Here is a 71,765-nt window from a genome sequence, read left to right on the forward strand (position 1 = left end):
ATTCACAAAAGAAGAGTGAGGAGACTTACCTTACCATGTATCAATTAGTATAAAGCTATAGTATCTAAGTCACATCAGTGTTGGGGATAGAGCAGTGTTTTTCAACCTTTTTTATCTCAGAGCACACTTGAACCTAGAGTTAAATTTCTGTTAATCAAAAAAAAAAAAAGAGTTAAAGGAAAGAATGTACTTAGGGTGCTTTGAACTTCGTTCAAAAATAATATAATTAACAATCTTTAAAAGTTTTCATGGCACACCTAAGAACCTCTCATGGCACATCATTTGAAAATTGCTGCAACCGATGGAACAGAACCACCTAGAAACAGACCCATACCTGGACAGACACCTGACAAATTTGGTGTTGCAGATGAACAAGAAAGAGCTGGTCTGGCCACTAAGAGACTGGGATAATTGAATATTAAATAGGGGAAAAAGAAAATGGCTTCTTTACCCCATACTTAAATAACCAGTTATGAGAGGATTGAAATATGAAAAGAAACAATATTCTAATTTTTACTAAAAACTACAGAAGAGTATCTTTATGTTCTCAAGTTGGGAAATGATTTCTCAAACAAGGACTAACTACAAAGGAAAATATTAGTAAATTTTGTCCAAATTAAAAGGAAGAATTTCTGTCCATCAAAATATAGAAAAGAGTGGAATGAAATACAAAAATGAAAGAAGATATTTAAACAACTATAACCAGTAAGAGTAGTAACGACAATATTAGTATTTACAAAAAGTCAAAAAGAAAAAAAATCAACAACCAAATTCTTAAACAGAGCACAAAAGACCTCGTGATAGGTATCTGCATCAACAGATGCAACTAATCGACAGATGTATAAAATACGCTCAGCATTCTCAGCAATTATACAAATAAGGATTAAATTCAAATGAAACACATTTTATCATATTTGCAAAAATGTTTAAATCTAACAATGCGAAGTGTTGACAAAAATGTGGAGCAGTAAGAATCGATGCATACTATAGGCAGGGAAGTAAAATGGGTAAACCCTCCTTTGAAATCAGAAATTGGAAAGCAGTGGCATCATTTAGTGAAAAAAGCAGATAAGCTGGCCACACTACCCTACAGGTTCCTTCCTAGCATACGTCCTGAGAGCCTCTCGTACCTGTGCATTGGGCGGTAAGTTTGAGAACGTTCACAGCAGCAGGGTTTGCTGCAGCGGGAAACTTGGAAATGGTCAAAATACCCATCAAAGGCCTAGTGCATCAGTAGACTGACATAGACGTATAAATGAGATATCGTACAGTAGTGAAAAACAACAGACATCGGCTAGCTAAATAATGCTGAGTAAAAAAGGGGAGGGGAGGTCACCAAAGAGCAATTTTATCTTATAAAAACTTAAAGTAATCTGTAAAGGCAAAACTATTAAGAAAAGCAAGAAAACAATATAACTAGTTAGGCGAGGGGGCATGGAAGAGATGCCTTTGGAGAGATACACACCAGGACTTGAAGATTATTGCATATTGTTCTAATTCTTTTTTTTTTTTCCTTTTTAAAATTTATTTCAGGTTAATGTAAGGGTACATGCAACCGGGCCAAAATATTTGATTTTGTTAGGTAGAGTTCATCTTGTGGTTATGTCCCACACACAAAGGGTATGCCAATTGCCCCCCAACCTCCTGCCCATTCAGTGAGAGTAGCACCCTACCCCCCTCCCCCTCCCTCATTATTCCTCCCTCCAACTAGAAATGAAAGGCGTTTTTCTCCTATTTGGGTGTGCATTGGATCATCTACTAGCTTCATATTAGTATTGAGTACATTGGATATTTGCTTTTCCATTCTTGTGATACTTTACTAAGAAGAATGTGTTTCAACTCCATCCGGGAAATTACAGAAGATGTGAAGTCACCATCTTTTTTTATGGCTATGAGAGGTATGGCTTTATTATTATTCAAAGTGTACAGACACGACATATATGTCCTCTTGTAAATGTGAGACTTCAAGATAAAAATATGTAATATTTTTTATATCTAACAAGGCACCATGGAAGGCCCTGAGTAGGCTGATCAGCCAATGGACACAGGAAGGACAGGACAAAGGGAGAAAGCTCTTGCTGTGAACTGTCTGGGCAGGTAGGTGGGCTAGGCTGGGGAGGTGGCAGGAATTATGGGTGGTGTGGAGGCACAGGACTGGCTGAGGTCAAGGAGGGGAGGGAGGGCCAGGGAACTGGAAGGTTTAGAGACCCATGAAGGCAGGGAGGAGGCAAGCAAGATGAGAAAGGAGGAAGGTGGGAAGAGAGAAGCAAGGGAGAAAAAAGAGCAAAAGAGAGAAAGAAGGAAAAGGAGAGAGAGAGAGGAGAGAGAAAGAAAGGGAGAAGAAAAAGATCCAGGGAAGATAAGACATCTTGAAGACCCTCTATGGGTCAGTGAGGTCCTGGTCCCTTTCCCTGGGCCCCCAGTTGCTGAACGACCTTGAATAAACCCCTCCATCTCTCTATGCCATAACTTCCTTGCTTGTGACAAAGTCTGTGAGGTTGGGGCTGCAACAGGCCCCTTTGGACATCTCTGCTGTTCTCATGTTAGCTATGGGATCTGCATGCTTTTGGCTATTTCCTTGAGGTAAGAGAAAGTTGTAACAGCCACAGAGTACCAGTTGGGCAGGTTGTGCACTGTGCAATCCCAGAAGACGACATTTACAGTGTAGTCTCCATTATTAGCTGTTAGTGATCACATTTATTAAGAACACCATATGCCATACACTTTATTTCACTCAATTCTTAGGTTTTGCTACCCTTATTTTACAGAATAGGAAATCTAGGCTCAAAAACATAACTAACTTGAAAAACAAAGTAGAGCTAGGATTTAACCCCCCTTCTTCCCAGTTCCAGAGTCGGGAGCACCCCGGACTCTGGGTGTAGAGTTAGCGTTGACGGCCGGGTCCCCCTTACCCTGGTCCTCAACGACCAGGGCAAGGCATGTCAGCTTTAGGAGAGGACTGCCCACAGCCCCTGGCGCGCTGAGCTCAGCTGCACGTATCTGGGTGTCGACGGCGCTGGACTTGGGTTGCAGGCTGGTTCTTCCACAAACTAGAGGGACGACTTTAGGCCTCAGTTTCCCCATCCAGCCCACACAGGCAGAAGACCGTAGGCGCTCAAGGGTTGTTTGGCCCCGCCCCAAAGGGTGGGGCTGGTAGTGGTCACGTGGAGGGAAGCCTAGTTCCCCCGAGCCCCGCCCCGCGCCAGGGACCCTCCGCCCAGTCGCGGTCTGGAGCTTCGTGTCCAGAACTGGTCTGGGGCACCGTAAGGACTCTGGAGGAACCCCCACGCCAGGGCTGGCGTGGTCACCGCCGCCGCTAAGGGGGCTCAGGCGCGCTTGCTCACTGATCCGCCAGCTCCCGGCCAGCTGTGCAGACGGCTGGACCAGCAACAGCAACGAGGACTCGAGCGCAGGCGGTAGCAGCGACACCATGGATCTCTCCTTTATGGCTGCGCAGGTAACGGAGCCCCTTCGCCACGCGCCCTGGGCCACCAGGTTTGGGGGGGTTTGGGGCCACAGTCTTTCCCTCTCCGCCGGACTGGACTCACCCGCAAGGCTCGGGTTGAGCAGTGGCGCGCGCCCGGGATCCTCTTCTGGTTCTTTGTCCCGAGCCGGGCACCCCCACCTGGTGCTCGCGTCGTGGGCGGCGAGCTCGGGTCTCCCCGGGTGGGGCTGACGATGCGCCCTGCGCGCCCACAGCTCGAGCTGTTCCCACCCAGGTGCCAGGAGGCTGGAGGAGCCTGGACAGCCCGAGTCGCACCCTCCTTGCCCATCCCCCACTTGCCATCCCTCTTTCTGTGTCCCGGAGCCCTCCAAGACTGGGACAGCCCAGACTCGCCTGAACATGAATGGGTGGACAACCTACCTCTTCTGTTTTCCCGAGGCGCCGATAATTTATCACTTGCCGGTGACCTCGAACGCCTCCCTCACCACTTGTCACCTCTGTGAGTGGGGCCCAAAGCCCCGGCCGCCTGAGGAAGGCTGTGAGACCTGTGTTGTGTGACCTGCCAAGCCTATAAGCGCGCCTGTCGTTTTATCCCTTTTTGCTTTGTGCTGAGGCTAATTAGCCAGCAGTGCCTAGTGCGACCATCAGCCTTCCCTAGACACGAAACAGCCTCCCAATGGCAGGAAAAACAAATGACCTCTCTCTGCTTGGACCCCTCCCCCGGAGAATCCCCTTGAGTTCTGAGCGTGGGTGGTCAATGTGTTTCTGTGCTTTAACTCTCTCTGAGCCAGAACAAAGATGAACATCCAATTTCTCCATCCTTTGTAGGAAGACCCAGTGCTAGCCACAGTGTAGCTCGAGGGATGGGCTGCCTGCGAATGGTTTGGAAGAATAAGTCCCTTTATACCAAGTTCAGAACTTGCGCCTCCTCTGGTCGGGAGCAGATAGGTAGGAAAGCCTCCCAGGCTCCCCTTCTGTCTGATGGGTGTATGGCAGGGACCCCACTTACTGCTGTTGTCTTTGACAGGGAATGAAGTTTGAGGGGACACTTTCCTCTTCCCCAAACTTCACCAGTGGGGGAAGGAAGCCTCTCTACGAAGTAACAGCAAAATCCAGACTGTATATGGGGACATCGAGTCCCCAACAGGCATGAAAAGGATGTAGAACCCTCAAGGTGGCTTCAAGGAACCCAGATGCAGGCTCTTTGGCAGCCTCCTAACAAGTTTTCAATCATGCTAATTGTTCTGAGTATCGCTGGCCCCTTTTTTCCTGATTTTTTGTCTCCTGTTTCTGAACCCATGCTTATAAATATTACTGTGTAATATCAGTAGACATCAGGTGGTGGTGACTTTAGCCTCATGATAACTGAGGAGGCTTTCCAGAATTTATTTCTAACGGGAAGAAGAGTGTACACAATGTCTCTGCCTCCCCCTCTGGATCCCACTGCAATGCTTGAGTTTCCATGGTTACAAGATAAATTGATCATTGCTAAGGGGCTGGCTAGAGCATCAGGGGTTGCCATGGTAATTTGATAAAATAAACAGGGCTTTGTAGTGCCTTCGGCAAAACCTGCAGACACTGGGTTCTTATTTTTCTTTTTTGTGAAATTCACATTCCACTAGGTCAACACATTCCCCTTGATGTTTGGCATTGATTACACGTTCAGTACAGTGCTGGCCACGAGGGTCGGAAACATGAAGTGCCACACAGACGGGAACAAGTGCTGAGGTTGGCTGAGTACCTACTGTGTGCTAGCCTCTGGGTACTTGAGCACTTTACTACAGGAAATCCTTGCAAGTCTGTGATGTAAGCCCAGCTTTATAGATCAGGATACTAACCTTCAACAAGATTAAATAATTTACCCAAGGACACACCATTAGTAAGGAGAGCTGGGTTTCCAATTGGGACCTGAGTCTTTTCCCATCTTTTATCCCAAGAAAGTCACAATATAAGGCATAGGACAGACATGTTTTGAAATAGTTCATCTCTTCTTCCCCCAGGAAAGTGATCCTGCTATTGTGTCTCTCTCTCATGAAGCCCTGCTGGTTAGTGGAGAGCCTTCTGGTGTTTGGTCTGTCCTGCGTATCCCTGTCAGGGTGGGAACTGCTACTTCTATCTGCGGCACTTAGCAGTGCTTGGCCAGAGAGAGTGCTTAGCACCTGCTCTGGGTATGCACAAGGACCACCACCTGTGTTTGACAGTCACAGTCACTACCCCTCACTGCATTCTGTCCCAGAGAAATGTTAGTGGACCTTCCCAGTTCCTCAGCTAGTGTTGAGTTTTTGCCTTGTGCCAAGCTCCATGCCAGGCACTGGAACAAGGATGCTAGGGGACAAAGTTGAAGGTGATATAGATTTTCTTTCGGGTGCTTATAGGGAATTGGAGAAATGACAGCCCAGGCCAAGACCTAGTGAGGAAATGGCTCATGTGATGGGATGAACAAGGAACCTGGCACATAGTAAGTCCTCAGCAAGTATTTGTTGAATGATTGGATGAAGATGATGCAAGCTGTGTGTTCATAAAAAGACACTAGTGGAAAAAGACTAAATTCAAGGTGTTAAATGCCCTCCCCATTAAACAGCTGTCATCATCAGGACTTTGAGAATGAAGGCTCTAGATGGGTTAGAATATAGGCAGATTTCCCCTGGTGGGCCTGGGAATAAGAGTATTCTAGGTGGAGCCACTTGGATGTAGGGCAGCCCAGACCCCTACAGAGAGCTGGGAGGCCTGGGGGCACAAGAAGACTGAGAGAGTGAGGCAGGGCCAGGTTAAATAAGATGCTGACTGTTGGGATGAGAAGTTCCCATTTAATCAGTAGGAATTGGGAGCCATTGCAAGTTATTGAGCAAGGGAATGGCACATGTAGTTGATACAGTTCCTTGGGAAGACCCGGTCCCAGTGGAGGATAGAAGCTAGAGAGATGGACAGAAGTGCAGGCTGGCACCATTAACTGATTAAGGTAATGAAACCAGATCCACATGACTCAGACTCCAAGCTCCCAAGCTGCTTCTCCTTCACCACGTCTTTAAATGTGATTCCTGTTTTCAGCTTAAGTCCCAGAACATATTAACTATTCTAGAAAGATTTTCCTCTCAAAAGCTGAGCATTAAAAAAGATACTCTATGTGAATGTATGTAATGACACCACTTATCAGCAAATCCTCCTAGGCAGGGGTAAACCCCCACACACACCCCTGCACAGTACGTGAGGCTGTGAGTGAGGATGTGGGACAGACTGTGGACTCTGAGAGTGTGAAGGTACAGCTTGAGGGTCCCATCTCACCTCTGAGCCCTGGAGACTCCCAGCTGCCCTTGCAAGGGAGCTGCCCAAGTCCACTCCACACAGCCCCTGGGCCCCTGGAGACTCTCAAGTGTGTGAACAGTGAAAGGGGGCATTGTTTCTCTATGGCTGGAAGTGGCCAGGAGGACGGTGCCACCTAGGCCCTCAGGAGGCTGGATAGAGGGGGAGGATCACAGACCTTTAAATCTGAGCCCTAAATCCCTGTGTCACTAGTGGGGTAGCCCGTGTCTAAAGACAGCCACCATCTAATCCTTCCCCCACTTCTGTACTCACTGGCTGCCCCACACCATCCTCAAGAGCTGTAATCTGATTTCCCTCCCTTTGAGTGGGGAGCTGGCCTTAGTGACTTTCTTGGCCAGACAAATGCAGTAGTAGTGACATTCTGGAATTTCTGAGCTAGGTCCTAAGGAGCCTGCAGCTTCCACCTGGGATTGTGGCAAGCTTGCCATGCAAGATGTACAGCAATACTGAGGCTACTGTGCTGGGGGAAGGGAACAAATACTTAAGGAACCTTCAGCATGCTGGGCCAACACCAGTTACAGGGGCCTGGGACAGACAGCAAAGACAGGCGTGCTCATTCATTCACATGTTCTTATGGCATCACCTTCCTGCTATATAGCTCAGCCTCATTTTTGTTGTGCACTGTCCCATTCCTTTACTCACTGGTGTCTGTCTAGTAGTTCGCAAATGTCACTGCCATTAGAGTCACCTGGGGGCTTTTCAAGAGTTCTGCTGTCCAGGTTTCCCCCAAATAATCCCGTTGGTATCTGGGGTAGGAGCTGGGCATCAATTTTTGCTGATCATCCCCTAATTGATTCCCAGGTTTTGTCAAGGGTGAGACCCAGAGTATAAACCCACCCTATAGAGTTCTCCCCTCTCCCATCCCCAGAAGAATCTGATCCTTAGCTAGCTCTCTGGTCACTCTCAGGTCATAAAAACTCATGTGATCACTGGACACCACCAGATATAATATGGATTGTATAATTTAAAATATTTAAGCTGAGAATAATCAAACTTTGGAAATTGCTCGAAAATTGAAGTTCTCCTTATGGTATCATCACACCACCTTATACAGCAGTCCAAGAACTGGGGGGAAGGAAGGGTCCCTGACCAGGAATCAGCTTCAGAGAATCTTCCATCCTCTGATTACTACAAAATGTTGTATTTGTGCATATTTTTAAACAAAGCCATGAAGAGGCCTCTAATGGTTTCCTAGAGCTGCTGTAACAAATCATCACAAAGTGGATGGTTTACAACAATGGAAATGTATTCTCTCAGTTCTGGAGGCTAAAAGTCCACAGTCAAGGTGTCTGGAGGGGCATGCTCCTTCTGAAGGCTCTGAGGGAGAGTCTGGTCTGTGTCTCTTAGCATCACAGTGTTGCCTGCAGTCCTTGGCCTTCCTGGCTTATAGACCTGTCACTCTGATTGTTGCCTTTGTGATCATGTGACGTTCTCCCCATGTGTCTTTCTGAGTCTCTTCTTATAAGAGTATCAGTCATACTGGCATAGGCCCCAGTGACCTCAACTTGATTACATTTTCAGAGACCTTATTTACAAATAAGGACACATTTAAAGATACCAACAGTTAGAACTTCATCATATGTTCCAGGGGGACACAATTAAACCCATAACAGGGTCTAAGGACCCTTGTGTTAGTGGCCATTGGTCTTAGAGAGGCAGTGATCAGATCACTTTCATAAACCTTAGTTTCATCACCTGTGAAATTAGGATAAACTGCCTTCCTTGAGGAACTGTTCATTTAGTTGTTCAGCAAATGTTTCCTGTATGCCACACCCTCCCTACATGGAGTGCTGGGGGAAGGAGGTATCCTGCAGGCCCTGTGTGTAATACACGAGAGGATGGGAGTAAACACGGGCCCCAGGAGACCCAGGAGCCTAGAGGTCAGGGAAAGAGCTTCTGGAGATTTGGCTTGAGCTGAGTTTGAAGGATGCAGAGATGCTATGCAGACATAAGAGTTGGGACTTTCCAAGCACACAACTGTGTGCACAAAGGCAAGAGGCTTGAAATGATGTCTCTTGTTGGGGGTGTGAGTTATAGGATGAAATCCTAAGTGGACAGAGTGGCTAAGTTGCCCAGAGGTACCAATAAATGCTGTAAGCCTCATGCTATAAGCCTAAACTCCGGGCATTGGCTGGAGCAGAGGAGACAGGTGGCAAAGGAGTGGGAGATGAAGCCAGGGAGCCTGAGGCCAGCCAGGTGACCTCAAGGAATAGAGTCAGGTGTGGTGGAGGTTGTGGTGCCCTGGAGAGCTGGGCCTGGCCTGGAGGGGGCCTTCACTGAGCTCCAGCCCCTTATGTGTGCCATGCAGACACACAGGCCTAAGGCTGCAGGTGATTTAGGATTTAAAGAAAGCTGAAATTCTGGATTTTTTAATGGTAACTAATTTATTTATTTATTATTATTATTTTGAGACAGAGTCTAATTGTTGCTCTCGATAGAGTGCTGTGGCATCATAGCTCATAGCAATCAGACTCTTGGGCTCAAGTGATCCTTTTGCCTCATCCTCTCAAGGACCTGGGACTACAAGTATCTGCCATAATGCCTGCCTAGTTTTTCAATTGTTTTTTATTAGAGACAGAATCTTGTTCTTGCTTTTGCTCAGTGTGTCTCAAACTCCTGAGCCAAGCAATCTACCTACTTTACCCTCCCAGAGTGCTAGGATTATAGGTGTGAGCCATCCTGCCTGGCCTAATATGGAATTTTTAACAAATAATCCAACCATGATGTGAACTGCTGTGATTACCTTCTGCTTATTATTTCAATTAATAACTGGCTTAAAGTGGTAACTTAATTTTGATCATGATTTTGTGGGACCAGGATTGAACTTGGCTAGACAGCTTGTTTCTGCCCCAGTGGCATCAGCTGTAACAGCCAGGGCTGGAGTTTAGGCTGACAGCATGAGGCTTACAGCATTTGTTGGTACCTCGGGGCCACTAAGCCACTCTGTCCACTTAGGATTTTATCCTTTAAGGGTTTCTTCAAGCATCTTGGGCTTCCTGTTAAGGTCATTGCACTTCTCATATGATGTTAGCTTCCCCTAGAGCCAACAGTCCCAGGTGCAAACTGCAGGCTTCTTAGGACCTAGCCCTGGAAGTCCCAGAATGTCACTAACATTACATTCTTTGGGTCAAGAAACTACTAAGTCCAGCCCAGATTCAAAGATAAGGGAGATAGATTCCAGCTCTTGATATTAGGGGCAGTGTGCATGTCTAGCAGGGGATGGAATAGATAGTGGTTGTGTTTAGAAACTGGCTACCACTTGGACCAAAGAGAACAGGTGTGAGGGCTGGATCCATCCTGGGCTGCTGCCTGTTATCTCTAGACTGGGCAGGTGTGTGCAGAGGTTGGCAAAATTTGTATACTGCCCAGCTCTGGAGAGAAGGAGGTAAGCTATGACTTTATTAGGCTGAACCATATGAAATTGCTGATATTTGACCATTTTTGACCTACAAAATGACAGTTTCATTTGGTTCAACTTCATGTCAGGGAGCTGTGAGAAGTTTTTCTGTGTTTGAAGAGCTGGGAATACCCCCACGTCTCCCCTCAGCCCACCTCTTAGAACCTTGGCCTTGCTAGGTGGGAAGACACAGTCACACTTGGAACGTCACATTGACACTGAGCCTGTCTTTCTGGAAGATGCCATGTGTGAGTGTGCTCATGGGTGAAACGCCAGCCCCCCTTCTGCAGACCCCTAGGACCTGAGAGATTCACAGTTAATTTGCACTTTAATAATTTTTCATGGAGGGGGAAAAAATCACAAGAGACATCTGGTGATATTGGAGCTACAATTCTGTTATTTCTTGAAACAGTCTTCACCACCCTCAAGGGCCTGCGGGATCATTCTGACAGGTCCACAAAAAACTAGCAGAAGTTTTCTGTCCCCAGAGGAACACACCACTACCCAGAAAAACAGAATTCCAGGGAGTCTGGCTATCTGCTACTAGGATAATATTTTCTGCGGCCAGTGGGTGCTCCTTTTCCTTAAAGCAAGAATCATCATTAAAATACAAGTTGTCTGTTATCTCAAATGATTTTAACCAAAGTGCCTATCTTTTTGTGCTTCAAATTCCCGTTGCAGATATTTAAATATTTTATCTTTCTAATTAGATCTGCTTTAGGAGAGAGTATAAAGCTGCATTTTTGCAGGGGTGTAATGAACAGTTAAGGAAGAAGTAAAAATCCTGGTGATTTTTGTAGACCAAATTTTTCAAAAATGTTTTGAGATGCCAGACATTTGACTTGAAATAATGGAATCTCACAGAGCTAAGAGAACTGGGGCATCTGGAGGTGCACTGTAAGTCTACAAGTAAATGCTTATGTGTTTACAGAGGCCAAGCTACGTGATTTGCCCTCCTTTGGGGCCCTTAATCCAGCTCCTGCTGAAGTGAGAGAAACCCATCTCTGTTCCTGCCCTCTCCATTCTGGCCCCATAAGATGTACCTTCCCATCATAGCTGCTGTTTAACAGACACTTTTGAGGTACCAGCAAGCCCTGTATTTAACAATACACGGAATCTCACTAAATCCTTACAATGGCTCCGCCAAATAGGCACTTTTAGCTCCACTTTACAGATGAGGAAACTGAGGCTTAGACTGGCAATGTCCCTTGCCCAGAACATATAGCTTAGATTCAAACACAAGTCTCTGTGCCATTTCAGCCTATTTTTTAAAGACTGCTTTTTTTTTTTTTAGAGAAGTTTTAGGTTCACTGAAAAATTGAGGGGAAGATACCAAGATTTCCTTTAGACTCTCTACACATACATATACACAAACTCTTCTAATATTGATATCCCCATCATACTGGCACATTTGCTACAAGTGATGAACCTACATTAACACATAGTTGTCACCTAAAGTCCATAGTTTACATTAGGGTTCATTCTTGGTGTTGTACATTAGATAAATGTATAATGACACATGTCCGCCATTACAGTATCTTATTTTCTAAGTTGCTCAGAGGTATTTTCACTGCCCTGAAAATCACCTGTGCATCATCTGTTTATCTTTCCTTCCCCTTAATCCTAGGCAATCACTGATAATTTTGCTGTCTCCATAGTTTTGCCTCTTCCAGAGTATCATGTAATTAGTATCACACAATATGTAGCCTTTCAGATTGGCTTCTCTTCCCTGGTTATGTGCAGTTAAGCTTCTTTCAGGTTTCTTCAGGGTTTGACAGCTGCTTTCTTTTTAGCGGTATATAACATTCCATTGTCTAGATGTTATTAATTTGCTTACTGAAGGACATCTTGGTTTTTTCCAAGTTTTGAAAGTTATGAATAAAGCTGCTATAAACATCTATCTTGCAGGATTTTGTGTAAACAGAAGTTTTCAAGAGCCTGTTTTAAAATCCAATCTTACAATCTCTACTTTTTAATTGGAGTATTTGAACCAGTTATATTTAATGTGATTATTGATATGGTTGGGTTTAAATCTACTATCTTCTATATTTGTTTTCAGTTTTTCCCATCTGTTCTTTATTCTCTTTTTCCTCTTTCGCCACCTTTTGTGTTACTTGAGAAATTTTTACTTTTTCCATATTATTTCCTCTGTTGACTTCTTAAACATAACTCTTGTTATAATATTGTAATGGCTGCTTTAGTATTTACAGGATCGATCTTAATTTACCACAGCCTATCTGCTAATGATATTATATCACTGCACATATATATGGTAAGAATTTTACAACAGTATACTTCTGTGTCTCACCTCTCAGTTTTTGTGCTGTTGTTGTCACATATTTTGCCTGTACATATGTTATAAACCTTACACTACATTGTTATTATTTCTTTCCAAAGTCAGTTTTCTTATAAATGATTTAAATTGTAAGGAAAAAAAACTTTAAAAATTTTTCTCTTATTGGCTTGGCGCTTATGGCTCAAGCCGCCAAGGCGCCAGCCACATACACCTGAGCCAGTGAGTGTGAATCCAGCCCAGGCCCGCCAAACAACAATGACGGCTGCAACCAAAAAATAGCCAGGCATTGTGGCAGGGGTCTGTAGTCCCAACTACTTGGGATGCACAGGCAGGAGAACTGTTTGAGCCCAGGAGTTGGAGGCTGCTGTGAGCTGTGGTGCCACAGCACTCTACTCAGGGTGACAGCTTGAGGCTCTGTCTCAAAAAAAAAAAAAAAAAAATATATATATATATATAATTTTTCTCATATTGTTATTATTTCCGCTGCCCTTCATTCCATTGTATAGATCCATATTTCTTTTTTTTTTTTTTTTTTTTTTTTGAGACAGAGCCTCAAGCTGTCCCCCTGGGTAGAGTGCCATGGCATTACAGCTCATAGCAACCTCCAACTCCTGGGCTCAAGCGAGTCTCCTGCCTCAGCCTCCCAAGTTGCTGGGACCACAGGCGCCCGCCACAACGCCCGGCTATTTTTTGGTTGCAGCCATTATTGTTGTTTGGCGGGTCCGGGCTGGGGATTCGAACCCGCCACCTTAGGTGTACGTGGCTGGCGCCTTAGCCGGTTGAGCTATAGGCGCCGAGCCATAGATCCATATTTCTATATGGCGTCACTTTCCTTCTGCCTGAAAGACTTACTCTAGTAATGCAAAAGTGCCAATGATACACTTCTTTCATCTTTTGTAGTTTTAGGGGAGAAAAGAATTTTTTTAAAAATTTGCTTTCATTTTTGAACAGTATTTTTTTTAACAGGGCATAGAATTCTAAGTTGACAGTTTGCTTAAAGACATTGCTCCAGCTTCTAGATTCCATTGAGAAACCTACTATCATCTTTATTTTGTTCTCTGAACATAATGTGTCTTTTTGCCCCCCTCCTGCTTTAAATATTTTCTTTTTATCACTGGTTTTGAGCAATTTGGTTGCGATTTACCTTAATGTAGTTTTCTTCAAGTTTCTTGTACTTGGAGTTTGGAGAGTTTCTTACATTGATGAATTTATACTTTGTGTCATATTTGGAAAAAATTCAGCTATTATCGCTTTACATTTTTTTTTTCTGTCATTCCTTCTCTTTGATCTCCTTTTGAGACTTCACTTACATATACATTAGGTTGCCTAAAATTGTCTTATATTAAACTGATGCTCTGCTCATTTGTCTTTTCTGTTTGTGTTTCATTTAGATAATTGGTATTGATATGTTTTCAAGTTCACTAAGTTTTTTGCTGTAATATCTAATCTGATAACCTCACTTAATGTATTTTTAATATTAGACATTGTAGTTTTCATCTCTAGAAGCTAATTTGGGTCTTCTAAAAGATATATTTCTTCTATTCTCTCTATAATATGGTCAGTGTTTCTAGCTTTTTGAACATATGGAATATAGTTATAACAACTGCCTTAATGTCTTCATCCACTAATTTTAAATCCCAAAATGGCTGTATTCTTCTCAGGGTCTTGAAGATTTCTTTCCCATAAAATCCACCTCTGTTCTGGGTTGATTTTGAGTGATTGGTTTTTCTTCTCATATGGTTCCTATTTTCTTGCTGCTTTGCATGCATAATAATTCTTCATTGGATGCCAAACCTTGCTGGATGCTAGATAGTTTTGCATTTCTATAAATATTCTTGAGCTTTGTTCTGGGATGCGTGTAAGTTACTTGGGAACCATTCCATTTCTTAGCAGGGGAGGTGTTGCTTTTAATATTTGTTAATCAGGGCCAAGCCATATTTAATCTAACAGTAGTTATTCCTCACTCTTGAGACAAGGCTGTTCTGAGTATTCAACTCAATGCCCTGTGAATTATGAGATTTTCAAAATGGTTCATGGAAACAGGTACTATTTCGGGCCCTGTATGGATAATTTTTTTCCCTGCCTCAGGTAGTTTCAACACATGTAGGTACTCATCAGTTCTCTGTTAAAGCTTTGAGTGGTCATCTGCAGACCTTCCGTGTTACCTCTCTGTGCAGCTGTTGTCTCTCCATCCTCTGACCTGCAGTGTCTAGCTGCCTGATTTCTTCACACTCTCAGATCCATTTCTTCAAGTCAGGGAGTCCATTGAGCTCTGCCTGAGTTCCCTACTGATGGCCTGGAAACTCACCAAAGGCAGTACCCTGGGGAAGATATATGGCTTACTTTACTTATTTTCTGTCTTTCAGGAGTCATTGTCTTTCACTGTTTGATGCCCAGTGTCTTGAAAACTATTTTTATATATTTTGTCTGAGTTTTTAGTTGTTTACATTAAGAAGGTATATCCACTCCCTATTATATCATCTTGGCTAAAAGTGGAATTTTCTTTGAGCCTGTGTTTTTATCAACTGTACTTCTACCCTTACTCCTTTCCTCCTGTTGCGGAAAGAGGAATGCAACTCTGGACCACTGCCTCCATCCTCCACCTCTGGAACCTTGGTCCAGCACTTCCCTTTCTCTAGTGAATGCCTTTAAATGTGAATAACGTGTACAAACCTTGCAGGTGGTTTGAAAGTCAAACCACTCATGGACTCACCCAATTCCTTTCCAGCCTGCCATTGCCACTTGGGGTTCTTGTATGTGTTCTACTACAGGGTATTCCCTGGAATAGTCTGAGGAGCCAGTCTGTGTTTTAGGTGTTGGGTCTGCATGTTAGTAGCCAGAAATCAGACGGCTTGGTGAGCAGATCTGGGTGTTTTGGTGCCTGTGTTTGAGGCAGCTAAACCCTAGGAAGCCTCATTCCCCACAAAAATGAAAACAAGGGCTTGCGAAAAGCAGGTTCTCCAGCCAAGGCTCCCCAGATGGCAGCCCTTGCACATCCCCATCAGACCCCATGAGGACCCCTCATCCATCTCCTGTGCACAAAGTTCTAGAAGCTGATTAGAAATGCATGAAGACTTAAATTCCAGTGGCCTTGCAGGCGACCTGAGAGGGCCAACCAATGTGCTCTCTTGGGCACCCTTTGTCACCACCTGTCCTTGCCCAGCAGCTCCACCTGCATCTCCTGTCTCCTCTCTGACTTCCTGCCAATCCTCTTCCCCCACTGTAGAAATTCCACCTGGGCCTCAGTGTGTGTTCAAATAACCAAATCAATCAGGCAGGGTCAGCCGTGCAGGCAGGTTGTGTTGGAGAATGCTGAGAAGCCAAAAAGAAGCTACGCCTGCCTTTGTCATCTTTGTCATCCTCACCAACGTCATGAGAGCAGCCGTTACACCCATAACATCATTCTTAGCATGCAGACAGGTGAGGCAGGAGCCCTGCCCTCAAGTGGAAAAGGAGGAGACAGATGGCATAGGTGAATTTAAGCACCAGCTAAGCACCAGGTTCCGTGCTGCGCAACCATCCTATGGGGGAGGGGGGTATTATCTGCATGCCTGTCTTAGAGAAGAGGATATTAGGGTGCCAAGAGCCCTAGGGTCTTACTCAAAGTCATCCAGGTAGGAAGAGACTAAGTTGAGGTCAAGGGTAGGCCTAAGCCCAGAGCCCAGGTATCAGCCTTGTTACAGCTGATGGATTGCAAAGTGCTGGGGTGAGAGTGGAGGGAGATTGGAGACCCACATGTTGGTTCTCCATCACAGCCCTCTCCAGCACACCGTCTCTGGAGTCTGTGTGGGCAGAGTGGATTGTGGCTCAGACAGGCTGGTGCCAGAGGTGGGGAGGGAGGCCACAGGAGGCTGAAAGACCTGACAGGGGCACAGAGGAAGGGAAGCTTGCTTCCTACTGAGGTCTCGTCTCTACCCCCGAGGTCTCCTCTCTACCCCCGTAGTTCTGTCCTATCCTCCATCAGCACACCCTTCCTATCTGAGGCTCCCTCGGGCAAAGGTTCTCATTCTCATCTCATTTATGTCTGAATTACTGCTGCCCAGCCTGGGTCTAGACCTGGTAAATATTTAAAATGAATCCAGGGAGAGCAGGGACTCAATAAAAGCATGAGAAAAGCTGGATAAAAAGCCACATCTTGCATCAGCTTACTGGGCACCTTCTTTTTGGATCTAGATTACAGCTGCCCCCCAAGGCCACTGTTTCCTGACAGCTCCATTCTGTCCTCAGGCTCCCTGGCCTCCAGCACCCTCCCTTGTCCTCTGCAGTGTGTGCTGCATGCCAGGCCCAGCTGTCTTCTCCAGGCCACCTGCCACCCAGATGCCTCCCAAAGTTGTGGAGCACTGTTATGGGAGCAAGCCCAGCCAGACCACAGGCTCACCCTGTCATTCCCAGGCAGCCCATCTGAGGAGGAGGTGCACAACAAAGAGGAATGCCCCAGACATGAGACCTTGGTGGAAGACCACCCACGCAGGCTGCACCACACCACACACCCCCATAGCACTCTTTTTCCACGAGTATCTGCTCCCCTTCTATGCAGGAGACCCTCAGAGGCTAACAGAATAAGCTCTGCCTCTCTCTGTGGGTTGCAACCCCTTTGGACTGTATTAAAGGTTCTTAGCATGAGGAAGGTTGAGAACCACTGCTCCAGAGCCTCAGGGCCTGGCTCCTAGAAGATGTAATAAATGCCCCTGCTGAGTCATAATCAGCCCCTACTCAGTGTGAGTCCTCACTTGCCTGTTTACATTCCTTTAAGACCCAGGCCCAACCACCCATACAGGACTAGGAGCCTAATGTGCCCAGTCCCTCCCCAGCACTCCTTGTAAATGTATCTGTATCTTCATTGTGAAGCATCCACTGTGTCTGTATCCTTAGCACCTCACAAAACAGCACCTTCCATTGGAGTCAGATGGCCTTGGACTCAAATGTGGCCTTGCCACTGCGCTGCTGGGGAAATCAGTCAATGGCTCCCAGCCCTGGCATGCTTGGCTGTGCAATACAATGATTGTAATTATGATAAGTTCCTATGAGCCTTGGGATTTGGAGGCTTAAATGTAGTAATGTGACATCTCATAAGTGGTCAGTAAAATGGGATTGTTCACTACAGCCTTCCTTTCTTCAGACAAAAATCTTCTCTTTCACTCTGTCCATGGGTCATCGGAAGCAAGTCTAACCTTTGCATGTGGTAGCATGTCCTTGGGCTGTGGAGAGCCCCTGAGAGGGGAAAGCAGGAGGCCTCAGTTCCAGGCCTGGCCCTGCCACTCATGACTTGGAGCTGTTTGACTTGAAACAAGATGCTTAGCATCTTGGAGCCTTGGTTTCTTTGTCTGCTAAATGGGGACACTAATGTAATACATAGCTTCTGGGATGGGTTAGAGAATCAAGTGGCAGGACTGCACAAGAGCCAGAAATTATCCTAAACATCCTCCCTCTGCACCATCCCTTTTGCAGGGGGACTGAATGTGGCCACTTCTCTCAATTTCTATTCCCACATGCATATTCTGTTTGGAATCTTCACCAGGTCAGGTCCTGGTCTGTCAGGATTCTCATAAAAGAGGTTGCTCAGAATAGGATATGATACTCCAGGAAACTCTATCACCTCCTTGCACCTAGCCCTAATACATTCATTAATGTGGCCAGTGAGAGACAAATCTCGCCTTGCGTGATAATGAAACGTTGACTGCTTCTGAGGGGAGGTCTCTCTTTCCTGGATGCTGCTGTTCAGCCACATCTCTCCTCCAGAATTTGTGCAGCTGATATTTTTGAACCTTAGCACAGATATGTCAAGAACTGTGAAAGATCTGAAATTTTACCCAGCTTTCAAATTAGCCTGCCACAATTTCAAACATGCTAACAGAACACTTGAGACTCCCGGATTTAAAGTCAGAGGACATTATTCTTTTTTTTTTTTTTTTTTTTTGGAGACAGAGCCTCAAGCTGTCCCCCTGGGTAGAGTGCCGTGGCATTACAGCTCACAGCAACCTCCAACTCCTGGGCTCAAGCGAGTCTCCTGCCTCCGCCTCCCAAGTAGCTGGGACCACAGGCGCCTGCCACAGTGCCCAGCTATTTTTTGGTTGCAGCCGTCATTGTTGTTTGGCGGGTCCGGGCTGGGGATTCGAACCCGCCACCTTAGGTGTACGTGGCTGGCGCCTTAGCCGGTTGAGCTATAGGCGCCGAGCCCCAGAGGACATTATTCTTCACACCACAGCAAGCAGCTTGAATTTCACGTTCACATCAGTACCCTCTTCTCTGCAAGTCCCATGAGGGCAATGTGTGACCACCCAGGTGGATTCTGTATACACAGTGTGTTTGTGTAACAGCTGAAGAACCTCTGCTCAGGAAACCCTAGTGTTTTAAAGGAGGCTACTAGCAAACACGCCCAGCCTTTGCCTCAAAGGGAGAGATGTCATCCTGGTGTGGAAACCAGTGTGCCCTCCTCCTCAGAGGAGGCACTATCTCTTTTGTCAGGGCTGTTTACTATACAAACATCTTTGAAAAGATAGATGGTTCACCATAGCTACCAATGCCTTCAATCACAAGGCAGAAAGGAGAGGCCCATTGGAGTATTTATACTTACTCCTCACAAATACAGCTGCAGGGACCTGGGCTCTATCTCAGCCTGGCCACTCCTGAGCTGTGTCTCCGTAGGCAAACTACTTAACCTTTCTGATCCTCACAGAGATTTCCACAGCCTGTAAAGGAGATACAATGTCTGCCTCTCAGAAGTGCTCTAAGGGACCCCTTGAAGTAGTGTTCCTGAAGCGGGACAGAGGTCACTGTGATTTGGAGCCCATCCCTCTGACCGCTTAATTCTCCTCCCTTCACTGTTCCTCTCTGATGAGGTCCTTGGGACTCCTGCCTCTTCCCTGTCAAATGGGGCAGACTCACCCTCGAGGTCCTGAGCCCACTGGGCAGCTAGTGTTGAAAGGCCTGGAGCAGAGAGCACAGAGCCTGGGTCACACCTGGGCTCTAGGACCAGGTGTTACTTTCTGCCCCTCAAGTTCCTCATCTGTAACATAGAATCCACCTCCTGGGATTTAAAGAGAAAAAGATAATAAACACCGGATGTTTGGAACCTTCCTGTATTACGACAAGAGCTCAGTGAAGCCACTTTGATGCCATTTGGGCAGTTCAAGCCTCAGGGAATGCATGGTGGTATGGGGTCATTCTAGCTGTTCCCTGGAGGGAGCTCATTAGGAAAAGCAAAACAATCTGCCAGCCTCTTGCTGATCCCTCAGCATGCTGGTGGCTTTCAGCAGTGGTTCCTTGTGCATCCTCCTAATGGGGCTCTGCGAGCTTCCTGCTTAGGGAATACAGACTTGCCCAGGGAACCCTTCGTGGGGAGGGGAGGTGGAGGGGCTTGGAGCTGGGCCTCTTTGCTTTTGACAATGCTGCTTACAGATTGAGTGACCCTCAGAGAGGTGAGTGGTGGCCAGCATCCTGTCTCTGAGCTTAGTTTCCCTAAAACAGCATAGAATGGTGCTTAGGGGTTTGAGATGCAGTGTAGTACTCAGGATCCTGCTCTGCTCCAAGGTTGTCAGTTACCAGGGCTGCCGGCCTCTAAGAATGCCCCATCTAATCAGGGTTGCAGCCAATATGAAGTGTCTTGTGTTTGAAGTAAAATTAGGTGGCAGAGCTGGGATTTGAACCAGCCACTTGGCTGCCCCATGCTCTCCCTTGGGGCTCACTCCCTCGGGTCAGGGCCTCTGCTGGCTGCTCTGCACACAGCTTACTCACAAACACATCTTGTGGGTCCAGCACTGCTTGCTGGTCCAGTGCTCTTGCAAAAGAAAGTTTCTCAGTGACACCACTTCTCCCTCCCCTCTTCCCTGACCCCCTGTTCTCAGCTCCCCCTTCTTTTAAAAATCTTATGGATATTGGCTTATATAAATTTATACACCTTCTCAGAGCTCCCAAAGGATCCTTGCTGGAGACTCCAATCCTTTGCCTCCTCTGAGAACATTTCAGGCAAAGCAGGCTGCATCACAGCAGTTTTTAATTGAAGTTAACGGTGTGGTCTTTCCCACCCAGCCAGATGCTCAAGTGTGTTGGAGAGATTAATAGTGATGTTGGAAAATGCTTCCATGAGTCTGTGCTCTGGAGCAGCAAGCAGCAGCCCCCTGTGCGCTCAGTGAGCCAGGGTGGGCCTCACGCAGGGCTGAGAGCAGGCCTCCATCTGCCACAGACGGTGGCCACAGGTTGCCCAAGGGGTTCTGACTTGCAGGTCCTGGGGGTAGTTTCCACTGGGGGGACCCTAGCTGGGTGGGGTATTTCTTGACCTGGGAAATCCATCCGCAAATTCTCACACCACTGCTACAGCCCTCGGTCAGACCTCCTTTCCTCCCTTTGCCACTGCAGGAGCTTCTCACCTGGGGGCCTGTCTCCACTTGTGTCGTGGTCTGTTTTCCTGTCCTCATCCTTGCCAGACGGAGCTTTCTCCTGCAGAGGGTCTTTAGTGCTCCCCATCTGTGGGATAAAGTGCCAGGTCCTCAGGCTGACTGTTCCCAGGAGCAGACCCAGGTCTCTGAACTTGACCCCAGATGTTCCTTCCTAGCCCCCACACTGGCCAGGCTGGGACACGTGCAGCTCCCTGTGGTGGTCCCCAGAATTTCAATGTTTTGTCCTTGGGATACCCCCTGTCCCCGTCAAAGCTGGGTTCAGAGCCCTCTCCCCTGAAGCCAGGTGCCCTAGATCCCACACTCTAAGTCGTTGCCCTTCTGTCCAGTGACCAGTGCTCTTCTGTAGCATTCTCGTGGCCTTCTGCCTTCCAACCTGCCGGGCCATCATTTGTGCAGACAACTTTACCCATTCTTGTGTGTCTCCTCCTGGCATGGGTCATGGGGCTAGTGTGAAGTCAGTCCTGCATAGAAGGTGAAGCAGATCAGATTGGGGTGAAGTAGATCAGATTGGGGTTGCGGGGCCAGGTCTGCACTGGCCCCCACACTTGCTGTGAGGCCTTTGGCCATAGCCACCATCTCCTCAGGGGTAAAATCAGAGCGATGGCCATCCCCATTGGCACAGCCAGCACCAGGCAAGCTGAGTGAGTGAGACGTGCTCTGTGAAGTGTGCTGTCCAGTAGATAAAGAGAATGCTGAGTTTATTCATGTGGATGGTTCCCACACTCTGCACCCTCCTTCTTATGCTACCGGCTAGGGACTCGGGGGCTCAGCCCCCCGCAGTACAGTGTTCCTCATGCTCCTCCCACCCCAGCCACCCACCCACCCTCCCAGCTGATTTCCTCCTCAGCTGCCCCCAGGTCTCCTGCTGCCTCGATGAAAGAGGCAGAGGTTCCATCCCCATGCCACCGGCCAGTGACTTCTTCCCTCCCACCCTCACCCAGCACTAGGGACTCTGCCCACCATCAGCAAGTTCAGCAAACACATTGGTCGGAGGAGCAATACACCCTGTGTGTGTCCCTTGCACCAGAAGCCCAGATAGGAAGGGCCTGGACAAAGGGTTCTCTGAGCCCCCAAGCACCACCCCTCTCACCCATTTCTCTAGCCCATTGCATATTTGCTGTAGACTCTTGATTGGAAGGAAAACTTTGAGCTCATAATTCCTGAATTAGAAAAAGTTATTTCTAGAACATGTACCATCTTAAAATACAGCCAGTCTCCAAGTTACAAATATGCCTTGAGTACAGCTCAGACTTATAAACAGAGGCTCTTAGAGTAAGTCTCCAAGTTACAAACATCTGAGTGACATACAATTTGCACTTGTGAACAGAGAGTATTACAGGTAATAGGTAAATGTACCTATTCTGACTTATGTACAAATTCAACTTAAGAACAAACCTACAGAATCTATTTCATTTGTAACCCTGTAGTGAAAATAAAGATGCTGCCACCACCCACCACTCCTAAAATCACCACTGGCACTGAGACGTGTGGCAGCTGGTTAGGGTATCATTTTGCTGGTGCGAGGCCCTGTGCCCAATACCATGTGCCAGACCTTATGCTCAGGTCTTTAAATCTATCAGCTCGGGAAGTTCTCCTCGCACCCCAAAGAGGGAAATATTCTCATTAGCCTCATTTACAGATAAGAAAAAAAGGCACAGAGTGGGTGAGAGGTTACTCCTCGGTCACACAGCAATTTGGTAGCCAAGTCAGACATGGAGGACGATGGCCCCCTTCCCTGTCCCTGTCCTTTCTCTCCACTGGAGTAGTCAGGATTGGTATTACCTGCCTGTAGGTGTGTGTATTCCCACCCTTTGTTTTAGTTCATAAGATCACTTAAGGAACTACCTGTGTGTCTGATAGATAGCACGAGTGTCCACCTGGAGAGCCCACTGCCTATTGCTAGAGCTGTATGTGGTGACCATCTGGCCTACAGTGGTAGCTGAGATCCCCTGGGGGTCCAGCTGGGGTGTGAGTGTGTGTAAAATTTATTGTTATTTTCTTTTAAGTAGCTCTTGTCAGCTACCATGTACTCACTGTGTAACATAATGCCTTTGAGTGAGCAAGATTTAAAGAAATGAACATCTCAGCATAATTCTGCAGCTCTCTCACTCATCCTCAACAAAGCAGTTATTCTAATGCGATGTCTTCTAGCTCAGTTGCCACATTCCTCCTTAATGAGGAGTTGGTCAAACTTCCAAAGGATAAACCCTGCCTCCAGCTGGCCTGGCCTTTGGCACAATTTGAAAGTCAAAAGCCCTTGCAGTTTTTCTTGTCTGCTCATGGCTTTTCTCCAGCAAGTTGCTCCATTGAGTACCTGCTATGTGCACATGTCATCTTCGGATCTTCCGGCCCGCCAGTCAGGGTGTTTAACCCCAGGTCAGACACAGAAATTGGTAGAGAGTCTGTGGCTGCACCACCAGCAGCGGGCAGATTCCTGAATTTGCCCCCCTGGCCTGAACCTTCAGCTTTCTTTCCACTCTAACCCTGGGATAAATTTCACCTTCTCTAAATGCTGCCAGTGAATCAATAGAGAAAGAAAGCAGGACCGCTGGATCTTTGTGTTTTCCTTCATTAATCTACTCTGCTGTCCTGTCTGTTGTAAAAGCTGATGTAGAAGTTACAGCCATCCACATGGGACGTCATGTTAATAAGTTGAAACGCCGGCACTGTCTTCTTCAAATGGAAAGGAGACATTTTCTGCCTCTTCTGAGGGGGAATTCCTCCTGCCAGCTCCCTGACAGCTGCTGCTGACGCCCACATGCTCTCGCTTCTCTGAGCAGCATGCTTGTCAGACCCCTCAGGGAACAGCCCCGACCCTTTTCCCAAACATTTCTGCTGGACCAGGATTTTTCAGCAGAGGATTAGAGTGCCATCTGTCCTTCCGGGATGGCAAGCATTTCTTGGGCTGTTCTAAGCTTGGGGTGCCCTTAAGTACTCTGGGGATGAATCCAATCTTGTTTTTGAGATAATTTTTCTCTCCAATGGACAGGTTACCTATAGAGTCTAACATGGGCTTGATTTTGCCCAAACAAGCCAGCTAGCACTTACTGAATGCCTGCTGTGTGCAAAACACTTAGGATCAAGGAGACAGACCCTCCCTGGCTTGAATCACAAAAGGGATGGGTGTCATTCAGAAAGAAGAATCTTTCTGTCTGATTGTCTGATGTTTGCAAAGCATTTCGGAGGTGGATGGGGCAGGGATCATGGAGTCTGTTTGAAAGCTTGGTGAGCAGAGGCCAGGGAAGTTGCTCTGCAACTGTGGGCCAGGTCTCTCCTGATCCCCTGCTCCAAGTTCTTTGCTCCTGGCCACAGGGGGCCTCCATCCCCACCCAGCTCTCCCAGCTCCACTGGGCAAATGGTAGATGGTTGCTTTTAGGAACAGAGAGTGAAAAGGAGTAAGGTTCCCTTTAGAAATGACCTCTTAAAAAGTGCTCACTACCCAAGGAACAGGACTGTGGTTTCTTTGTGAGGAATAACAAGTCACATCCTTCCTAGTCTTTGTTTACTTTCGGGGGGGGGGAGTGGAGGTGGGGGGTTCATTCAGGCCGCCTGCTGCACAGCCATGTTGGGTGGCAGGGATCACACATGCACGTCACTGGCCTCCCTCATCTCTGCCCTGATTTTTTCCTAACCCTGGGCACCTTTTCCTCCCATGCACAGGCTGGAGGTTTTGGATGGCTTCCTGAGGTTTTGGATGGCTTCCTGAATCTTTCTCCCTCTTCTGACCCAGTTGAGTGTATCAAGATAACTGAGTGAGGCTGCACATATCCTGAGCTGTGTTGTGTCGGCAAGGGACAGCCACCTCTGTGCCTTCCTCTTTGCTCAGGCAGGTGTCTCTGTTGAGGAGAGTACGGTGACAGCCACTTCCATGCCTCCGTCTCTGCTTGGGCAGGTGTCTCTGTGGAGGAGAGTACAGTGACAGCCACCTCCGTGCCTCCATCTCTGCTCAGGCAGGGGCCTCTGTCTCTGCTTAGGCAGGTGTCTCTGTGCAGGAGAGTATAGTGACAGCCACCTCCATGCGTCCGTCTCTGCTTGGGCAGGTGTCTCTGTGCAGGAGAGTACAGTGACGGCCACCTCTGTACCTCCTTCTCTGCTTGAGCATGTGCTTCTTTGGGGGAGGCTGCAGTGACAGCCTCCTCTATACCTCTCTCTCTATTCTTGCAGGTGTCCCTGCGGAGATGGGGTGTAGTGGATTTACGTGGGAGCCACATTGGTTTGGAAGAGGCACTGACATTTTTAAAAAGTTCTTTGGCACATTCTCATGTGAACCTCCAGTGGAGAATCTGGCCTTCTGTTCTTGTTTGTTTCATGCCATGATTATTACTGAAAACAATTTTTCTGTATGAGAGGGGAGTTTAAAAAATCCCAAAAGGATCCCTTTGGGAGGTAAAAACACTGGGTATGCCGCTGCCCTGGCCTCCGACACTGTAGGATATAGAATGATGCCCTGTCTCACCTTTGTTTTGTTTTCTCCCCCCACCCCTCTCCTTCCCTCCTTCTCTCTTTCTCTTTCTCTCACGATTTCCTTCCAAAATAAGGATTATATAGTTTTTCTCCTTGTATCTCTGGCTTCCAGCCTGACTCCCTGGCATGTAGTAGACACTCAGTAAAATGCCTGTTTAGTCTGAGTGAACAGTTGAACAAATTTTGTCCCCATTCCCCTAAAGACTGGAGACTTTACTCTGCCCAGCGAAAAGCAATTTCGATAGTATGACTAGGAGGTCACTGGCTCACACAGGAGATACCCAGTTGGTTCCAAAGATGCTGTTGAATTGCTCAACAGATGCTATCAAATTAATTGGCGTAATTTATGACAACCTTTGCCAGCTATTCTCCAAGGGAAAACTTAAAAACTCCTCAGCCTCTTGTGTTTGCTTGACCGCTATGTCTAGTAAGAGTGGCCCAAACATTTCATAGCTGAATCAGCAGAGGTATAGCTGCCCACCCACCCACAGGAAGCCACAGCCACAGAAACGTGGTGGTCAGGGGCAGCCCAGGAGGCAGGGTCGTCCCAGCTGGTGATGGCTACTACTCAGTGAAGTTCTCAGCCTATCTGCTCTAAAAGCCAGCTGTGGCTCTGGGGCCTGTCTGGGGCCCCCCTGCTGACTGTGGGGTGCAGTGTGGTGGTCAGAGACCCTGGGCCCTACCATCTGAGCATTTCTGTCCCCCAGGGCACACGTTTTCTCCATTATTGGTAATGAAATATGATGTGCTCTGACGAGACAGCATTTTCTCCTGCTGTGTTGCACTGAGTTACTATGGCAACAGTTTCAAAAGGGGTGAATTTGCTATTCCCTCTTAATTCTGTAATGCTCTCAGCCTTTCCAAAAATATCCTTATTTTCCCAGGCCCTACTGTGGGTCTGGGCATGTTGAGCACCCAGCAAATAGAGCCAGTTCCTCGCCTACCAGTACCTATGTACTGCCTCAGATACCTCAATTCCTAGCAATTCACTGAGCAAGCTTCTTTTAAAAACATAACATCGGCTCGGCACCCATAGCACAATGGTTGTGGTGCCAGCCACATACACCAAGGTTTGAACCCAGCCAAGCCAGCTAAAACAACGACAACTGCAACAAAAACAAAAAATAAGAATAATAATAGTAGCCAGGCATTGTGGAGGGCACCCGTAGTCCCAGCTACTTGAGAGGCTAACGCAAGAGAATTGCCTAAGCCCAAGAGCTGGAGGTTGCTGTGAGCTATGACGCCACGGCATTCTACTAAGGGCAACAAACTGATACCCTGTCTCAAAAAAAAAAAAATTAATAAAAACACATCATCAACAGTGTGTCTGTAACATCTACACTATGTAAATAGATGTGCTAAATAAACACTGGGATTCAAAGAGAAATTGGATTCAGCTCATATCCTTAAAGAGCTCACTGTTCCTAAGAAAGATTGATAAATACACAGCTGACTGTAATATAATGTAACATAATATAATACAATGTAATATTATAAGTGTATTAATAAGTATAGTATAATGTAATGTAACATAATAAATATTTTGTCAGTTGTAGGAGTAAATTAGCCTGGGGTCCCAGGGGAGAAAGCTCTTAGCCTGGATTATCAAGGGTTATGAGTCAGTAGACCTGGTGTTTGATTCCTGATCAATTACATATATGCTGTGCAAGCTTGGGGGAATGACCATACCTCTCTGAGCTCCAACCCCCCACCTCAAGCTGGGCTGTTGTGATAGTGAGGGGACCTCGGGAAGTTACATCACCCAGATGCAGAGCTCTTAGGGGTTACTACCCCTCCCACCCCTGGGGCACCGAGGAGAGTGTAGCTGGAGGAAGACCCACAGGCTGCTCCAGGGGGCTGCATGAAATCACCTAGCACATTCGGTTTGGGGCAAATAGGAAAGCCAGGTGGCCAGCACAGGGCATTGGATCTGAGCCCAGTGCCATTCCCTGGGCTTTGGTTGGGGCCGCCTTTCAGAGCCTCAGCTGAACAAGACCAATGTCCCCATGGTTAAGTGCTACAGGGGGATACAGAGGAGGCATGGAAACAAGCATGAATTGGTTCCAGCAGTTCCCAGTGTGCACTCAGCACAGGGTCCAATGTCATTGTGCCCTGGACACATTTGGGGGCTGCAGCTATGGCCATGACCTGCCCCACTGGTTATATTGCTGAACCAAGGAATCCGTCCACCTGTTACCCAGGCTAATCAACAGAGAAGCAGATGAGAGATCAATAGTTCTACTTTTATTTACAGAAAAGCCAGCAGTTCCGGAGAACAGCGGAACAGGCTGTCTCCTGAAAGAGCTGTTCTGCCCTCCTGTTTCTCCTTGTTCTATGTATACCTCACAGCAGAAGCATACGTCAGCAGTGTTAGTAATCAGCGCAGTACACATTAAACAGACCCCCCCTTATAGGTTACAATGTCAGAATATCTCTTGCTTTCAAAGTGGCTCTCTCTTCAAAGCATTTGTAGCTAGACTAAATTTACAGCCAGTTAATGTGTCACTAGCTGCACACAGTGCCCTGGGTCCTTGACTGGTGCCATGGCGTCCAGTTCCCCACATTATCTGTGACAGTAGGCCTTGGAAGTGAATAAACAATCTCCAGATGCTGGCACGTAGGTTCATTTGTCTAGCAGCACCCTGTCTGTAATGGTCATTTAGGATAACAGTGGCCGCCATCAGCTAGGTCCTCTCCAAGGAAAGGAAGTATCCCTCTGTGTCTAGTGTGTGTTAGCTCATGGAGGTGGCCATTTACTGCAAACAGGGAAACTAAAGGCCGGAAGGTTCTGGAGAGGGCTGTGGGGCGATGCCTCATCATATTCTTCCTTTCCACATGTACCTCAGTTTCCTCACCTATAAAACAAATGAAGATAGTATCTACTTTGCAGCATTGTTGGTGATAACATCCAGTCATGCCTGTCAAGTGCCCAGCAGGTACCTGGCACGCAGCAGGCGCTCAGTGAATGTTAGCTCATTGAAAACTCTCCAGCATGGAGAGTGGCAGATATTGATATTAGGCGGCAAGTGGTGCCATCCACGACATCCTGCATGGCAGAAGAGCACAGAAAGGGTCGGTAGCTCTCTGTGTGTTGGGAAGTTTAATGGAAGGGCAGAATTCCTTTCTGAATTATGCTCTTTCAGCAAAATAGCCAAATTTGGAGTCCAGTTCTCTGCAGGACATCACCCCAAAGTATTACAGGGCTGGGTGACTTAACGAGAAAGACTTCGGGGTGTGGGGGTGTGGACGAGGACTGCACGCTGTATAACTGGAGTCATCTTAGGCGAGGTGCTCAGGGCCTGGCCTGGTGGGAACTCGCCGCCAACCAGTGGGCACTGATTCCGGCCTTTAGTTTCCCCATTTGCAGGAAAAGACAGAGCCCACCCACTGACACCCTCACAGGGAGGAGGAAAGGATTCCCTACTTCCAGATTAGGCAAAGCAGGGCCTCTTTGGAGCTCCTTTGACATCTGACGATGACCTTCTGTGAATCACTCACGTGATGGATGCTGAGTTGGGGGCTGTGAAATGCTGCTTTTCTGTTATGTTTTAAGGGAGCTCCACGGGTTCTTTTTTGGAGAGATTGTCCTTGCTTTGTTTTGAGATTTCTTCTGCCCGGCACACACCAAACTGACCTTTATTTTTACAGCTTGGGCATTTTTTATAGGGTGCTCTTGGCACAAACACCTCATTAAGGAGTTGTCTTCAAACCTGTGCTCATTAGCGCTTCTTCCAGGCCCCGCCAAAGACCCCAGGTGAGGAAATTAACAGAGCAGGATACCATCCTGCTTCCACTGATTATTCCACACCTGAGAGCCCCGCCCCAGGAGCGAGTGGCCTTCTATGCTAGGCCAGCAGATTTGCTGCAGGGCCCCCACCCCAGCCTCACTGCCACTTGTAGGCGGGGCTAAGCCGGCAGCCTAAGAGGTGCTGCTGACGCTTTGGGCAAAGAAGGGTTTTGTACCGTGAGAAGTGCCCAGGTTGCACTCACCGAATTGTCCGTTTTCCTTGATGATTAAGTCTAGGTGCCTGGAGTCCTACACTCTTAAACTACTCAGTCACTTTTTAAATTGCCCACTGTGGTGTCCCACGAGCACTCTAGTGCCTGGAGCCAGCTGGTGTCACATCCTCTTTCTCCTTCTGAACCTTTCTCCTTTCTCTCCTGTTGGGGAACTGTGGCAGATAAAACTCAACCACTGTTTGTGGAAATGCAAGGCCTCGGGGAGAAGACACGTAAGGTGTGTCACTAGGAACCAGATTCTGAGTCTGAATTGGTATGTGGATTGCAGAAGTTTGTTCACCCTGTGCATGGGAATCCTCTCATATCCTCTCTCTCTCACACACACACCCCTTTCTGTTCTGCTCCTTGCCAGCTGAGGGACTGACCTTGGGTGAAACACTTCATCCTTCTAGGGGCAGTTTCTGCGTCTGTTAGAGAAAGGCATTAATAGAAGTTATTCTCCCTGAGTCACTGGCGGTTCTGAAAATCCAAACACAAGGTGTGGGGGGAAAGATAGCTGCCTGGGCTGCATCCCCTGTGCTGGCCTGTGCCCTTGGGGGGCTCCTGTGTCGTCTTACATTCTCCATCCTCAGAGTGGAAGGGTCCCTGGAAGACAGCTAAACAACTGCGGGTATGAACCCAAACACACATTTCTGATGGTATACAAGCCAAGCAGAAAGGCCTCAGGAGAAGCCAAATCCTGCCAACACCTTGATCTCACACGTCCAGCCTCCAGTACCACGGGAAAATAAATCCCTGTTATTTGAGGCCTCCAGTCTGTGATACTTTGATATGGCAGCCCTAGCAAACTAACGCACTGGGTCTTGTTAAAGGTTTTTGAAGGACGTTGGGTCCAGTCTGCAAATTCTCTCTGGCCTTCGGTAAGCAGTGGTTGCATGTGGTTCAGACTGTGGTTTGCAGTGCTGTTTGATCTGTCCCCTTGTTGCACCCAGCACGAACAGGGGTTCACTTCTCAGAGCATTTACTGTGCTTCTTTGGGTCCGTTCCATGCATGTACAACTCGGGGTGAGCCTGGAACATATGGAGGCTCACACATAGATTTGGGCAGTTTTGTTCTCCAGCTTCCGCCCCCTGGGATTTCCTAGACACCTTCCAGCTTCCAGGGGCTTTTTCCCCTAATGCTTTGGCTAAAAGGTCAGTGTTTCTGCCAGCCACATCCTCCTGCACTGGAGGTGCAGGGTACCCTCCTGCCAGGGTACCCTATGGGCAAAGCAGCAAGAAAAAATAGGAGGAAAAGATCTAAGGAGCCCCCTCCCACCCGAGTCCTCCCACCCTGAGGGCCCTTCCCTAGATCCCTCTGGTCAGCAGGAAGGGTTTTCTCTTGTGCTCAGTTCCCTGGTACCATTACTGCTGTGGCAGTGTAGCTTGGCAACAATTGCCACTGTCTTGGGACAGGACTAGGTGAGGAAAAAAAGAAAAAATTTGGGATCCCCCCAAACCCCAAGCTCACAAGAGCCCCACTCCTGAGTCTTCTAAGAGAGCAGGTTTCTCCTAGAGCTGTTGCACTCAGCACTGGGAAATAAAGGAGGAAAATCCCCAGTCAACTCTCCTCGCCTGTCTTTCTTCAGTTTTTATCTTCCCTCCCCATCTGATCCACGGGGCTGCTGAGTTCTCGTCAGAGTCCTTGTGCCATTGCTTGTTGTACTTTGTCCAGGGTTCATGGTTGTAGTCTGCAGTGAGCTCACAGGACATTGTATTCTCACTTTTTCATAATGAGCCCATGGTTCCCTGGTAAGGATCCTCCTGTGGAGGGAGGGAACATACCCAGCAATAGAAGGGGCCCAGTCCAGCAGGCAAACTGGGCTGGAACCAGGGCCTGTGTCCTCCTGTGGGACATCTCTGCACACCACCCGCCCTTCAGTAGGACCTGCGTGGCTGTTCACAGCCCTACAGCACTGTCCACCTCAGGTCAGGAGGCTGGCCAGAACCTGGCCTCCTGGGACAGCCTGCTGATTTGTGAGTCCTTGGACAGGAATTGAAAGCTTGGATACCTTTTATCTCTGCCAGCCTTCCTGCTCTGTGGGGCTTAAACCTTCAGAGTACATTTGAAGGCATCACTCTCTATCTTACAGTGGGTTTTCTATTTTTTTTTTCCTCCTATTCCCAGTGGAATTTGCATACAATTAACCAGGTACAAAAATTTGTGAAAAAAATCAGAAAAGCTCCACTGTGGTATGACCTTGAGACAGGAGGTCTGGCTCCCTGCCCTGGGAGCCTTGGGTCCACACACTGATGATGACACTCACAGCGATGACTCCCAAGCGTGGAGTATCTGCAACCCAGAGCCATGAGCACCTGTCACCCCCAGCACCAGAGGAGGTGGTTCCCACCCTAATCCCCATTTCACAGATCAGGAAAGTGAAGGATGGGAAGACTAGTCACTTGACCTCATTATACAGCTGGAAAGGAACCACCCTGGGGCTTGGGCTCACACCTGAGTCCTCAGCCTGTGTAATTTCCCCAGCCTGTCCTGCTTCCATCCTGCTTCCTCACACCACTGCCATCCCTTGCCTTGCTTCTATCCCTGTTAAAGTGCTTGTGACACTATGTTATGACCCTGTGTTTAAGTCTATTCTTTTTGAATGTTGACCCCTTCAAAATCAGAGGTCTGGGTAACCCCATGGCATCCCTAACATTGGCCTAGCACCTCCTGGTGCAGAATGGACCTTTAGTGTTTAAGGAGTGAATAATGACTGGATGAATGACCCTGTGCGTCTATCCAGCCTTTTATATTTTGACCACAGAAACCCTGTGAGAATTTAGTGATGAGATAAACTATTTTGGTAATATCTGTAACAAAATTATTTTGTTAACTGATGGCTTCTCTGTTATTTTCTGAGGAACTAGGTCACCCAGAGAGCCTGAGCCACAGATTGTGGGCTCTGAAGAGACAAAACTGAGGGTGTGGTCCCTTGTACAGATTCTGAAATTGCAGCTTTTCTCAGATTGGCCATCCATAGAGCTGTCAAATGTAGCAAATAAAAAATGCAGGATGCCTAGTTAAATTTCACGGTCAGATCTATAACAAATAATTGTCCCGTATAAGTCTATCCTTTGCAGTATGTGGGATATGCTTGTGCTAAAAAATGTGTTATTGTTGTTACTTATCTAAAATTCAAATTTAATTGGGTATTCTGTATTTTATCTGAGGATTTTATCAAAGGGTTTATCTGATGATCCTTGCGACACCAGCTCTCACTTTAGGCCCATCAGTAACTGACAGCGGCCTTCTTGGTATTTGGCAGCAACTTCTGCCAGCAATGGATTTGACCTTAGAAGTTACCCCATCCAAGTCGCTCCCCAGTGAGGTCCAGAGAGGGCAGGACTGGAGCAGGGCTCAGAGCAGCAAGGAAGCACCATGCCCCACCAGAGAGGAGGGACAGTTGAATCATTTTTACTTCTGTACAATTTTGAAGTTCATAGCCCAGGAGCATCAAATTCTAGTTTGGCTGGGCCAGAAACTCTGCAGGCCAGGCCAGGCCAGGCCAAGCTGGACCCTGAAAATTTCATTGTGAGAGAAGAACGTCTGGTGGTTTCTAAGGGAGAGCAGGACAAGCCCCACATCACAGAGGCTCCACACAAACATGCTTCCCTTCACTCATTTCCCCCCTCTGCAAGGAAGAGTCTGCAGGAGTCACCTCTGATAGCCACACTTTGAAGATTTCTTTTTGCAAGCATTTTCTGTCCCTTTCTCTGGAGCGGCTTGGCATAGGGGAAATTTATGTAACCAGCACTGCCTTAGCAGGAGTAGATGGGAACCTAGAGGGCACCCCATTCCTTGGACAGTTCCACTCAGGTGGCAGGGCAGAAATTGCTGGGACAGGCAGGATCCTCTGAGTCACCCTGGGGATGTTGTTCCAGTGTCCACAATGGCCCTGCCCACCTGGAATCCCCTCCAACACCACAGTCAGCCACCACATTCCACAAGGTGACCCCAGTACCAAGAGATGGGAACCTCAAGTCTGGGTTCAGAGAACACTTAGTCCCACAGCCATGATAGTAACCCCACCATGTATGATATATTCTGGTATTCAATGCATTGCTCTTAATTTTGTCAAGTTCAAAAGCACCAAAAAGTAACAGAGACCAAAATGCCCACCAACCAGAATAGATGGTTTTTAGTATTTCTTAGCATTTGCCGCATCATTTCTTACAATAAACTGTTACAGATGAACTCAGTCTCCTTTGTCCTCATCTCCCCCCTTCTCAGAGGCAGTGCCATCAGAAATCTGGCTTTGTAGTCCATGCTGATGCTTTTACTTAAATATATGTGGATCTGTGTGTAATGTATGAGGTTATGATGTGTGCATGTGTTTGATTTCAGAAGTGTGCTCTGAGTTTATTTTGTGACCTCTCTTTTTCCCCCAGAGTCAGAACCTCCAACAGCCCCCTTCCGTGAGGCAGCCTTTATTATTGTTCCAGTTTTTAAATGAGAAACTTGAACCTCAGAGAGGTTAAGAAGTGGGCTTAGCTCACACAAAGGGGAAATGTTGGTCCCAGGGCTACCTCCCATCATGCTTGCAGGATTCATGGCTGGTGGTTCTAGAATTCATTCATTCGCCACATATTCCTTGAGTGTCTGCTCTGGTCTAGGCACACAGGGAGGATCCCCACCTTCTGGAAAGTATGTCCAGGAAGCACAGCCTTTTTAGGGAACATTGACCTTGAAGTTTTCTGGCCCCTTTGTTCTGGTGTCCCCTCTTCAACAAGCCAGCAAGTATTTTTCTGATGTTGACATGAACATCTCTGATGGGAAAGAGTCCCCCATGCCCTACCCCACCCTGCGTTGTCCCGATGGTTCATGTCTAACTCCTCATGGGAAGCTTATCTTCTTGTTCTGTTTCCTTGACTACACTCCTTCTCGTGTTTGAAGTCAGAGGTCATACCCCCAAATCTGCTCTAAGATGAAATCTCATCCAGGATCCCATTCCCAAAGGGCAGCAGCTGCACCTGATCCCTGGTATGAGAAAACACAGTTGCTTATTTCAGCAGGGGCATGCCAGCGGAAGGCCATCTCCAAAAGTGGCTAAAAGTTGACCAGAGCTGGCTGGGCCACCTTTGAGAGTGACCTCTCATCACCAGCTTCCAAAGTGACTTCAGCTATGTTCCCTCAATCTAACCATGAGCCAGCCCTAGATCAAATCTTCCCAACTTCCAAATGATGGAATTGAGACTGACCTTTTATAGTGTGTGTTTTCCAATCATGGGATTTTGCTGTTTAAAGTTATTTTTGTGTCCAGCCCAGCACTTCCAATTTAGAATCTATTTTACAAAGGAAAGAACATCAAAACAAAATAAAACAAAACCTGAGACAGATGGATTAAGCAACAGTGCTGGCCAGATTGGGAACATCTCTCAGTAGCCTGTCTTAGCATACATTAGGGGTGTGGGCAGCCGTCTGCTACAATTGCCACTGAGTATCTAATTAATTGATCACACAAACAGCACATGACTAGAAATGCCTTGTTCCTGATTTCCTCATTTTAGTTTAAGTAGTTGGATACAAGATACTCTTGATTTGTAATAACTTCAAAAAATAGCTACAAAAACAAAAGAGAGAAAGGCTATTAGTAATTATTGATATTAATAATTATTGATTCCTAAATACTATTGAGTATTAGTGATTATCTTAGGCCCTATTTTATCACATATGATCTTATTCACTTCTTGCAACGATCTTGCTAGTTGGATTGTATTCTTTTCCTTATTCTGGGAAGGAGAATGAGGCAAGAAGGTAAGTGACTCACTCCAGGCTCCACTGTTTGTGGTAAAGCAGGCTCCACCCTCGAGTCTTTCTGACACCACAACCCAGCATTGCCCCCCATGCTCCGAGGCAGCAGATGACCACACTCTCAGACAGTTCTGAGCTCTCACCGCTGGTACAGGACAGAGGGGACTCACAAAGGGACCGTCCCGCCACTGGGACAGTGCGATTGGGGATTATGAAGTACAGCGTGTGTGCGCTCTTCTGCTCATCTCAGATTCATTAATTTCATGTGATTTTACTTGTTACCTCTTTGTGTTTGGAATGGTGCTGAGGGAGTTTGTGAGGAGCAGGAAATATCTCTGCCCTCTAAGAGTTCTCTATCTGATTGGAGATGGACATCTAGTTATGCAAGCCATGTTGAGTCCTCTCTGTACTTCTCCAGGGTATGGGAGGACAGAATAAATGCCTGCCTTAAGGATGCCCCTTCTCAATCCCCAAACTCTGTGGATGAGTGACCTTTCATGGCAAAGGGGACTTCGCAGCTGCAGTGCAAATCACTTAACTTCGCAGTGATTAAGTTAAGGACCTTGAGATGGAGAAAGCAGCTGCAATAATCCAGAGTAGGCTCAGTGCAGTCACAAGGGTCCTTATAAAAGGGGGACAGGAGGGTAAGAGAGAGAGTGATTGGAAGATGCTACACTGCTGGCTTTGAAGATGGAGAAAGGGGCCACAAGCCAAGGAGCGTGGGCAGCCTCCAGAAATCTGGAGAAGGTCAGGCTTCAGAACTCCCCTGGAGCCTCCAGAGGGGTACAGCTCTGTAGACACCTTCATTTCAGTCCAGTGAAACCTCCAGACTATGAGATAATAAATTGGTGTCATTTCAAGCCACAGAGTTTGTGGTAATTTGTCACAGAAGAATAGGAAACTACCACATGGAGGCATTAAATAAATACCTGCAGGGAATTGGAGCACAGCAAGGGGTATGGAGGTAAAGGGGATCGCCTGAGCAGCTTGTCAGGAGGGCCCACATGGGCCTCACAAAGGGCACTGTCCAATTCCCCTTTTGTTTTCCCTAATGATTTGGGTGAAAATACTTATCAAACTCGTATCTGGCCTAAAGAGAAGGGAGAGAGAGAGAGAAACCAGGTGCAAGTCCAGAGATCTCCGCAGGATGGGAGAGTGGGTTAAGCCCCACGTGGAAGTCCAGGGAGGCATCTGTCTGAACACCCAGCAGCACGGCCCTAGCAGGGGAGGAGACGGAGGAGCAGCGAGTGGGAAGGGGATGGAAATGCCGGATGCTTCTGGAGAGTCTGGCAGGGGCAGCCACGGGATGTGGCAGCGGAACAGTCTCCTGAAGCCCAGGCAGACTCAAGAAGGACAAAGTACAGCTTCCTCCTCTGGCAGCACCTGCTTTCTAAGAGACCACCAGCAAACAGAGTCGTAGCCTCACCATGGCCCAGAAGGCCCTGCTTTGAGAGCAAGTCAAGCAAAAGCTCCCACACTACAGCTAGAGAGGGGAGAGCCCCCTGCCATTAAGCTGGTGTGGGCCTAATTCACCTGTACCCCACCTGACCTGCATCACCAACTGGTAGCAAAATGAAGTCACAGTTCTTTTAATTCCATTTTAATTGTACTTTTAATATTATATATATATACACACATACACACACATATATAAACTTGTTATATTTTCATATGTATTTGTCATTATATATATTAATATATACTAAATCAAAATGTCAATTTAGCCTGGTGCAGTGGCTCTCACCTGTAATCACAGCAAGGTAGAAGGATCACTTGAGGTCAGGAGTTTAAGACCAGCCTGGGCAACACAGTGAGACCCTGTCTCTACAAAAAAATTTTAAAAATTAGCCAGGCAAGGTGATGTGTGCCTGTAATCCCAGCTACTCAGGAGACTGATGTAGGAGGATCTCTTGAGCCCAGGAGTTGAAGTTTGCTGTGAGTTATGATGACACCACTGTACTCCAGCCCAGGAGACAGAACAAGACTCTGTCCCTAAAAAATAAAAAAAACTAGATTTCTTCATGGCCTCCTGCTCTGCCATCCCTATCTTGAAGCTTGAAAAAAGTGTTAATTGGGCAGCACCTATGGCTCAGTGAGTAGGGTGCTGGCCCCATATACTGAGGGTGGTGGGTTCAAACCTGGCCCTGGCCAAACTACAACAAAAAAATAGCCGGGCGTCTGTAGTCCCAGCTACTCGGGAGGCTGAGGCAAGAGCATCGCATAAGCCCAAGAGCTGGGGGTTGCTGTGAGTAGTGATGCCATGACACTCTACCAAGGGAAACAAAGTGAGATTCTGTCTCTAAAAAAAAGTATTAATTTAAATATTTTAACAGGGTAGGTTATACATATAATAAGATGTTAATTGTTGAAAAATTGTTTTGTTTTTTTTTTTTGAGACAGAGCCTCAAGCTGTCCCCCTGGGTAGAGTGCTGTGGCATCACAGCTCACAGCAACCTCCAACTCCTGAGCTCAAGCGAGTCTCTTGCCTCAGCCTCCTAAGTAGCTGGGACCACAGGCACCCAGCACAACGCCCAGTTATTTTTTTGCTTGCAGCCATCGTTGTTTGGCGGGCACAGGCTGCATTCGAACCCACCACCTTAGGTGTATGTGGCTGGTGCCTTAGCCACTTGAGCCACAGGCGCCGAGCTGAAAAATTGTTGATTTAAATGCATCAACAGAATATGTTCTACATATAAGAAGTACATGTATCTAAACGTGCTACTTGAAGGGTGAGCACAGCCCTGCAACTGTAGGTTCCATTAAGAAACAGTGCCTGGCCACCCTGTTTCTGCCTAAAGGACAGTGCTGTAATTTGAATACAGATGTGGATCACCTCTAAGCACGAGCCCGTCACAAGTTGCTCTTCTCAGTCAAAGCAGGTGTCAGGAGCCACTTGTTGACTGAGTAATGATCATACTTTAAGAAGAGGCCATTGAAATTCAAGGCAGATCAAGCCTAGTGCTATTGAACAGTAGCTGGACACAGACCCTAGAGCAGGCGTCCTCAAACTACAGCCTGCGCACCACATGCAGCCCGCCTCGGACATTTATCCGGTCCACTGGGTGTTTTTGCCACCACTGCCTGTCCTGCTTAGCAGCCAACTTGTCCTGGGGCCCGTAGTCCGGCCTTCCAACAGTCTGAGGGACAGTGAACTGGCCCCCTGTTTAAAAAGTTTGAGGACCCCTGCCCTAGAGCCTCCCTGTATCCCCAGGCCTGCATGGAGTCTGACCCTGGAATCCATGAGGCTGGATGCAGAGCTGGGAGCACCAGGCTCATGTGAAACACACTTGGCTTTCAACCCTGACTCCACCACCGATTAGCACTGTGGCCTTGATCTTTGCTTACTCATCTATAAAATGGGGATAATGGTACCCACCACCAGGATAGTTCAGTGATTAAATGAAAGTATCTTATTATCTCTGGCGCATTCTGTGACTGTAGCAGGGCTCCACGTGGATAGTAACGGTGTTCAACATGAAGGTGTCACTGTTTAGTGTTCATTCATTTAGGTCCCATTCAAAAGAAGCATTTATTATGGGCCAAACAGAAATCAGAGCTAACATCAGGGTTTAATGCCCGTACTTGTTGTGGGGCTGGAGAGAGTCTGGAAGGACCTGGAATGGCCTGGACATTGGTCTTCTGGATGTGAGAAGGGAGGGGCCTCTTCACTGCTGTGTCTGGGTCCCTCCCTCCCTTGGAGCAACCCACTCTCCCACTCCAACCTGAGTCTGAGCAGCAAAGAGCTTTTACAGATGGAAGTAGGGAGTTCTGATCCCTGGACACAGCATTCTGGCCTCCCTGTGTGCAGCAGTGTGTGATACAGGTGGTAGGAATTAGGATTGCTCTGCTGGGGAAGTTTGTCCTGGTGAACCAGGAGCTATAAAAGGTTCATACCTGCTAACTCGGAAGTTTGTCCTGGTGAACCAGGAGCTATAAAAGGTTCATACCTGCTAACTCGGAAATTGTGTATCTGGGAGTCTGCCTTAGTAAATAAAACTGTGTGTGAAAGGATGTCTGCAAATCCAAGGATATTAACTAGTACATTGTTTTCAACAGGAAAAATGGAAATTCCTGAATCTCCAGCTGTAGAGGAATGGTTTAATTATGGCTTATATTTATGGCAGAATATTATATAACTGTTAAAGTGGAATTTGGAATTTTGATGCTTGTGTTTATTTTTGATGGACTTTTTTTTTTTGTAGAGACAGAGTCTCACTTTATCACCCTCGGTAGAGTGCCATGGCATCACACAGCTCACAGCAACCTCCAACTCCTGGGCTTAGGCGATTCTCTTGCCTCAGCCTCCAGAGTAGCTGGGACCACAGGCTCCCGCCACAATGCCCGGCTATTTGTTGTTGTTGTTGTTGCAGTTTGGCCGAGGCCGGGTTTGAACCTGCCACCCTTGGTATATGGGGCCAGCACCCTACCCACTGTGCTACAGATGGACTTTTTAATGCAGGGATTTAAAAAATACATGCTGAGGCCAGGTGTAGTAGCTCACGCCTGTAATTCTAGCATTCTGGAAGGCAGAGGTCAAGAGTTCAAGACCAGGTTTAGCAAAGTGAGACCCTGTCCTTACTCAAAATAGAAAAATTACCCAGACATGGTGGCTTCTGTAGTCCCTGCTATTCAGGAAGCTGAGTCAGGAGGATCACTTGAACCCAGGAATTTGAAGTTGCCGTGAGCTAGACTGAGACCATGGCACTCAACCCTGGGCAACAGAGTGACTGTCTCCCCACCCCACCCCCCAAAGCACATTTAAATGTGTCCTCTCTTTCTCTCTCTCTCCTCCTCCTGTCTCACACACAAAGAAAAAAGATAGGAATGTGTGGTAAGATCGTGATTCTCCATTTTTTTTAATCTTCTTTTATATTTTCCTAGTGCTCTATTTTGACCATACATTATTTCTAAAATTAGAAGAGGAATAAAAGCATTTTACAACCCATGCTATGATGAAAGAGCCTGCTAGGTGGGGCAGGGGGGGCCTGCATGAGTCACCAGCTACCAGTCAGGTGAGTTCCTTGACACCCTCTCATGTAGACAGGGTGGGAGAGGGCCTGGCTCAGAAGGTAGCTGTGAATACTAATTTGTATAGAGTGAACTATGCATTGTTAATTATAAAAGCACAAAAGCAAAACCCTAGACTGGCTTTGCTTTTGTGTTTTTATAAATAACAATGCATAGTTTGGATAAAAGCTGTAGTTTCTTGTGAGCTTGTTTGACCAGGCCAGTTTCCTTTTGGAGGGCACACCTGCCCGAGCCCCTGTGGGCCCTGGTTAATGTTCTCTCTCCTTCTTTGCAGCTGCCCATGATGGGAGGAGCTTTCATGGACTCGCCCAATGAAGACTTCAGCACCGAGTACTCTTTGTTTAACTCTTCCTCCAATGTCCACGCGGCCTCCAATGGCCAGGGCCAGCTGGAAGAGCCTCCCAGGTCCTCCAATGATGCCGTCTTGCTGTGGATTGCCATCATAGCGACGCTGGGGAACATTGTGGTGGTGGGGGTGGTGTACGCCTTCACCTTCTGAGGGAATAGGGTGATGGGCAGCCACAGGTCGGCTCACCCTGTGTTGGGCTTACCATGGGTTAGCGCTCTGCCCATGGCACTGTCTTGCTATTGGCCCTTGGCTATTCCTATGTTCTAAAACCAGGAATTCTGACCACTTGAATGGCCTCTAGGGGTAGAATCCATGCAATTGGAATTTCCCCAGGCAGCCCTGATTTCTAATATTCCCTGGTCAAGCTGATTCAGAAAACAGAGAAGTAGGGGCTTCCTGCCCCTGGAGGTTTAAAGAACGGAGCAAAGCTTTCAAAGAGCAGCTTGGCAAATTCTTGAAGTTGCATTCTAAGAACATGAGACCAGATGGAACAGTCAGTTGGATGTAACATATAGCTGTGATTTGATGACCACTTGCTGGTGGTAAATAATCATTCATGTGTCTTGTCTTTATGCAAACTTATCAAACCTTGTGTACAGGGTGCTGGGGCAAGAGTGGCCCATAGAACTTCAGTGTTCCCAGCCCAGTCTCAGCTCCATATTCAGCCCATTGGCATATTGGTGGCCACCTTGTATAAATTTGACTTAAAAATGGCACCTTCATCATCAGACACCCAGCCCCTTTTGAGACCCAACATATCAGAACACTCATTACTAGTAACATGCTGGGTTTCTGGGGGTGTTGGTGGTGGGTTTTATCTGCTGGATGGATTCTCTTCTTTTTGAGGAGAAGAAAGAGTATCTTTAAAAACTAGATCTGCCAGGCAGTGAGTTCCTTGGGCCACCCACATTAAGATGCTCTTTCTTCTTTGAGGAATCCTAGAATTTTAGAGATGAATAAGCTTGTGTCCACAGAATTCTTTGGAGAGGGGCGTGATTAGCCTGTGGTCAAATGGCAGCTTAATGGGGGAGTCAGAAGATGTTTCCTAACCCTGGGCTCAGCACTCTCTCTGCCCCCATCTACACGTTCTCCTGAGCAGGCCCTGCCTTGAAGCTTTAGGGCAGAGACACTACCTTGGGGAGATCACCCACAGGGTCTGGAAACTGGATGCAAGATCCCAGGCCATGCAGATACCTGCATTTTACACTTGTCCTGGATACCATGCACTCTTCTACAGTTGTGAATAGGCTTCTGCTCCAGCCAGTTTTCTTAAATTCTTGAAAAATCAATGTCTGAGGGTTGTAGCAAGCAAGGAGGCTCCCAAGTAAAGACCAGAGTGGCCTGGGACATGTGGGGAGCAGCACTTAGGGAAGGCCACGGCATGCACTGCTGCCCTTCCCCACCTGCACGAGGCAGCCTCCCCATGCAAACAGGAGTGGAAAGGATCTCCAAAATGGGCTCACTTGCCTACAGCCCCAGAGTAGCTTTTCTCCCTACACCTCAAAACAAAAAGACAAATGGTATAAATTCCTTTCCTTGGTGGAGAAACTTTAAAGACTGTTAAGAAGCCCTTGGTTGTATCTGGGGACAATTGCAAAAAGGCCAAATTTGCTACTGCAGTCTCAGAAGAGATGAATGTTTTTGATGACAGGCAAAGAGACATCTTAATTGTCCAGAGGTGGCACTCACTCTTGGAGCTGCTGTGGTAACAGGATTGTTGCTCACAGCCTCCAGCTCTTACTGGCCACATCTGTCACCACTGCCACATGTCCGTCATCTAGTACTTCAGCTCAAGTGGAGGTCATGGATGCAGAGAAGCAGCCCTACCTTGGCTCTGAGGAAGAAAGGACATGGACGTTTGCCCGGGACTCCTTCTGGAATCATCCACAGGGCAGAGGCTGGGCTGAGCAGTCAGCTGCTGGATGGATGGCTGTTCATCCTGGCTGCTTTTCCAGCAAACTGCAGGTCTGTCCCTGCACAGGGACTTGAAGTAAACAGTTGTCTCCATGACGGAACCCCAGGAGAGAAGTCTGGAACCACAGAGGGGGCCATGATGTCTTCATGAGGGTCATGCCAGCCCACACCTGATTCTTCACTTTCTGGCTCCACATCTCCAGGAGGACCTGCAGCCCCAGAAAGAGGCAGGTGGAAGCTCCCTGCTCTCCAGGTGGCCTAAGAAAATGGCAGTAGGGAGAGAGGGCTCTGTGTGCTGCCAGAGGGAAGAGGGCAGGAGAATGAGGGTGGCTTCTAACTCTGAAGAAGACTGCGGTCCCAGCCACTGAGTACTTCTGACTCCAGGAATCTCCCCTATGACACACCCCACATCCCCTGGCATAATGTCAGTTAAGTTTGATGTTCCAGTCTCCCTCCCTTTTCAGTGTCAGCCATGGGTGGATAGGCTCATTGGAGTCCACCTTATCTATACTGCATTATGCAGATTGCAGAGGTGGGCTTGGGGTCACCCCATCTGTCTCCTATGGTTCTTCACCTAACAGTGAGGACGGATGTGCCTGCTAGTGTCCACTTCAGGAGTACAGGATAGATTTTCTCCCTGGGAGTGAGCTGTAGTCTCCCTCCTGCCTCAGCTGTTACCAGAGGGGAGGACAGGGGCCTGCCCTCATTGCTTGAGTGTTGTGTTCAGGTACTGGTAGAGTCACAGGCACATACCTAATCCTTACAGTCACCCTACAGCATCACTGCTCCAATACACAGGTAAGGAACCTTATCTCTGAGGCTCAGAGGAGTGAAGTGACTTTCCTGAGGCCACACAGCATGAAGTGATGAGCTAGGATTTGAACCTGGTCTCTAAGCCAGGCTCTTTCTGTCACTCCATACTTCCTTTTGTGGCTGGGTGGCACCCCCAGGGCACATTTGAACCAGGTCCTGTATCTGCAGAGGCCGTTTCTCAAGGGGCCACGCCATGATTTGGCTTTGGCCACCTCTGGTTTCCACAGGTCCCTGATCGTCCTCAGAATGAGACACAGTCAACCCCCTTCCTCATGCCCTCTCTGCCCAGACTTCAAGGGTGGTGGTCCCTGATGCCTGGCCCTCGGTTGAAGATTGTACTCAATTCTTCTTGTGAGGCCCTGGGGAAGTTCCCAGAGACCAGTTTTCTGAGAATACACGCAGAATGAGACCCCAGCCAGGACTAGGGAACTAAACAGAAGTGTTCACCCAGAAGCTCATGTAGCCAGAATTGGGATCTAGAGTCGTGAGATGGTGCTGCTTTGCAAGTTGATCCTGACCTGGGCCCAGGCCTTTCTTTGGGCTCCAGGACTCTCCAGAGCAGGGCAGCTTCTCCCTGGGGGAAGTGGGCCCCAGCATACCCTTGATTTGAAGAATCAGTGCTGAGAAAGGAAGGGGCTGGCCTCTTCCATAGCTGCCACTCCGGAGAGGCTCCTGCATTTGCTGGGATCTTCTCTGTGCTTGCCCCTCCATGTGCCCCTCACTTCTCCTCTGCAAGCCAGTTGGTGTCTGCATGTGTGTCTGCATGTGAGATACTGATTCAGAACAGTGAGTGACTTGCTGCTTGGGAGCTGAGTTGCCGTGACTGGAAGACTTTGAGGATAGGCTAGAAGCCACTTCAGCCAGACCTGTCCTAAGGGCGTTCGTGCTTCTTCAGAGGCCAGACCCCTTTCTACCCTGCATTGTTGCTGTCCCTTCCCTTTCTAACAAAATCAAGGTCAGGAGGCAAATGAGACTCCCCACCGCACCCCCAGAGAAAAAGGATTTTATCTCCTTGTAGGTCCCCTAGGATGGTGAACAGGGTGGTAATGTTTGGAGGGAGAGGCAGCAGGCTTTTCTTCAGCCCCTGTTCAAGGGCAAGGCTTGGAAGCCTGCCCAGGCCTCGGCAGATATTGGGATCAGCCCCTGGAGACTGGAGAGACCTGGCCACCTCTGTCTGCTGTCAGTACCGCTGCCTGGTTCCATCAAGACAAATGGTATTTTCCCTCTCTGGGAGCACATCTGCCTACATCATTACCAGTGATATTATTACTTATCATTCTCACTGCTGCCAGGTTTGCACGCTTCCCCTGTGTTGTGTGCTCTATCTGTGTCTCAGTTATTTCTCAAGTCACCCCGAGGGGTCAGGATTGAGTGAGCAGAGAAGTGTACATAAATTTCTGTGCCATTTTTCTGTTGAGAAAACTGAGGCCAGATCATGCACCTGATTGCTTACAGCTAAGGAGCTGTGTACAGACCCAGTTCTGTCACATTAGAGGTTGAGTCCATGCCCCACCCCACTCTGCATCCATGCCCTCTATTTTGAGACCTCTGAAATGGACAGGCATGGGGCCTCAGAGGCTGAGGCTGAGGTTGAGGTTTGGTCCTGGGGAACATGTAGTCAGACGGCCGTGCCCCAGTGTAAACCCTGGAAGGGGAGCGCACGTGTGCACGTTCAGAACCTCACGATGATAAGTTTTAGAGAGCATCTAATCAGGACCTTTCGTATTTGGAGAGCGTGGATGAGACTGCATTGAAAATGAGTGGAGAGCTGACACGTCTCTGCATGCCTGACCAAGGGCTCAATCATTTGGGCTATGTGTGTTTGCCAGGAAGCAAAGGGATTACCCTGGATTACCAGCTCAGCCTTGAGATGGCTCGTATTCTCTGCCTGCTGCCACCTGGGCCCCTCTGCTGCATCCTGGCAGATGTCCAGTCCATTCATTGCCCCTAAACAAATCCCGAGGGTGCTCTGAGCTGCTGTGATGGGGAGGCCCACAGAGCTCTGCTCAGGGAGCCAAAGGGAACGGTCACCCCTGGATGTCCCACATTCACCTGTCTCCACCCCTCCCATCCCCCGGTCATTCAGTAAGAGGGATAGAGGAGAAGGTGGGTGAGCTGCATGCTGAAAACTCAGAGGGACAGAGCCTGCAACCTCCAAGCAGGAAAAGGAGACTCCTTGAGAAACCCAGATAACCAGAATTATAATGGCACCAAAATATTCCCAATGCATTCTCCTGAGATGGGAGCTTGAACATTTACTGAGGGTTGTCTGTTTGCTTGTTTGTTTGATGGAGGGGTATTGGGAGGGACAGGTGACAAGGAACAAGATAATGATGCAAACTCTAGTGATTGAAGAAGATGAAGGATTCCCCCGCAATGAGAAAATGACAACAGTCTGAAGCATAAAGGTCAAAAGTACACAAAATTGACTACATAAATTTTGAGACAGAAGTCTATATTGTTCTTACTGTAAATATCACAGATTTTTTTTTTAATCAAGATAGAAAATAAAAGCAGAGAATGACTCAGACACTGACTCTTGGAGAGGCTGCACAGGCAGCAGGGTATCTGGGCGTCCCGCACATCTATCTTTTGACCATAGTGATGGTCTTGTGCCTGCTCAGACCACCCCACCCCTACATTTCTAAGGCTTATCATCCACTCCTGATTCTTGACTTCTTGTCTCCCCTAGAGGAGGTTTGAGCTCCATTTGGCCTTGGTAATAAATCCCACCAGACACACAGTGTTTACCCTCAGTTAATGGGAAACCAGATCCACATGGCTGAGCAAGCCTAGATGACCCCTCATCTGTCTCTGGCTGTCTTTCTGCCAATATCTTAATAAACCAGAGAATCGTCATGTTGACAATTCTAAGCATTGTCCACCAATCCAGATGATGAGGGCTCTGCAAGCTGGCAGGAAGAAATCTCCCAACCTTTTAACTCAAAGGAACTGAGTCTCCAAGGGATAGCCGAGTGTTGCCAGGTGGAGCTAGTCAGCAGAGAGCAAGGTCTTGAGCCCAGGATGCCTAACTAAGTTTTCACTAGGAAATTTAGTGGTTGATTCCATTAGGCCAGTGGTTCTCAGGCGGGGGGCAGCAGATGTTGGCAATGTCCAGACACATTTTTGGCTTTTGCAGCTAGGTGAGGAGGGCTGCTGGCATCTAGAGGGTAGAAGCCAGGGTTCTGGTGAACATCCTATAATGCACACACAGGACAGCCTCCCCATGACAAAAGAGTTACCCAGCCCCCAAATGCCAATAGTGCCAGAGTTGGGGAACCCTGCACTAGGCCATACAGTTTCTGATTCCAAAACCATCCATGTTTTCCAAGCTCCACTTTTCTCCATTTGTGAGTCATTGACTAAGTGAATGCTCTTCTAAGCAACAGCAGTGATCATGGTTACTGCTCCAAGCTCAAGTCATTCCAACTGAGGGCAACGATCCGGAACTCCCCGCTGGTTAAATTAGTCTTCTGGAAATCCACGTGGCTCTATTTCTGCTGTCCTGGGCTTTCATGGGGACTCCCACCCTTCAAATTCAGTGGGAGGGTGGGGCTGAGCTTGTCTCTACCAGTAACACCGTCTCTGGAACCTCCAGGCCCTGGCTTCTCACCAGTGCACCTGAGAGGAACCACCTGTAGTGGAGCGTAGGAGGGGTGGTGCTGAGTGACAGCTCTAGGTAGCAGCCTTGTAGCAAATAGGCATCTTCTCTTATTTCTGCCCTATTCCCTGTTGAAGGCATCCTAATGTTGTTTATATTATTGAAACTTTTACAGAAACCTTATTCTTGTAACTCGCCACTCTCTAGATACTAATTCTTCATGCTGAGCAAAACAGAAATGTTTCCGTGTCTTACCAATGTTTTCATAATCAACTTGTAACTGGACGCTGTTTACTTCATTAAAAGGTACTTTATTCTTGTAATCCTTTGCTACTCAAGCACCTGGTTTCACCGTGAGATCACTGACTTTTGCTATACTGAAAAGACTCTTTCTTAATGTAGAATTTCGATGTGCTCTTTTGATTAAACATATCTAACCTGAACGGATGTAAAAATGTGACTGTGAAGTCTTCTTTGTCAGCATTGTTGCTGTAGTTGTCATTTTCTATTATGGTAATCGAAAAAAAGAGAGAAAAGAAAACCTGAACTTCTTGGTGTCTGGTTCCAATCTGTGCTTTATAAAAAGCGTCCTACCTACTGATCTTGGAAAGGCTCAGGTCCAGTGTCACCTCCATTCATCCTCCTGCTGCCCCACTGAGGTAGCACTGGTCCCCTCTTCCCCGCCCCTCTCCCGAGGCTGCTCTGCCATCGCACCTGTAGCAAATCACAGTGGATGCGTTAGGTCACCAACGGTTTTCCCACCTCTCTGAGCCACCTGAGAGCGAGGTTGATCTTATTCAACTCTATACACACCACCTGGTACAGTGCGTATAGAGTATTCAGTGGAGGAACGACTGATACCTGAATGACCGGCACAGTACATTGTAACTCCACAGGAAGCATGGGCTATAGAGTTTATTCATTCATTCACTAATACCAGCAAATATTCATATAGGACTTCCCGGGTGTGTGGTACAGTTCTGAGCTCTTTACACACAAATTAACTTGCTCAATTCCCACAATGACTCTGTAAAGTAGGTCCTTTTATTATCTCCATTTTACAGATGAGGAACCTGAGGCATGGAGAGGTTTCTTGCCCAAGGAAACTGGTGTTCCAGGCCTGGACAACCGATTCTGGGTCTGTCTGTCCTGGGCTTAAGCCTCAAGGAAACTGACTTACAGCCAATTCCTTGTTGACTTTGAAACCCCAAGGAGCCAGGGCCAGTCTCCTGGGTGAGGAAAGACCCAGGCCTGGCTGCTCCCAGCCTGCCGACTGCCCAGTAGGTAAGTGAGCCCAGGGAGAGGCTAGACCGAGAAAGAGAAGGTGTCCCAGTGACAATGTCAAATGTGGCATGGACTCCCTGGGCAACAAACACATCACTGAGGAGTGCTTGGCAGTGGCAAGACATCCTTCCTCTGCAGAATCTGCAGAAGTGGGTGCACAGCAGGGGGGTTGGAGTTAAGGCCAGGCTGAAGCCTGAAGGTCAAGGGAGTAGTGGAATGGGCTGACAAGGGAATAAAGGCACCTAGAAGGAGCCTTGAGCGTCAAGGTTGGGAGCGGCACTGGGCACTGGGCTGCCACTAGCTGTATGCAAGCACAAGTGGTGCTCTGCGTGGAGGGGGGTGTGGTGTCTGGTGCAGGATGGCAGCAGAGGAACTGGGCAGTGACCCCTGATTTTGCCTCTCAACACCTGTCCTTCCAGCTGCCTTCTCTGACTCCAGAGTGCAGGCACCTCCACCTGGCCACCAGCTTGGCCAATAACTTTGGGACCTTCTGCCCTTCGCATGTTTTGTGAAGACGGTAGAGGCTTCCACACATCCCAACAGTCTATGCTCTCAAGACTGAGGAACATCATTTTGAAATAATGAAAAGAAAAGAGGCAGTTTCCACAGTCCGATGCTGTTGAATTTATATTTAACTCTAAGTATAGCCAGTGCAGCCATACCAAAACATGTCCTCTGCTTCCCACCGCTAGCCTCCCTGCTGGAATTTATACTAAATTTTTGGTTGGTAAATACATATGTTCTATGTGCCTGGTCCCATCAGCCGTGGTATTGTAATGGTGTGGCGTGGCTTTCCTGGAGCATCAGAATGTGACATGGGGACAAAACAGAAATAAAGTGTCATTTTGTGCAGCCTCCCCTGGGTACCTGGTGGCCATCTCCTGCATCAGCTCCTTAGAACTGCCTGAGCCATTAGGGGTGGAGGAGGAGGAAAGAGAGGGAAGGGACAGATTCCTGGACCACAATGGGACCCCAAGTGACGCTAGTGAGGCTTCTTGTTTATACAGCTGCTGGCTACCCATCATCTCCAAAACCTGCCCTCACTGGGGATTTTCCATTTGGTTGGTGACTGCTCTGGCTCCTGCTGAGTGTTGGCCTTCCCAAGGCAGCAGAGATGGCCCCATGATTAATGTTTATACAAGACAGGCTGCTGAGGCCTTTTCTGCAAACACCACAGATAAGATTAACTACCACGGCAACCAGTACTTGCACTGCGCTGCCTTCAGGGTTTGCAAGCACTTTGCAGTCCGGCTTCCCATCCTCTGAGCAGGTGCTTGTGTGCAGGCCCCTTTCAAGCCCCTAGAACAACCTGGCAGGACACCGGTTCTTAGTCTGGTGGGAGGAGAGAACAAATGATCAGCTGAAGACAACAGGATCTAAGAGTGTGGCAGAGAGAAACTCAGGGCAGGCAGTGGATGGGAGGGAGAGAGGAAGTCAGAGGACGGCCTCCTAACCAGGGGAGCAGCACAGGCCAGAGAGCCAAGTCTCCAGTTTTTAGAAAGGAAAACTGAAGTTCATTTACTTGTTTGCTCAATAAATAAGAACTGAGCACCCGCTAAAAGCCACTGGGGGTGTAGAACGAACAAAACAATGTCTCTTTACCCAACGGCGATGGTAGACAAGAAGGAGATAAAGAAATAGTTAATATTAAATAATGACAAGTGCTGGGGGAAACAAAGTGAGGGCAGGCCAGAGGGAGGAGCACACTATTTTGGAAAGGATGGCTGAGAAACTCCTTACCCTAGGAGAGAGGTGGGATCAGTGGCTCGGGCCAGGGTGACAGTTCAGAGAGGTGACCCAACGTGCTCCAGGCACCTCAAAGTGTGAGGTGAAGAGAGTTTTATGCTCAGTTCTGACAAAGTGTTCTCTTGCCTTCAAAGTGCCGTAGGACTTTCATTCATTCACTCATCCACTGAGCCTCCATGCTGAGCTGGGCAGACAGGAACACACCCTGGTTCCTGCCCACAAGGCGCTCACAGTACAGTCTCAAAGTCACGGATGGAGCTTTATATAAACCCAGTCCTTTGTTCAGATTAAGCCTCTGAGGGCAGCTGGTTAGCAGCCAAGTTCTACTCATGGGTAACATAGGCAGGGGACAGCCACCCTTGGCGAATCCCCAGATGGTACACTCTACTTCACTGGACCGTTCTAGGTGGACAGAGCACCACCTGTGGACTCCTGCAGGTGCCCCTGAAGCCTGGCACCTCAAGAAGTCAGGCTGGGCTGCCGGGCCTGAGGAGACATGTGTTAGTCTTGGGCTGCCTGGCATCCGTTGCCACTCATTCTAGTGTAACCACCCATCTTCATATGGGGAGCCACACCCCTCAGTCTATGTTCTTGGTCCATCCCAGGCTCAGGATCCTGAACACCATGACCACAGGATATGTGCAGGGTGGGCACATGGCTCTCGCCTGGGCAGCAGTGACATGCCAATCCCTTGGCACCAGTGACTGGGTTGGGAGTGACTACATGACTGACCAGGTTCATGCAGCAGAGATGCCCCAACCTTAAGGAGTCACCGGGAGATGGTGCTTGCAGAGGAGACTGTTTTTCTGCTACATGGAGAGTCACAAGGAGGGGACCTGCAGTGGTAGCCACCCTCTCACCACTGTGGAGAATGGAGCCACAGAGGAAAGAGAGCCCAGAGATGGAAAGGAGATGAGTCCCTGAGTCATCTGCCTGCCCCCTGGAGGATGCAGCCACAGCTAAAGGTCTATCCTTAGTATCCCAGCTGTGTGAGCTCATTGGCACCCTATGTGAAGCAGTTTGAGTTGGGTTTCTGGCCCTGGTAACAGAAGGAACCTTGATAGACATGCCCTCAATGCACTCTGACCTTTACCTACATAGTGAGGGCCCGTCCTCAGGTGGGGAGCTCCAGGGCCCCTATCCTGTGTGCCATTAGCCATCCTGGGCTCTCTTGTCTCCTGCCACCTTGTTCTGTTCCAGCTCTCACTTCCCTTTGTCCTTGGTGGTTTGTACCTTGACACCGTTGAAGGGCTTGGGCATTTTTTAAATTTTTATTTCAGAATATTATGGGGGTCCACACAATTTGGTGACATAGTTGGCTTTTGTATATTTTAAATCAAAGTTAGAGGTATGCCCTTCATCCAGAAAGTGTGTGATGTCCCTCCCACCTACTTGAATTTGCTGAGTTTTGCTTCCATATGTGCACACAGTGCTGATCAACGGGTTCCACGCGGGCTTGTGCATTTTGACACACCCCAAGCCACTGCAGTGGGTTTTGCCTCTAGCTACACATGTGCAAGTTGCCCTCTGGCTGTGGGGGCAGTGGCTTTGCCCAGATGGAGTTTGTTCCCCATTGTTCCACCACCAGTGGACCTTAACCACCAACTGGCAGGTGTCCTTACCCCTCTGCTTCAGGGTGGGGGGCTCAGTTTACCCCAGAGTTCCCTGCAGGGTCAGGCTGAGGCTGCCCCTTGCGGGACTTTGCCTGAAACTCCTTCCCTGGCTTTGATCCCTGCCTGCCCAACATCCTCCAGGAGCCCCAGAAGCACTTCTTTGATAAACCTCTTGCACGTGGACACTTGTCTCATGTCTGTTTCTGGGGAACAGGTCTAAAGCAATCACCCTAACTACCCTGAGAGTTAGATATGTTTATCTCTATTTTACAGATGGGGAAGCTAAAGCTCAGAGATGTTAAGCAACCTGTACAATGTCACACAGCCAGTGAGTGACATAGAGGGCATCAAACTTAGATCTTCTAGACCCCACAACCCAAACCACTTCATCTTCCATTGATGAATTAGATACCTGAGAATGCCATGAGCAATCAGTCCTCATAAACTAGACATTAGGACCAGAGCCCCAGCGAGCTCTCTGCCGCGGCGAGTCATGACAGAACACTGACTGCCAACAGCAGCCACAGCCCTGAGTTTCACCCTTCCTCTGACCTTAAACTTGTACATCCTGTTCTTGCTTTGTAAGCCAACACTGTGGATCCTGGGATGGAAGCCATTGCCTGTCCGTCCCCAGTAGCCCTGAACAGGAACAGGAAATTTAGTCCAAATTGCTACAGAGTCTGAGCATAATTGTGACTACTTCACGCCCAGAGAAAAAGATGCTTGTCACGAATAAAGGTTTTCCTATATTCACTCGAGGTTTTTCCCCTCCTTCCAGTATGGTCAGGATTACTTTTGTTTGGGGGAGAGGAGCCTATTGGGTGAATGGGAAAATGTAAGTGCTGTGTGAAGGGTCAGCATGGCACCAGAGTACTGGATGACCCCTGTGGATCGCATCAGCACTAGTGACCCCTGTGGATCGCATCAGCACTAGGTGTTGCCGGAAGCCCACGTAGAGGAGGAGCTGCTGGCTGGGCTTGGAGCTGTGAGAGCCCCAGGCCTGAAGGACAGTGGAAGGCGTGTGAGCTGGGGCGGCCTTCAGAGGGCCCACCCGGCTGCTTCCTGCCTGCCCCGGCTCCTCAAGAAGGGAGTACGCGTGTTTGCTTGAACCTGCATTGACTCTCCATTTTTAATTCTCTGGAAGCTCATTCAAAATCCTGCCTTGCCCCAAGGGTTCCCAGGGCATTTAATTTATTCCCAAAAATTGTCCCCTGAGGGCGATGGTGAATTGCCAGCACTGAAAAAAAAACAGCCCGATAGAAGAACATGGCCAGCCCACACCAGCAGGGGGCAGCGTGGTGTTAGGGACTGGCAGACCTTAGCAGGTCCATCTGGCTGGGTGGGTTTCAGTTTCCAGCTCAGCTGCACTTAAGAACTGTGTGGGCAACATCGCCCCTTATGTGCTGACCTCTTACCAACTGACACCTCCTGGTGACTGAAGGAAAAACCAGTAGAAGCTCTGAGACCCCCCAAACACACACCTCTGCATATCTTTCAGCTCTTGTTCCCACACAAAGCGTGGCTCCTAAACCATGGGGTTCCAGAAAGGAAATTAGTTGACGATCTTTGCCAGCACCCTGCCCTGCTCCCCTGAATAAATGCCAAGCCGACCTTCAAAGCCAGAGTCCAAAATGGTGGTCCACAGGCTGAATCCCGTCCTCAGAAACTTTCTGATGTGCCTGGGCATGGCTCTGCTTGGACTTAATAAAGCTTTTTACTGGAGTATGACATACAGACAGAAAAATGTGTGTGCAGTTCAATGCATTTTTACAAAGTCATCACACCCATATACCCAGAAATTGGGTCAACAGCTGAACATTTTCCATTCATCTGGAAACCCCTTCAGCATGCACAATGGTGTGAAATTCACTTTAATTAGTTGCCAACAATGTCAGCAACAGAAGATCTGGATTTCTGGGTTTTTTGGACAAAATGGAAAGATGCACACCATGGCTGCCTGCCCATGGGGGAGCTAAGGTTGGCTGCCCACTTTAAATAGCAGTTCACTCTAGGCTGCCCTGCCCAGGTGAGAGGGAGCCTGCCCTGGGCCCCACACCGTCAAAGGCCCCTCCCTGCCCTCCTCTGCATGTCCCTTCCCTTTAAGGCTGTGCCCGCCTGGGTCTATCATCCTCCTTGTAGATGTCACTTCAGTACTTGGGACCCTGAATTTTTGCCCTTCTCTAGGTCTGTGCAGGTTTGCATTTCTGAGAGCCGCCTGCCATGAGTGTCTGCCCCCTTGGGCCCCAGGGAAGGGCCTCAGGGAAGGGCCAAGGAGCATCTGTTTGTGAGATGGGAAAGGGAGCTCAGATGTGCAAGCTGTGTGTGAGAAAGCAACAGGGAAGCCCTAGGGCTAGGCCCACTATGCCTGGGCACCACACTGCAGCTCCGAACCCACAGAGTCTGGAGCAGTGATTTTCAACCGGTATGCCTGAGGGGATCTCCGGTGTGCAGTGAGGGGATATGAGGTGTGCCTTGAAAATTTTTAAAGATCATTAACTAAATTATTTTTGAAATAAGTTCAAAGCACACTAAGTATATTCTTTTTATTTACTCTTATTTCTTGATATAATTTTTCTATGAAAGTTTAACTATAGGCTCAAGTGTGCCATGAGATAAAAAAAAAAGTTAAAAAACACTGTTCTGCGTGGTACCTGTAATCCTAGCACTCTGGGAGGCCAAGGCAGGTGGATTGCTCGAGCTCAGGAGTTCAAGACCAGCCTGAGCAAGAGCAACACCCCATCTCTACTCAAAATAGAAAAACTAGCTGGGCATTGTGGTGAGCCCTGTAGTCCCATGACTTAGGAGGCTGAGGCAAGAGGATCTCTTGATCCTAAGAATTTGAGGTTGCTGTGAGCTATGAGGACATAGCACTCTACTGAGGGTGACAAAGTGAGTCTCTGACAAACAAACTAATCTGGAGGGTCATCTGTTTACTCAAAGTATCCTGATTCAAATGTTAATCAGATCTAAAAACTACCTACACAGCACCGTCCAGGCTATGACCAAATAACTGGGCCACCATAGCCAAGTTGACACATAAAAGTAGCGGGTGCAAGATGGCTGTGTCCAAACCCAGCCTTCTTTCAAGGTGTTATGAGGTGTATCTGCCAAGGTGAAAAGATTGGGCATATTTTACTCAACAAAATATTAGCTGAGTTATGCCTCTTAAACATTTTGATGAATGGAATGTGGTCCTCCATTTATACGGTTGCTCAGCCCAGCATAAGTCAAAGGCATCCTGCCTCCAAGTCCAGATTGTTCCACAGCAGCTGGCTTTATCCTTGCCTTACTTGTCTGCTCCCCACCTCAGGAGTATTGGATTTAAAGATCATCAGTTTGGAAAGGGGTAGAGGGAGTGGAATTGTTAGTCTGCCTGTTAGTGTCAGACTGGCTTTAGCTCTGTGAAGGTTTATAACCTTCCATCAAGGAAAGGATTACAGAAGAGGATCTCTTGCCTGCCCCATCTTATGTTGGGTATTGCTTACAGCTCCACTTCCTGGGAATGAGGTGCAAAAGTATCATATGGATTTAATGAGCTGGCCTTGCACACAGTACACGCACACAGACCCTAGCAGCCATTGCCATTCTGGGACCCTCTGCTTGACAGAGCAGGCCAGCCTCCCATTAAAATCCATTCTCTCCCGGTTGGAGAAGTTGGGGCAGGCCCTCTCTGCCTTAGGGTTCTTTAGGTAGCACTTGTCTTTTTGGTTAGTGTCCTGGAGGAGGCAAGAGAAAGGAGGATGCTCTCGTACAGGGGCCAAGTCCATCCCACTGCTTTTTATTTATTTATAAAAATCAATAAAGCTTATTTTATTGATAAATAAATTTTTTAAAAGTTCCAATAAAGTTTTATTGGAACACTAGTACACCCATGGGTTTATGCCTTATCTCTAGCGGTTTAAGCACTGCAATAACAGCTGAATAGTTATAATAGAGACTGTATGACCAGCAAAGTCAAAAATATTTATTATCTGGCCGTGTACAGAAAAAGTTTGCCAACCCTACCAGAGAAGGTCTAATTAGGTCTAAGGATCTAATTAGGTCACCTGGCTAGCCCTGCAGGCTGACCCTCCTGTTTGGCATTTTGGGGGAAGCTGCCCCTAGGGAGCTTGGGAGGAGGCTATTCTGTAGACAATTAGCACAGAGAAAGCAGCCCCACTCCCATATTTCCCAACATCCCATCTATACCTCAAATAGCCGACCAGTAGCCACTGAGCTAAGATAAACACATGGAAGAAACCTTAGAGCCACATAGAGCTGCACAGAGGCATCTGGCTTAGAGGCATCCAGAGATTGGAGTGCTGCTTGTGCCGCCGACCAAACTGTGTGCCCAGCACGGGCTGCCTCTGCCCAGAGAAAGGGCATGCCCTCCTACCCGTCATATGGGATCCCCCGAGCCCTGTGAGCTAGTGCAGCTGCCCTCTGGGGCTTGAGCTTTGCATCTCATCCTGATCTCGCCTTAGGGAAGAGTCACAGTGTCCTCATCTGTAAAATGGGAGCAAGAACAGTGCTTTGATAGACTAGTGGAAGGCCTTCCAAAGATACCCCTCAAACCTGTGGATACGTTATTCTACGTGGCAAAAGGGACTCTGCAGACGTGATTAAGTTCAGGGTCTTGAGGTGAGAGATTATCCTGGATTTTTTGGGTAGGCCCAGTAAAATCACAAAGGTCCTCTTAAGAGGGAGCAAAGTCAGAGTGAATAGTAAGAAACATGATGGGGGAAGTAAAAGGCTGAGGTGATGAAAGGAGGGGGCCCCAAGCCTAGGGGTGTGGGTACCCTCTAGAGACTGGAAAAGGCAAGGGCGTGATTCTCCCTGGAGCCCCCCCAAGGCACCAACCCTGACTTTGATTTTAGCCCAGAGACATTTTGAACTTCTGGTTCCAGAAAGGTAAGATAATGCATTTATGCTGTTTTAAGCCACAGAATTTGTGAGTCTGTTTCAGCATACCCTGAGGCTATGCCACAAGCACCCCACAGAGGATAACTGTAAGGGTGAATTGAGTTGACTCCTCTGGTCTTCCCGTCCCTGGGTAACGGAGCTGCAACACTGAGGCTTCCTAACCTCCACCACCCCTCCTGCCTCTCTTTCTGGCCCCAAGGAGGGCTAACACCCCAGGAAGCTCTCAGGGAAGCTAGAGGTGACCTCTGACCATGTCCGGCAGGAAAAGAGGCCAAAGAGCCATTTGGTGGGGATTACTGTAATTCCCCGGCTTCTTCCAGAGTTGCCAAACCATGGGAGGCAGGCCAGGGTGACAGTAAGGTCATTATTTACATGCCTCTGCTTGCATCATTGGTTTCAAGTGCAGCAAGCCAGTAACAGCCAAAGTTAATCCCAGGCTGGTCATAGGTGGCTGGCAGGCCAGACCACCGCCTGCAATAATAAACCACGGGTGGTGAGTTGCCCCATACACACTTTCCCTTGTTTGTTCAGCCTCCACCACCTACTCTGGGCCTGGCTGCAGCTGTCTCTTCCCTGGGAGGTTTCCCCTATTGACCCAGCCCCAGTGGGACCAAATGAACCCAGGTGCCCAGAACTTTCCTGGTCAGCTGGCACTTAGATGGTCTACCCTGTGGTAGCTCCTGAAAGCCCTGCAACCAGGGAAGCCCCTAGATCCCGGGCAAACCAGGATAGTTGGTCCACCTACTCCGGTCTCAGCAACTAGATAGCCTGCCCTACCCCATGGTGGGTTCCTGCAGTGGCCGGGCCCCTCCCTGTTGCCGGATATTCTTGTTTCCCCTGCACTTTATCTGATGCCGTGACTCCCGCCACAATGACCTCAGAATCTTCTTCCTCCTAGTTTGTCGTGGCTTGCCCTGTCCTTGAGCCCTCACCACACTACTTTGTTGTGGTCACCGCTCCTGTGTCTTTTCTGCCATGGGCCTTTGCTTACCTTTTAACTACATGTTTGTTTGTCTTCTGTTAAATCAGTGGTTCTCAACCTTCCTAATGCCGCGGCCCTTCAATACAGTTCCTGTGGGTCCCGACCCACAGGTTGAGAACCGCTGCATTGGATGATAAGCTCCAGGAGGCCAGGGTCCCTTCTGCTTTAGTCAAGGACCTCAAATCCCCAGCACCCACCACAGTGCCTAATGAGTTGCAGACACTCAATAATATTTTTCAAAGGAAGAAGGGGAGGAAGGGAGAAAGGAGGGAGAGGGGAAGGAAGACGGGATGGAAGGGATCCCTCCAGTGTCTGGCCCTTCAGACTCACAGTCCTCAACCTGACTGATGTCATGGAAAACATGCAGAAGATGGGTTGCTTGGTGTTTGGTGCAGCTGGAGAATGGCCTGACCTGGCCTGTGAGTCCAACAGGCTATGACTCACTGTGAGCTCTCAGGAGTTTAGGCTCCTGATTTTCAGGTCACGTAGACACAACCCTTCCTCAAAACTGGCTGTACTGAGACTTCGTACCAGGCCCTGGGTGTATGGATGTAAACCAGAGCAGCTGGGAAACCCCGAGGCCTGCCCTAGGTAAGGCTCTGGAGTGTGGCATGAAGCCAGGGCACAAGAGCTTTGATCCTCTCCAGGGGAGCTGGCCCCATCCCAGATACTTCTCACACACATCGCTGAAACCTGTCCTTCCCCTCCCTCAATCTACGCAAGCACATTAATCCTAGTGTCCATGGCAATGACTGTGGGCTTCAAAGTCCCTTTTCCCACCCTCTGATGAAAATGGAGGGCCATGTGCAGGGCGGTCCTCTTCAGAGCTCCAGGCAAGGCTGCAGAGTTCACCCGGGAGCTGTGGAGCTACAGACCCTGGGCAGCTATGGCTGAGCTGGCCGCAGGCCAGGCCTGGAAGGCAACATCAGGGCCCACTTGTGTCCAATGAGACATTCCTTCATCAAAGACTAACTGAACATGTGCTGTGTGCTGTGCTCTAGGGCAGGCCCTGGGGACAGAGCTGACATGTGGCAGTAGAGATCCTGCCCCTTATGGACAAGAAACCCCATAAGCAAATAAGCTCACACAGCAATAGGCACAGGGAAGAGAAAAGTAAGCCATGCAGACCAGCTGACCCTTGACCTGCCTCTCGTAATAACTAGCTCTGTTATGCCAGGCAAGTTTTTCATATCAGTGACTCAGTTTCCTCATCTGTACAGTGGACATAACCAAACCATGGCACCACCCTGAAGACCAGGGAGACAGCGGAGCTGGCTCCCCCATCATTCCCAGTAGCTTCCTCCCCAGCCTGGCAGATGCAGCCAAAAGGATAACTAGTCAAATAATAGGGATGATATCATATTTTGGAAAGGGTATGGGTAATGCAAAGTATGAGGCCTGACAATCAAGTTCACGAATTTGTCCTAGAAAAGTGCCACATACCTCATTGCTGAATATCACTACAATCACCTTTGAAATACTCCCCTTGGGAAGCAATGCACTGATGCCAGTACCTAACCCACCCTTCAAAGCAATTTTAAAACTCTTTTTCTGGAATGGCCACCAAAACTGTTATCATATTACCCTTAATTTTCTGAATGTTATCAAAAATCTCTTCCTTTTAATGTTTACCTTCAGGTAAAGAAAAAAGTCACGGGAGGCCAGATCAGGTGAGTAGGTAGGGTGTTCCAATTCAGTTATATTTTACTGGCTAAAAAGTTCCCAGACAGTGCTGTGAGCTGGTGCATTGTTGTGATGTAAGAGCCATGAGTTGATGGCCAAGATTTTCAGTGAAGATTTTCCTATTTCTCTATTGAAGTTTACTTGGTCTGCTAAACTTCTCATAGTTAGCCAATGATTTTAACACACAATTCAATGAATTTTTGCAATTTTTTTCTCACTTTTGCTCATTGCTGGCTACCCTCTCTTCATTGGTGACACTTTCTCTCTCCTAAGAAAAATATTTAAACCATTTGTACACTGCTGTTTTCTTCATGGCATCATTCCCATAAACTTGGACTAAAATGTGCCTGATTCCACTCCCACTCTTGCCAGGTTTAAGAAGAAATTTACAAATGTTTGCTCGTTGCTGTAATTCCAGCTCCAATATTCTTGCAATGGTACACAAAGACACACAACAATAATGAACATACTCAACAAGACACTGCCACACATCAGCATGAACACAACTGTGAGGCACAGACATACCAAAGTTATAAAACCTTACTGAGATGTTCATACGGTGCTGCCAAAGGTGGTGAGTTCATGAACTTAATTGTCAGACCTTGAATGCATTCATAGGTACGATCATATTTAAAAGAGCAGAGCAGATTTAAAAGAGCTATGAATCTTTTAATTATACATACAGACTTATCAATCAGAAATTCCACCTCAAGGTAGCTTCCCTGGAGAAATCCCTCCATGAAGGTGTACAGAATATGGATGAGGGTTTTAATCATAGCATTGTTTGCAATCGCAGTGCACTGGAAATGGGGCCTATCAATCTGTGGACAATGAAAGAACGGTTACAAAGGAGGAAAATGTACTTGCCCTGGAGCAAAGGTTCTCCAAGATGTGATCATTGGCAAGTTTTTGAAAATGCAAGTTGTTGAAAAATAAGTGTGATATAGAAGACAAAAAACTTTGCTCTGCAGTGTGCACAGGTCCACAGGCATGTAAGTGCACAGGGAAAGGATGAGAACCACAATTACCCCTGGGGAGAAGACTGGGAGATAGATGTGGTCAAAACATCCTTGATTCAGATGTCCCAGGTTTTTGCACAGAACGTATGTATGGATTATCTGTATGATTTTTACATTTGTACAATTAAACATTCAAAGTAAAAGAAAAGTCAACAAGGTGATAGAACGGTTCCCATGCTGTATACTTCAATGCCAGCTCAGAGGTCATTATCCATTTTGACAATAAAGACAAAATTCCTAATGTCTGTCAAGACCCAGCCATATTTCACTCAGATGAGCAGGTAGTAGTGCTAACAGCTAGCTTTTGTTGGGTTTAAAAAATAAAGAAAAAATCAAAACATTCCAAAAAGTAGTGACTTAAAATTATGATCATTTTAGTTAGCTCACAATTCTGTGGGTCAGTGGGATGAGGTTTATGGTCTGGGCCAGCCAGGCTGATGTATGCCAGGCTCTCCTACAAGTCTGTGGTCAGCTGGCACTTAGATGGTCTACATTAATCTAACTCCTATATCTGGCACGTCCTTGTTAACCTCTCCAACAGGCTAACTTTGGTTTGCGCACATGGTGGCATCAGGATCCTGGGACAGGCTATAGTGGAAGCTGCAGAGCACCCAGAGGCCCATGCTCTGAAATTCACAGTGTCATCCCAGGCATTCCATTGCTCGGAACAAGTCCCAAGCCCAGTGGTGGCCAAATGATGGAAAATAGACTTCCCTCTACCTAGCTAATAAGAGAAACACCCACTATGTGTCAGGCCCTGTGCTGAGCATATTTTCTCATTATAATTTCATAGTAATCCCATGAGGAAGTTGTATATTTTCCCTTCATAGATGAAGAAACTGAGACATGGTAGGTAGTCAGAGAAGGGAATCTCTGCAGTGGATTCTAGGGGACGTCTTTCTACCCCAAAACTCTCCCATGTGGATGGCCCCAAATGCCACCATTCCCAGTTCCATCTTGCTATGAACTAGACTGTGTTCCCCTAAGATTCATATGCTGAAGCCCCACTCCCCAATGTGTCTGTATTTGGCCTAAAGACATAGGTTAAATAAGGTCATAAGGGTGGAGCCCTGATCTGATGGGATTAGTGTCCTCATGAGAAGAGACACCAGTTTTCCTCCTCCTCCCCTTCTCCTGTTCCATGACTTGCAGACAGAGTGATCAGACAGGGGTTTGTAAGCCAGAAAGTGGACCCTCACCAGAAACCAAACTGGCTGGCACCTTGATCTTGGATTTCCAGCCTCCAGAACTGTAAAGAATAAGTTTCTGCTATTTAAACCACTCAGTCTATGGTATTTTTTTTAATGGCAGACTGAAAAGCCTCCCTCTTCTCTCAATCCTCTATTAAAATGCAGTGCCCTGGGCACACCCAGGGAGACAGAGTGAGACATTGTCTCAAAAAAAAATAAATAGCCTGGGCACAGTGACTATAATCCTAGCACTCTGGGAGGCTGAGGAAGGCGGATTGCCTGAGCTCACCGGTTTGAGACCAGCCTGAGCCAGAACAAAACATCATCTCTAAAAATAGCTGGGCATTGTGGCAGATGCCTGTAGTCCCAGCTACTTGGGAGGCTAAGGCAAGAGAATCACTTGAGCCCAAGAGTTTGAGGTTGCTTTGAGCTATGATGCCATAGCACTCTACACAGGGTGACAAAGTGAGACTCTGTCTCCAAAAAAAATAAAAAATAATAAATACAATACAATACAGCACCATTTAGCCATGATCAAACATGCCCCAGTCCCTCAGAATGGACTGCAGCTCACTTTACCCCTCTCCTTCCCTGTAAGACAGACTTCAAGAAGATGTTCCCAGGATACTATGTTTTTGTTTGGAACCCATCTTAGCCCCCATTTTTCTCTGCTTGGAAGACACAAGTTTAGCAACAACCACTTGTACCCAAAGGGTATTTCCTAAGTCTAAAGAGAAAATCTCAACAGGAAGAGAAAGTTCTGACACCTCTTGACTGTCAGTTGAGTATCTGACATGCACACTTAGAGGATGAGGGTGATGAGAACAGAGCTCCACCTGATAGTGCTCCATCCCCGATCCCCATTCCCTCTAGAGAGCATGAACTCCCAGCTCTGAGCAGAGGGGTGCACACTGCCTGCACTCAGATTCCATCTCTCACCCCCAGTCCTGTCAACTGGGACACATCTCTCCACCTCATCAGCCCTCATTCCCTATCTGTGAAATAGGGACAACAACAGCACTCTCTCATAGAGTTGCTATGAGCATTAAAGGGGTTATCACTCATCAAGTTTTTAGGGAACTCTCTGTGCCACAGGAAATTTCTGAAACTATGAAACTATTATACTAAAAGAAAACATGGTGGAAACACTCCATGACATTGGTCTGGGAAAAGATTTCTTGAGTAATACACCAAAAGGCAACCAAAGGAAAAACAGACGGCTGAGATCACATCAAGCTAAAAAGTTTCTGCACAGCAACAGAAACAATCAACAGAATGAAAAGACAACCTACAGAATGGGAGAAAATATTTGCAAAATATCTGACAAGAGATTAATACCCAAAATATATAAGGAGCTTAAACAATTCAATAGGAAAAAAACAAATAAATGTGATTCTTAAATGGGCAAAAGATCTGAATAGACATGTTTTGAAAGAAGATATACAAGAGATCAAATATATGAAAAAATGCCTAACATCACAAATCATCAGAGAAATGCAAATCAGAATTACTGAGATATCATTGTCACCTCAGTTAAAATGGCTTTTATCCACGAGACAGGCAATAACAATGCTGGTGTGGATATGGAAAAGGGGAACCCTGGCTCAGCACCTGTGGCTCAAGTGGTTAAGGCGCCAGCCACGTACACCTGAGCTGGTGGGTTCAAATCCAGCCCGGGCCTGCCAAACAACAATGATGGCTGCAACCAAAAAAAATAGCTGGGCATTGTAGTGGGCGCCTATGGTCCCAGCTACTTGGGAGGTGGAGGCAGGAGACTCCCTTGAGCCCAGGAGTTGGAGGTTGCTGTGAGCTGTGATGCCAAAGCACTCTACCCAGGGGGACAGCTTGAGGCTCTGTCTCAAAAAAAAAAGGGGGGGGGAACCCTGATACACTGTTGGGGAGATTATGAATTAGTACAGCCACCATGGATGGCAGTATGTAGGTTCTTCAGAAAGTTAAAAACAGAACTACCTTACAATCTGGCAATTCCATTGTTGGGTATTTATCCAAAAGGAAGGAAATCAGTATATCCAAGAGATATCTTTACTCCCATGTTTATTGCAGTGCTATTCAAAATAGCCAAAATGTGCAATCAACCTAAGCTTCCATCAACAATGAATGGGTAAAGAAAATGTGGTGTTATCTACACAATGGAATATTATTCAGCCATTAAAAAGTCCTGGCACTTGTATAACAATGTGGATAGAACTGGAGGACATTATGTTATGGGAAATGAGCCCATACAGAAATACAAGTATCTCATGTTCTCCTTGATATGTGAGAGCTAAAAATTTGAAAAATTGAACTCGTGGAGACAGAGAGTAGAATGTTGGTTATAAGAAGCCAGGTAGGGTAACAGGGAGAAGGGAATCAAGTGGGGATGGTTAATAGGTGCAAACATACACTTGGATGGAATGAGTAAGATCTAGTACCTGTTAGCACAACAGAGTGACCACAGTTAACAATAGTTTATTGTATACCTTAAAATAACTAAACAGTGGAATTGAAATGTTTCTAACACAAAGAAACGGTAGAGGCTCAGCGCCTATAGCTCAACTGGCTAAGGCGCCAGCCACGTACACCTAAGGTGGCGGGTTCGAATCCCCAGCCCGGACCCGCCAAACAACAATGACGGCTGCAACTAAAAAATAGCCGGGCGTTGTGGCGGGCGCCTGTGGTCCCAGCTATTTGGGAGGCGGAGGCAGGAGACTCGCTTGAGCCCAGGAGTTGGAGGTTGCTGTGAGCTGTAATGCCATGGCACTCTACCCAGGGGGACAGCTTGAGGCTCTGTCTAAAAAAAAAAAAAAAAGAAACGGTAGACACTTGAGGTGATGGATACTCTAATTACCTTCATTTGATCCTTATATGTTGTATACCTATATAAAAACATCACATGTACCCTGTAAATGTATACAATTATCATATATCTATAATGATTTTTAAAATAAAAAGTAAAGGAAAAAAAAACCCAGAGATGTAACCCATGTACCCTGTGTACTATGGAGGCAAGGGCAGGAGTATCTCAGCACCACCCACACCCACGGTCCCTGCCCCTCCCTGGAGTTCTTGAAGGAAATTTCTCCCCTATGCATAAGAACTGGCAGAACAGACCGTGTGTGTGTGTGTGTGTGTGTGTGTGTGTGTGTGTGTGTGTCTCACACCACACTCTCCTTCCTCTTCTTCACAAAACAAGGCAAAGAAAAGTGATGCACCTTGTCCCTTCTCACGTTTCTGATTTCCAGGCATCTTTAGCTATACTTTAGACAAGGAAACAAGAATCCTGGCAGGTTTCCAGGATCAAATGCCGCTGTCCCCCCACTTAGAGCACTCAAGAGACAAGAGCGCCCTCTCTCGGTCACTTGTCCAAAGCACATTTCCTGAGGGCAAGCCAGCGCTGAGCACAGCAGCACAGTGTGAGACCCAGAGGAAACAAAGGGGAGACACCTGGCCCCTGTCCCAAGTGACTCCGCAGTCTCCAAATGCAGACAGCAAGAAAACACGGCAGCCACGGAAAACCCCTCCTGACTCCCACCTGTTCTCCAGAGCCTTCTTTCGTGCTGGATGTTAATGACATTTGAAAAGGAGTAGAAACGTTAAGCCACAAGCAATCAGAGAGGAATTCCAGACATCCCAGGAGAGGCGAGGGAAAATTTGGGAAGGGGGAGTGGATCTTGTACAATTCCCTCAACATCAGACCACAAACATGATATCTAAATGCTGATTCATCCACCTATTTGATAAATGTCTGTTGACTGCCTACTATGAGCTAGGCACCATGTCAAGCGCTTAAGGCACAAGCCTTACTTTTTGTTTTGTTTTTCCTTCATTTCAGACAGAGCAGAAGCTGCAGGCACATCCCCCACACTACGGGCATCTGCTCCTTATGTGTGTGCCCAAGAAGCATATTGGAGGCCCTTGGAAGAAAAGAAAATAACTACTTTCCTCTCAAGAGAATCACTGGCATTATTAATTCAAGAACATCTTGGAGTAATCACTCCTTGTCTGTATGTCAACTTGTGGAGAGTCTCTCCCTCTCTTGTGCTCTACAGTCACCTTCTGGTCTTCTCAGCTTTGGATAAATAAAAAGCAAACCACTTGGCCTCCATTTCTGTAACTATGGAGGTGGGTTCTGGCTTGAATCTCACAGATGGGCCTTTGCCTCTGCCACAATGTTAAATGGTGGACATGTAGCCTCAGTGTATATATTGGAAAAATGGGGAGTCGGTGATGTAAATTATGGAGAAGTACCGCCAATGAGTCTTTACTCAAAATTTAAAAGAAAAAGAAATGAACAGTGGGTGGGTGGGGCGGGGGAGAAATGTCAATCAGTTCAGAGTCTGCAGGTGGTTCCCAGGAATAGCTGTCAAGAACCTGTCACTGCCCACAAGGGCAAGTTGCTGATGGGAGCTGAGGACACAAGCTGAGTGTAACCATGGTAACTGTGGTGCAGTACATGTTGCCTCCTGCTTCCAGAGAAGTCACCAGCCAAAATTTGAGGTTCTGATGTCTTGACACATGAAGGGAAGAGGGGAGGGAGTTCTTGTAACAGTGAAGAGGAGATGATATCCTCAGACAGCAAAGGCTTGGAGGAACCCTAGGGTCCTAGAGAATAAACAGAGTCCAGTTGAAGGGATCCGTAATTAAGTGGTCCATTCAGGGGCAGTAGAAAGCCCTTGACTTCTAGAAAGAGAATCTGTTGTCCTCAGATTCCTGGCCATTGATTTGTAAGGTAAGCAAGATACTGAGAACAGGGCTTTGATGAGACCTCTAGGTCTCAAATGCCACCCAGTGTTTTGTTAATTAACTCTCTCTGCCCTGCTTTGACACATGCTTGCAAGGTGCTAGCAAGGAAGGTTCCAGAACATTCACCAGGAGAATAGCAGATATTTAGGGTGCATGTATTGAGACCCACGTGCAGGACCAGGATGGGGGGGGAGGGTAAGTGAAGCGCTAAACTTCCCACAAAATTCCAAGGGTGCCCAAAAAAGCTGTGGAAACAAAATGCCATTTTAATGCAATGTTTTTAAAAATCCAGATGAATGCAAAAGAAGAACCCATGACAGATAAAATATCACATTTTTCAATTAAGTAGATAGGGGTTTAGCACTATGCCTGACATGCAGCAAACTAGTAAATGGCAATGCATTTTGTAGCAATGTGCAGTTCCTGAGAGTCAGGCAAGGCTCCTGCCAGGGGCTCCGGGTCCAGGTGGGAGGATCCTGCTTACAGGCTCTGAGAACTCAGCCAAAGAAGGAAGGGAATCTTGTTTCAAGAACATTAGGAATAAGGATATTTCTTTGTGAAAGTTACATCTTTTTCTTTTTTCTTTACTCAGCCTCTCACCCAGCCCTACCGCGTAGTAGGTGCTTAATCGCTTACTTAATCAGTGTTTGCTGAAAGAAAGAATGAAAAGCTAGAAGAAGACAGTTCATGGTCTGTATCAAACAGTGTCCAAGCCCAGCTCTGAGCAGAGAGAAATCAGGGAGGGCACGATGCCCAGGACTCCCCCCCCCTCCCTGCAAGGGCCACCTGCTCAACCTAAGTTTTATGCTGCTTTTTATTTTCCCCTTTTATTGTAAAATTCAAAAATAAAAAATAAAAAGTAGAGAGAATAGTCCAGTGACGCTCTCCCTTGTATCCACCATAATTATTAATAATATCACATTTTATTAATCTTACTTCATCTATTTTATCTCTTTTCCCTTTAACTTTTCCAAGAATGCTTTAAAGCCAGTCCCAGATATTGTATCATTTCACCCATAAATACTTCAGTTTGTATCTCCAGCAGATAAGGACTTTAAAAATATATAGCTGCAAAACTGTAACAAATGTAAAAGGAATTTCTTAATGTTCCCTCAGTAATGCATAGCCAAAGTCTAAAATTTCCCCATCTGTCTCCAAAGTGTTTTTTTAATAGTAGGAACAATTTGTCATGCCAGAATCCACATAGGTCCATCCATGCACTGAATTTGGCTGGTATGATTCTCTTTTAATCTGTAACAGTCCCTCTGTCCCTCTTAAGCCGTGAAAAAACAAGCTGTTTGTCTTGTTGCATTTCCTACATTCTGGATGTGATTGAACGCATCGTGCAACTACTGTCCGTGAGTGAGCTCCTCTAACCTTTACATTTCCTGTAAGCCGGAAATTTGGTCTAGAGGTTTGATTAGATTCAAGTTGAGTGATTTGGGGGGGGAAAAAAGTGCCTAGATGGTACTGGGTACTTCCTACCACATCAGACCAGAAGCACATAATGTCAGCTGTCCTACAATTAGAGGGTTAAAGTCCGTCTTTAACCTTTCGTCTCATGGTTTTAGCATCCAGTCCTGTTTGTTAGTGATAAGAAGTCAAAAAACTCCAGCTGACATTTAAAAGACAGGCTTCCTCGGAGCTCACAATTTCTAATGCCTCTCTCCATGTCCCTTTCTGTGTAAGGTTAGAAATTGGTGGCTCACCCTCTAAATATGGTCTAAAGATGTGTTTCATTTGAACTTCACGGTGGTGTTTAACTAGTTGAAACCATATTCCGAAGTGAGGGTAACGTATAGTTAAAAATATGCATTTTCAGCTTCCTTTGAAATACCAGAAATCCAGCAGCATTAGGTCAGCCCTGCTACCTGGTGACAGTCTTTGAGATTTTTAGCAGTGACTGACCTGCACTCTGGGCTATCCATGGACTCTGCCACTGTCCCCTGTGATAGGTTGGTGGGAGGAACTCCAAAAACAGAGCAGGCAACGGCCACTCCATTTTGAGCATAAGGCACTCCATCTTGGCTGTTCAGGGACCTCTGCTGACACCACCCCCTTCGGGGACCCAGCCAGAAGAGTGAGGAACTAGCATACCCAATGACTCCAAGGGGACTAAACCATAAATGAACAGAACAGTCTCAGCGGGAAGCCAGCGGTAACCGTACCGGGCAACAGTCATTACTACACCAAAGTAACACTCTCCCCCTCCTACCCTAACCTAAAACCTGTAGAAGATAAGCACCTAAAGCCTTTAAAAGATAAGCACCTTGCTCTCCCGGGCTGATGCCTATTGAGTCTCAGCTGTCTTCACTGAGGCACCAAAGAAACTTTAGCTATTGCTCTACGTCTGGCTTTCTGACTTTGTTGAGTCTACCACGACCTCATCCCCGGCCCCCCAGAGCTGAGGTTGAATGTCAGGTGCACCTACCAGGCATTTATAGCTTTGCTTTTCTTTTGATAGAGAAATAGTTCTAAGTGTGAGGGCTGCCATCAAAAGTCTGAAACCAAAACATATATAAGAAAGGAAGCTTGTTTTAAGAAAATTAGGGGGGAAAAGCCTTTGTTTTGACATTTTTTTAAAAATGAGAATAATAGTCAAGCAAAGCATATCTGTGTTAAAAGATATGACTTGGGATGCTTTGTTACCACCAGCCCACTCTACTCATCAATCTCTAGAAGACAGAGTTTGTGACCCCTGTTTTATCTTCTCTCAGTGACATCATCCATTCCTGTAACTTTAGGGACCTTCTAATTGTGGGCTGACCTTCTAGTTGTCTCAGTGCAAAATTGATGCTGAATGTCAAACTCTCCAGAGATCAGCACATGACTGTATTTAGACAGAGGACCTTTAAAGAGGTGATTGAGTTAAAATGAAGCCTTTAGGGAGGGCTCTAATCCAATCTGACTGATGTCCCTATAAGGAGAGGAAATTCGGGCACATAGAGACACCGGGGGGCAGATGCATAGAGAAACAGCCATCTGCAGGCTGATGAGGGGGCTTCTGAGAAAACTAACCCTTCCAGCACCTCAATCAAGGACCTCTAGCTTCCAGAACTATGAGCAAATAAATGACTCTTGCTTGTGCCACCCTGCCTATGGTATTTTATTATGGCAGCCTTAGCAAATTAATACCCATCTCTGTGCTGGAGATCCCAAATCCAAGTCCCCAACCCTCCCACTGCTCTGTAAACCCCAGACCTGAATATCCAGTGGGTTGTGCCACAGCTATGAGCAAAAACCTCAGTGGGCTGAGCAGAGCTGCAGAGTCAGGAATGGACTATGGTGGGAGGACACAGGGGAGGCTACATTAAAGAGTGAAGTAGCTCCTCTTATCCACAGGGAATGCATTACAAGACCCCTAGTTGGGCCAGGCACAGTGGCTCACACCTATAATCCCAGCACTCTGGGAGGCCAAGCTGATAGACCACTTGAACTCACGAGTTCAATATCAGCCTGAGCAAGATCAAGATCCTATCTCTACTTAAAATAGAAAAATTAGCCAAGCATTGTGGTGGGCACCTATAGTCCCAGCTACTCGGGAGGCTGAGGCAAGAAGATTGCTTAAACCCAGGAGTTTGAGGTTGGTGTGGGCCATGATGCCATGGCACTCTACCCAGGGCGACAGAGTGAGACTCTGTCTCAAAGAAAAAGAAGACCCCTAGTGGACTCCTGAAACTGAGGAGAGCATAGAACCCTTTGGATGCTATGTTTTTTTCCTATATATCTATTATAAAGTTTATACTATAAGTTTATTTATACCTATTATAAGGTAATATACTATACTATACTACCTTATATACTACAGTTTATTTATACCTATTACAAAGTTTGATTTATAAAACAGACTCAGAAAGAGATTAATAACAATATCCAATAATAGAATAATGGAACAATTATAACCAGATGCCATCATCACTGCTCTTTCACTTTGGGGCCATTATTTAAGAGAAATAAGGTGACTCGAGCACAATCAGCCCATCTGATTGCTGAGACAACCACTAAGTGACTCAGGAAGGGGCAGGGAGCACGTACAGCATCTTGGATGACTAGACAAAGGGATGATTCACGTTCCAGGCAGGATGATACGAGATTTCATCACAATACCCAGCACAGTGCACAGTTTGAAACTCATGAATTGTTTATTTCTGTAATTTTCCATTTAATATTTTCAAACTACAGTTAACCTTGGGTAACTGAAACCAAGAAAACAAAATCTCAGATAAGGGGGGAGTGTTGTAAAAGGACAGAAAGCCCAAGAGTTAGGTTGTGATGAGATTGTAAAGTGCAAAGAGCGATAGGTTTCCTGAAGGCCGCCACGGATTTTCAGAGTGCTGTTTTGAAAAGATTAATGATACAACTGTTACCTTCCCTTATTAGGACCAACTAACATGCCTTAAGAATGTTTTGTTGCTGTATTTTAATCCTCAATCTCGCCGACCAAACATTGCGAGGACTGCAATAAACATTGGCTGAGTTCAATTGATTAGAGTCATTCCACATTACAGCAAAGGGACAGCCCAAGCTTAAATTATTCATAGTATCTGGCCAGATGGTGCAAACGAACATTATTTAGTGTATAAGCAAAAACCACTTAGTTTCCTCGTGGAAGAAGGCCTGGGTTTTGGCCCAAGTCGGGGTGGGGATGTTCACAGAAAGGGTTAGGGAAAAACTAACACCAGTAAGGAAGGATTCTCCAGCAGACGCTTTGGAAGGGCCTTGCCCTGCTGACACCTGGATATTGCCCTTCTGACCCAAATCAAAAATGGTAAGATAATGTTTTTGTTGTTTTCAGTCACCAAGTTTGTGGCAATTTGCTGCAAGAAACTAATTCAATAGAAGCAAGATAGAACTGTGCATATACAGTCCACTTATTTTCAACAAAGACGCAATGCAATCCAATGAAGAAAGAATAATCTTTTCGAGAAATGGCGCTGGAACAACTAGATATCCAAACGAAAAGTATAACGAACCTCAACATCTACCTCACACTATACGTAAAATGTATTTTAATTGTCGGAGACCTAAAAGCTAAAACTATAGGACTTCCAGATGAAAACAGAAAAGGTTTTGTGAACCTGTGGTAGGTAAAGACTTAAGACAAAAAACAAACCTCCACTAAATATAAAAGAAAAAAATGGTGAATTGGACTTCATAAAAATTCAAAACATATGCTCTTCAAAAGACACCATTAAGAAAGTAAGAAGAAAGCTACAGACAAGGAGACAATAGTCACAGTACATGCATCTGACTAAAGATTTATAATCGAAATATATAATACAAAAAAGTTTTAAAATTCACTAATAAGAAGCTGAACAACCCAATTTAAAAGAAGAATGACCAGCCTGAGCAAGAGTGAGACTCTGTCTCTGATAAAAATAGAAACACTAGTCAGTCACTGTGGCAGATACCTGTAGTCCCAGCTACTTGGGAGGCTGAGGCAGGAGGATCCCTTTAGCCCAAGAGTTTGAGGTTGCTGTGAGCTGTGACGATGCCACTGCACTCTATTCACTGTGACAGAGTAAGACTCTGTCTCAAAAAAAAAAAAAAAAGAGAGAAAAAATAAAAGAAAGAAAGAATGGCAAAACACTTGAACAGAGCCTGCCTATAAGAAAATATGTAAGGTTGAACATAATGACTCACACCTAAAACCCCAGCACTTTGGGAGGCTAAGGCAGGAGGATTACTTAAGGCCAGGATTTTTAGACCATAGACTAAGCAACATAGTGAAACCTGTGTCTATAAAAATTTTTTAAATTAGCTGGACGTAGTGGTGTGCACCTGTAATATCAGCTACTAGGTAGGCTAAGTTATGAGGAACACTTGAG

The 71,765-nt window shown here is 47.1% G+C and overlaps 1 protein-coding gene across 1 annotated transcript; it reads left to right on the forward strand.

Annotated features, from left to right (window-relative positions):
• Positions 1-3,429: 3,429 nt before the first annotated feature.
• On the forward strand, positions 3,430-40,926 carry CUNH14orf132 (chromosome unknown C14orf132 homolog). Its single transcript, XM_023511559.1, has 2 exons — positions 3,430-3,457; positions 40,373-40,926. The coding sequence occupies exons 1-2, from the start codon at positions 3,431-3,433 to the stop codon at positions 40,595-40,597; spliced, it is 252 nt and encodes an 83-aa protein (XP_023367327.1). The 5' UTR covers position 3,430; the 3' UTR covers positions 40,598-40,926.
• Positions 40,927-71,765: the final 30,839 nt, after the last annotated feature.

This window comes from Otolemur garnettii, unplaced genomic scaffold (assembly GCF_000181295.1).
Source record: "Otolemur garnettii isolate 467f Iridium unplaced genomic scaffold, OtoGar3 scaffold00020, whole genome shotgun sequence".
NCBI lineage: Eukaryota > Metazoa > Chordata > Mammalia > Primates > Galagidae > Otolemur > Otolemur garnettii.

What these genes read in the sequence shown, in the direction of transcription:
- CUNH14orf132 (XM_023511559.1), top strand. Translation starts at nt 3,431, where the DNA reads ATGGATCTCTCCTTTATGGCTGCGCAG. An exon ending in TCTCCTTTATGGCTGCGCAG is followed by an intron (nt 3,458 to 40,372) that starts GTAACGGAGCCC and finishes CCTTCTTTGCAG; the next exon opens with CTGCCCATGATGGGAGGAGC.